This window comes from Beta vulgaris, chromosome 2 (assembly GCF_026745355.1).
Source record: "Beta vulgaris subsp. vulgaris cultivar EL10 chromosome 2, EL10.2, whole genome shotgun sequence".
NCBI classification, from domain to species: Eukaryota; Viridiplantae; Streptophyta; class Magnoliopsida; order Caryophyllales; family Amaranthaceae; genus Beta; species Beta vulgaris.
Genome location: NC_079203.1, coordinates 47,326,409 through 47,398,497, shown reverse-complemented (window position 1 = coordinate 47,398,497; position 72,089 = coordinate 47,326,409). Strand labels below are relative to the sequence as shown.

Below are 72,089 nucleotides of genomic sequence, written 5' to 3'. Positions count from 1 at the left end.
TTCAATTCAGTTCAGCTCCATTCTTTTATAACCATTTTGTTAAATATTATTATTATGTCGGTATAACTTATTTTACTAATTACTCTTATTATTATTATTATTATTATTATTATTATTATTTATTTTTATATCATTACTATTAAGTATTGTTATTATTATTATTATTATTATTATTATTATTATTATTATTATTATTTCTATATATTATTTTGTTCATTATAGTTTTACTCATTATTATTAGTATTATTATTAGGAGGAACATGGTTTAGGTCAAACTTCAAAGTGCAAATAACCCACATTTTTTAGCCCATAAAGCAATCAAATCGCGTCAAAACGGTTTATGATGCAATTTTCGCGGTCCAATCCAATCATTATTTTTAATTACTAAATATTATTATATTATTAAATCTAATTATTAAAATAGTAATATTAATTTACTTCTTAGATATTATTGTTATTATATAATCATCATCAAGTATTAATATATTAATACAAATAATTATTATTAATTATTATTATTATTAATTTATGATTATTAATATTATTTATTTATAACTATCATTTAAAAATATCCAAAATACTATTATTATTATTATTATTATTATTATTATTATTATTATTATTCAGTATTATTACTTATTATTATAATTAATTATTATTTAATATTCATATTAATATTGTTTAAATATTATTTATATATTTATTACATTAAATTTAATTCAATTCACTTTAATTCAATTCAATTCAATTCAGTTTAATTCAGTTCAGTTCAGCTCTCTTCAGTTCAGTTCAGTTCAGCTCCAATCAGTTCAGTTCAGTTGTTCAATTCAGCTGTTTTATGCCGAAGTTCTCCCCAGCTTATTTTCAGTTCAGTTCAGTCCAGCTCCATTCTTTTATAACCATTTTGTTAAATATTACTATTATTATTATTATTATTATGTTGGTCTAATTTATTTTATTAATCACTCTTATTATTATTATTTATTTTTATATCATTATTATTAAGTATTATTTATTTATTCATAACTATCATTTAAAAATATCCAAAATACTATTATTATTATTATTCATATTATTACTTATCATTATAATTATTATTTAATATTCATATTATAATTATGATTTAATATTCATATTATTATTGTTAAAATATTATTTATCTATTTATTATATTCAGTTTAATTCAATTCAATTCAATTCAATTCAGTTCAGTTCAGTTCAGCTTTTTTTTGCCGAAGAGAACAGGCCCTTAGTTAACTAATAATCTAGAATTGAATTTGAGATTTCAATTAAATATTAAATTAATGAGATTGATTTCCTCTTTTTTCATATGAGTGAAAAATACTGATCAAAAATTAAATTGACATTATAACTTAATTGGCATAGTCAGAGAAAAAAAACTTGAATTTCACATAAATAATTATATTGATAATATCTTAAAACCTATATGTTGATTATTATTCAGTAATCTCATCTATTACATAAATCAAAATTTTCCACTTTATTAGTATTCAACGATTGAACCCGATACACAAATTTCTCCACTTTATTTGAGTATAAGATTTCTTTTGTTTTATATTTCTTTCTCTCAATGCAATATTTGAATAATGATAAACAAATAACTAAAAAACCAACCAAATATTGATTTGAGAAAACATTAAAAGACTTTTAAATAATTATAAATGTATGTTTGTATCAAATTTTTTGTAATATTGAGAAAGAAACGCTAATATGACACATATGCATAGCGTGCAAAAAATGCTAGTATTGTGTAGAGGGAAAGATAGAGGAGAAAGAATCAGATCAAAAGAGTAGTCCTTAATGGCTATTTTTAATTAATAACTAGTTATTAGGCCCGGGCTATGCCCCGGGTAAGAAAAACTTTCATTTATTAATATAACACTTTATGATAAGAACACTAAATACAAGTTAGTCTAGTGGTTAGAACTTTAGTATATGTATTTGAGGTCTAAGGATCAAATCCTATACTATGCAATTTCTAATTTTTTTTTAAATGTACATAGATTACATGAACTAATACCCTAGGGAGAGTGCCACGTGGCACATAGACGTTCTTCCGCACGCCTTTTAATATATTAGTATAGATTATTGAGGAAAAAAAAGAGATGAAATTCGTGAAGGGGTTTTACCTTAATCGTGGGAACTCACAAAATCATGATTGTTATTAATAATATAGTCCTACTTTTAGTTAATAATTATTAGTATTATGCAAATCTCAAACGAGATTGTGTACATTCTTTTTAATATGTAACAGAAGTTATAACTTATAGTACTTAATTGTAATATAAAGTAGTTATATATTATTAACTTTTCGTAATTTTCTTTTTAATGCGAAATTGAAAACTGAACGTTATGACATAATCAGTTGTTTTAAAAACAATTTCATATCTATGTAATTCTCAATATCCCTAAAAAAAAAAAAAGTAATTCTCAATATTTCTCAAAACTAGGTCGCCTAAAGAGGAGACTTCTTTGAACCATGGTAATTCTTACAGTTTCTTTTCTCGTCCATGAAATTGCATCTGGGACATAAAAAATAAGTGATGTGGATATCCAACATGTGTGCTGCAAGTGCCTTTAGAGTCTTTAGATCTTTACCACATTTACATGTAGGGTTGATCTTTTTATTCTTGCACTTTTTTCCATTTTGCCTTCTATGGAAAAAGACTACATTATCAATAAATTGTCAATCATACATACAATGTCAATACATATCTTATTATTAATGCCTAGAGAGGAGACTTCTTTGAACCATGGTAATTCTTACGATTTCTTTTCTCGTCCATGAAATTGCATCTGGGACATAAAAAAACAAGTGATGTGGATATCGAACATGTGTGCTGCAAGTGCCTTTAAGGTCTTTAGATCTTTACCGCATATACAAATAGTATTGATCTCTTTATTCTTGCACTTTTTTCGCCTAGAGAGGAGACTTCTTTGAACCATGGTAATTCTTACAGTTCCTTTTCTCGTCCATTAAATTGCATCTGGGACATAAAAAATAAGTGATGTGGATATCCAACATGTGTGCTGCAAGTGCCTTTAAGGTCTTTAGATCTTTACCGCAAATGCAAGTGGTGTTGATCTCTTTATTCTTGCACTTTTTTCCTTTTTGCCGTCCGTAGAAAAAGACTACATTATTAATAAATTGTCAATCATAAATACAATGTCAATACATATCTTAGTATTAATGTATTATTTATGGCAGTCACTTTATTTTAGCAACATACAATTTTATAATATTAATAGACTAGCCATAGGAGCAACAATAGCCGCAACCATACATATCTTATTATTAATGTATTATCCTCCGGTCATCACAATATAATATCATTATCAATGAAGAAATAAAATGAACTTATGAAAAATGAAGCCATGTGTGAAGTTATATATTATTGCCAGGGGTGGAAGATGAAGCCATGTGTGAAGTTATATATTACTACCAGGGGTGGAAGATGAAGCCATGTGTGATACCCTTATCAGATGGAGTGACATGGATGCAAATGTGGTTCAAAAGGGCTGTTATATCCTATGGAATGTTTGTTTCGAAAGAAACACGAAAGTCTTTGAGCATACAAGCCACCCTGCCACTGTTGTGTGCCAGAGAATTATGAGACAAGTTGATGAATTTAATAACTATGTTGTGAGGATTTATGGAGGAGTACGCCCCCCAGCTCTGATTCTAGGCTGATGGTATGCTCCCCCTGCTGGCGCTATTAAATTGAACACGGATGTAAGCTTGGCCGATGAAGGTTGGGTGGGACTTGGAATGATAGCCCGCGACTCATAAGGGCTTTGCTGCAAGCCTGCAACTAGACGTGTGTGTGCCTACTGGCCTCCCGAGGTAGCTGAATGCAAGGCCATTTACATGGTAACCCGCTTGGCCAAAGCTCATGGGTAAGGTGATGTGGTCGTTGAGTCCGACTCTCTGGTAGCAACGAAAAGATTAACAAAAGCAGCAATTTTCTTCTCAGATCTGGATGCAATACTTGGGGACATTCTTTCTATGTATAATGTCTTTTCTTCTGTTTTTTTTTCTCATGTTAAAAGTGATATTGTCCATAACCTTGCTAGAGTAGTGTCTTTTGGTGTTGAACAATGTTAGGAGCATTACTGCCATATGTACTTATGGACACTTAGTCCTTTGATTAATGCATTTCTCTTTCCCCTAAAAAAAAAACTTTTTTTTATTTAACTATAATAATATTAAATCTTAGTGTTTTTATTCATCATTTAAAATTTTACACTAAAATTTTTAATTTATCAACTCGGCCCCTGTTAAATTGTTGGTCAAGATCCGTCATTACTGGACTGAAAAATCAAACTTCAAAAAATTTAGATTTAATTAGGGCCATAATATGTAAGTTCTTCCTTCGTCTCCAAAATCTCATAAACGGGGCTGGTAGATCTTAAAATCATGAATAGTAACAATCAAAAGTATGTAGTACTCCTATTAATGATCATTATCTCGAAATATAGTTAAATTTGAAAAAAATATTAGTTGCAATTGTATACTTAAATTTCATGTGTTCTAACCATAGTAAACTCTGTTACATCACTATTAATTTTTGAACATATTTCAAAATTGCTGTTTGTAATAGTATTTGGTAGGTATAATTATCCTCCTTTTATTTTAACCTGAGACTTTTCAACTACTTTATTTTTGTGGTTCTTGCATATCTTTGGGTCATGATAGTTTTTTCGATTTCTTATTTCGTCAACCGAATGACAACTACGACATAAGAAACATGTGTTGTAACTTGTACGTGGACTCTCTTTAAGAACGGTGAAAGTGCATTTGCCATTTTCAGATCTTTATCGCACATATAGTGTTTTTGTTCTTGCAATTCTTACTTTTCGCCGGAGACAGTCCAAATTTCCATAATAAAAAATCCACCCATATCTCCCATGAGGGCCCCCATTGACTTTTCTTCCCCATATAAACTCATTGAGGTCCCACACCCAAATAGTCGTCCTAACCAAAATAATTTAGCCCAGTCCAATATCTCAATCTCCCTTACTGACTCACCAGTCCAACTGCATAACAAATACGGGCCGCTTCTTAGATGCCCAAATCAAAAGCCACCATCTTCAAGCACAGTAGGATCATCATCCAGCTCTGGGCCGATATTCCCCCCAGGTTTTGAAGATAGAATCCCACCTCATGTGAAGCTAGCCCAAGTTGAAAAAAGGGAGAAAAGATTGGAGAAGAAGAAAAAGCTCAAATCTCAATCTAGAATGAAGAAAGCCCAAGATTCTTCTGCAAAACAAAATTTTGGAGCAATCACGGTAGATGATGTTATTGATTTGTCAAGCATGCTCGGATTATCTTTTGATGGCCATATCAATGAGCTCAGAAGGCGCATCTAGGTAATCCTTCATGATCAAGTTCAGGTTTGGGATAATCATCAGCAATAGGATGATCATCTCCTCTCATTCCTAATTTTGAATAATGATCATTGTTTCTTGGAATATTCGAGGGTTAAACGCCAAAAAATAAAAAAAATCCTCTCTCAAAAAATTAATATCCCAGCATGATCCCCATTTCACCTTTGTGCAAGAAACGAAAATTGTCTCGATTGATCAACTGAATTTGGAACACAAATGATATTGAATGGCTCTCCATTCCATTTGAAGGGAACTCAGGGGGAATTTTAACAATGTGGAAAACTGATTTTTTCAAGATAATATCTCACAAACTGGATAACAACTGGATTGCTTTATATGGTACAATCCCTTCCATGAATTTTCGAGGTGTTGTAGTGAACATTTACAACCCATGCTGCAGAACTACCAGACGTCAAGTCTGGACAACCCTCTCCTCTTTCTGGGCTTGTTCCCAAGTTCCCTTCCTGATTATAGGGGACTTCAACGAAGTTTTGGGCCCAAATGATAGAGGCAACTGCTCTTTCTCCCCAGGAGGTGTTGTTGATTTCCAAAATTTCATCCAGCAAACTCATTTGCTAGAAGTGCCTGCGTCTGATGGTTGGTTCACTTGGTTTAGTGGATACGCTAAAAGCAAACTGGATCGTTTGTTAGTTAATCCTGAATGGCTTTCAAAATTTCCAAAGCTTCAAGTCTCAATTCTGAAAAGGAATCTCTCGGACCACTGTCCGCTTCTGGTGAAATCTGATGATGCAAATTGGGGTGCAAAACCATTTAGATTCCAGAATTGCTGGCTATCCCACCCAGATTGCATGAGAATAGTTAATGAGGTGTGGTCTTCCCATTCTATAGAATGCTTCGCAGAAAAATTAAAAAAAACCAAACAAAGGCTGAAAGTTTGGAACGCCTCTGAATTTGGGAATATAGACAGAAGGATTGATGATTTGGAGGAGAAAATCCATGATCTTGATCTCATCTCAAATAACAGATCCTTGCGGATGGAGGAGATTACTGAAAGAAGGATGTTTCAAAGTGAGTTATGGGAGTGTATTTGGGCTCAAAAATCCCGTGCGCGATGGATAAAGGAGGGAGATAAAAATACAAAATTCTTCCACACTCTTGCTACCATCAGGAGAAAACGAAATTGTATAACTGCTTTACCTTCTAACAATGGTGTTATAACTGACCCTGCAGGTATTCACATGGAGGCTGTTTCCTTTTTTAAAGGAATCTTTAAAGAAGATTTCCCAGTTCGGCCCGAGTTCAATGGGCTGCAGTTCCAAGTACTATCCTCTATGCAAGCAGATTCCCTCATTGAGCCTTTTAGTAGCAGAGAAATAGATGAAGCAGTGGACTCTTGCAATCCTCAAAAAGCTCCTAGGCCCGATGGGTTCAATTTCCGTTTTATAAAGGATGCATGGGAAGTGATTAAGTTCGATGTGTATGGGATTATCAACGACTTCTGGGCCTTGGGACAGTTACCAAAGGGATCAAACGTGGCTTTTATTGCCCTCATTGCAAAGTGTCAAGCTCCAGGGGGGGTTAAAAGATTTCAGGCCCATTAGCATGGTGGGGTGCATTTATAAGATAATTGCAAAGCTACTTGCCCGACGCCTTCAAGGGGTAATGGATTCTCTTATTGGGCCTTATCAATCATCATTCATAGCGGGGAGACAAATTCTAGATGGGGCTTTGATAGCGGGTGAGCTCATTGAATCTTGCAAAAGAAGAGGGACTAGTTTGGCAATCCTCAAACTTGATTTTCATAAAGCTTTCGATAGTGTGGCTTGGAGCTTCCTTGAATGGACTCTAATCAAATGGGATTTCCGGAGAAATGGAGAATGTGGATACTCTCATGTGTAACAAGTGCGGCCGCATCCATCCTTATAAATGGCTCTCCAACGATCCCTTTTAAACTTCATCGTGGTCTAAGGCAAGGAGACCCTCTCTCTCCTTTCCTCTTCGATTTGGTGGTTGAGACCCTTAGCCTTGTAATTCAAAAGGCTTCATGTTTAGGGCTATGGGAAGGGATGGAAGTTTCCAAAGGGGGCGAAAAAATCACTCACTTACAATATGCCGATGATACGATCATTTTTTGCCCTCCAAAAATGGCTTTTTTGCTTAACAAAAAAAACCCTCATCTTGTTCCAACTTGCTTCCGGGTTACAAGTAAATTTTCATAAGAGTTCCATCATGGGGATACATGTCCAAGAGGGGTGGCTTTAAATGACCGTGAATGCCCTTCTATGCAAAGTAGGGAATCTTCCTTTCACTTATCTTGGGCTTCCTATAGGGGGAAGCATCCCAAGAGTGGCTTTATGGGATCCTATTATAAAGAAAATTGAGAGTAGACTAGCAACTTGGAAGGGAAGAATGCTATCTATCGCCGGTAGAGTCACACTTATTAAAGCCTCCATTTCTAGCCTACCATTGTATTATATGTCAATTTTTCCGGCTCCAAAAGGTGTGATAGAGGCTATCATCAAAATTCAAAGAAGGTTTTTGTGGAGTGGCGATAGAGGTAGAAACTCACTTGCGTTGGTTGCTTGGGACCAACTCGTCCTTCCCAAAATTTTTGGGGGTTTAAATGTAGGAAGCATCCTAAATAAAAACATTTCCCTTCTGTTTAAATGGGTATGGAGGCTCTTACATGACTCGGATGCCCTATGGCAAAAAGTAATCAGAAGCAAGTATGGGTACTCTAGCAGTTTTACGGCCCAAGATTTGGTCATACCAGCAGGTAGTGGGCCGTGGCGATTTATTTGTTCCAGCATTATCAAGCACCCAATAGCGTGTGATTTCCTAAAATCAAAAATTAGGAAAGTGGTTGGAAATGGCAGAAATTCGCTCTTCTGGATGGATACATGGGTTGGGGTTGTTCCTCTAAAAAAGTATTTTCCTCGCCTCTTCTCAATAGCTGCTAATCCTCATGCTTCAGTCGCTTCATGTGGATCTTGGATCCAGGGGCGGTGGGAGTGGAATCTTGAATGGATCCGAAATCTTAGGCCCAGGGATCTATTAGAATGGTCGAATTTGCAATCTCTGCTGGAAAAGGTATGTATATCCAGGGTTTCTGAGGACTCTTTGATATGGACCCCGCACAAATTGGGGATTTTCTCTGTCAAATCATGCTCTACTGAACTCGCCAAGCCATCCCTGCATCTTCACTCAAAGGTTGCAATATGGAAAAGGCTCTGGCGTGGTTTAATTCCCCCTCGAGTCGAAGTCTTCTCATGGCTTGCTCTATTGGAAAAATTGGGTCAAGGCAAAGGCTCGCTTCCATTAACATTATTCCTCCAGATGAATCCCATTGCATCTTTTGCTCTGAGTCTCCTGAATCCTCTGATCATCTATTACTGCATTGCACTCTCTCAAGAAATCTTTGGATGTGGTGGTTAAATATTTGGGGTTTGTCATGGGTTTTTCCTCAGTCGCTCAATGAGGCTTTCGAACAATGGATATGCGCGGATAGAAATCTGCATTTTAAGAAGATTTGGTGTGCAATTTTTTCAGTTATCGTATGGACAATTTGGAAGGAGAGGAACGCCAGAATTTTCAGGAAAATATCATGCTCTCAATCCCAGCTTCAAGATCTGATTATAATCAGACTTATGTGGTGGATAAAGAGGTGGGGTGGTAATCCCGTATATTCGACCGAGGAAGTCCTCCGTCATCCAGCCTGTCTCTCATGGCAGCCTAATCTTCCAGGCCTTAATGCTGCGATCTCATCCCCCGCAGTGGTATACTGGACCCCTCCGGAATCAGGCAGATTGAAATGGAACTTTGACGCTTCAGTTTCGGCAGGGGGAGTGAAATTCGCCTTTGGAGGCGTGCTCAGGAACTGACAAGGTAACTTTGTTTGTGTCTTTTCTAGCCCCATACCTCCCATTGAAATAAATTGTGCTGAAGTCCTGGCTATATTTCGGGCAATACAAATAACTTCGTCCTTTGATCATCTCTCTCAATCTCCTATGATAGTAGAATCGGACTCGGCTAATGCGGTTAATTGGTGTAATGAATCCATGGAGGGGCCATGGAATATGAATTTTCAATTGAATTACATCCGCAATGCAAAATCTCAATGGCCGGATCTCACTATTGTTCACAAGAAAAGAGGCTCCAATGCAGTAGCTGACGCATTAGCCAAGTAAGGGCTATCAAGGGCTGATGAGTTCCTTGCGTGGCTGTAGAGTTTGAGATAGTAAAGAACTCTGTAGTAAGCTTTACTTTCTATTGTTTTGATTTTGCTATGATTTATTATAATTGGAGCCTTTGAATTATGAACTGCTCCCATTTTGTAATATGGAAGGAGAGTTGAGGTTTCCTTCTTGGCGGGTGTGGCTACCACTATGAAAGTTCCCCTTATGGGGATACCCTTCTTGAAGTCGAATCTTCATCTCTCTGGAGATTTAATGGAATGCAGACAAATTATCAAAAAAATTCTTACTTCTCGCCATATGTGGAAAAAGTTACATTAATAATAAGCAACTAGCCGTCAATCATAAATAATACAGTCAAACAAATGTTATTATCTCTCATATAGTTATATGAGAAAAAAATCTTAATAGCAATTGTATACTTAAATTTAATATGTTTTAACCATAGTAAACTCTGTTACACTACTACTCCCTCCCATAATATAGTGCCTATTTCATTTTTGGTGGGTCAAACTTTAAAATTTTTGACCAAATATTCTCATTTGTATATATAAAAAAACATATTCATGTGGGATCTTGTTAGATTTATCTCAATGTTTAGTTTCATAATATCAACTTTTTATATTTTTTATTAATACGAAATTGAAAATATTAAAGGTTAAAGTTACGTCTTGGAGACCCTGTAAAAAAAAACAAGCACTATATTATGGGACGGAGGGAGTATTAATTTTTGAACATATTTCAAAACTGTTTGTTGAACCCTCGGACTTTTCAACCACCTTATTTTTTCTGATTCTTGCATATCTTTGGGCCATGGTAGTTTTTTCGATTTCTTGTTTCGTCAACCGAATGACAAGTAGGACATAAGAAACAAGTGTTGTGACTTGTGAGCTCTATTTACGAGCATTTGCTGTTTTCAAATCTTTACCGCATGTGTCACCTGTAGTGTTTTTGTTTTTGTTCTTGCAATCTTTACCGCATTTTGAATTTTTTGTTTTTCTTCATTTTAAATGCTTTTTTTTTTCTTTTCGTTACTTTTTTTTATTTATTTCTTTTTTCTTCTTTCTTGTTCCCCTTTACCTTTAGCTTATATCATTTTTTCTAATTTAGAAAAATCTTTTTCATTGATTGTACTATTTTTTATTCTTCTTCTCCAAACAAACATTCTTTTTTATTTAACTATAATAATACTAAATTTGATTGTTTTTTTTAATCATTTAAAATTGATGCAGATTGTACTATCGAGAATGTTTGGAGTTGATTTTCGCTGAATGGAGTTGATTTTGTTGATAATACTTTGAGGAACTCACTAATTTATATAATAATTAAGATAATATGATGTAATATGTTGTTGGATAAGGGTTATTACATTTCACTATATCAACTTTTTTTTATAATTTTTAACAATTAAATATTATAGTATCAATGGTCAAAATAATATATTGGTAAATGAAAGGAAGAATTGATTTTAATAATACAATATTTTCCTTTCAAAAAAAAAAAAAATACAATATTTCACCGATTAATTTTTAATAAGTCAACCTTTCAATTATTCTTGAATACTGCGACCTTTTGGGGGTGTTTGCTTTCAATGGGTTTTGACATGTTGATAATTAGTTTGTTCGGTAACTGGTAAGCCATATTTACCAGCTCGTCCATTTTTCACTCTTTTTGCTTCAATGTACTTCTATGATAAAAAGTTAATGTTTTAGACGATTCTAGGACATTTTGACTTACTAAAAGTAAATAGGGTATAAAAGTTTTGCATTATTCAAGAATGATTAAAAGATTGATTTATTAAAAATTAATCAGTAAAAAATTATATTATTATAATCAATTAATGAAAAGTCATAACGTTGCACTTATATATATTGTTTTATATTGCAAATTCCTTTTATCTAGTTGTTCCACTCATCAATCATGAAACGAAATGACTCCTTTTTGGCAGTGTTTGATATGTATTGAATGGCACAGCATGACAATGGAAGTATGAAACCCCTCTGATAACCTTGAAAAATAGAGAAATTCTACGCTTTTAATTATTTGAGTGGTGAATGGATAACGATTGCTTCACATGGCATATACCACGGCCGTAAAAGATATTATAATAGAATCACTCCGCCACAAGAGTTGGCTCAAGTGGTAAGCAGCTGAATGTCGTTTAACGGATTGGGGATAATAGGTCCTTATGTGAGAACACTTATTTATGTGAGAATGAATCTCATCCATAGATTTAGGTTTAATCAAGTGGCCCACGGTTTTTCAAACAATAGAACTAAACTAATTTCGCCTCTCTTATCCAAAACAGTCGCCAACTATTTCACCTCTCTCATCCAAAACAGTCGTCTAAACAACTTTTTTTCCTCTCTTTCTCTCACGCGTTCATCTCTCTCTCAATCACGTTCTTCTCTCTCCTCCTAGAAACCTTCGTTGCTGAACTTTCTTGCTAAATTATTATTTATTATTTCCATATCATGGTGACCCTCTACTATATCATAGTGACCTATCTGTTGTATCATAATAACCAACACAACCCTCTGCTATATATCATAGTGACCTTGTGCTATATCATAGTAACCAACACAACCCTTTGCTATATGTCATAGTGACCCTCTGCTGTATCATAGTAACCAACACAACCCTTTGCTATATATCATAGTCACCCTTTGCTGTATCATAGTTTCCAACACAACCCTCTGCTATATATCATAGTGACCCTCTGCTGTATCATAGTAACCAACACAATTTCTAGAAAAAATAATGTGGAATCGCAAATAATCGAACTAAAACTTTGAAGAATTAAAACTTCATGAACGACGATACAGAGGAGAAAGAAAGAGGAGATAGAGAGAGAAAAAAAGTAACGTGAAAGGGGTGGGGAAGAAGGGGGGTAAGGATTAAACTAAATTACGAAAATGCCATTACTCATAAGTGTATTTAGGATGGTTAGATTAGATTAGATCCAAAGGTCCAGACATATTCTCACATAAAAAAGTGTTCTCACATAGAGGAGGTGTTCTCACAAGAGCCCTCCTCTCTCTCTCTCTCTCTCTCTCTCTCTTTTCTTAAATATATATATATATATATATATATAATATATATATATATTCTATTATATAAGGTAAGGGGGGAGCAATGGTGTCCTCTTTTGAAATGCCTATTTTACCCCCCCTTCCCATTCTAAATTACAATTTCACTTATAAATCAAAGGGGGCTTCAAACAAAAATACCAAAAATATAATTATAACAATCACTCACTAGTCAACTAAAATCATAAAATTGCATAATTTACGTTATGCAAATCACTAAAATGAGAAAACTTTATAAAAACTTAAAAATTCACTTACAAACTACAACCTATGGAAAAATTGACTTGAAATCAAAGTGTCCACTTTCTTTACAATTTATGAAGTACTGTACTTAATTCAAAAATCAACTAAAAATTTATAATATTAGAAATCATACACAAATTTAATAAAATTTCTATTTTGTTCTTAGAATTTAACTTTGAAAAGTAAAAAAAAAAAACAAAAAGAATGGTGAAAGACTTAAGTGACAGAAACTAAACCAATGAAATTTTACAACTAATAAAAACAATTATTCTTTGTATGTCTAATATTCAAATTTTGACTCTTATGCCGAAGAAAATCGAGTTTCTGTTTCGAAAAAAATCCAAGCACGCATCGCGTGCAAAAAATTCTAGTATATATATATGGGAAAGATCACATGAGGAGTTATATCCCCCTAAAAAAAATTCAGCCCAAAAAAAAGAATTTTTTTTTTATTTTTTTTTTCTAATATTCTTTTTTTTGGAATCGCATCACTTTTTTATTAGTGTTACATCACTTATTCATAAGAGTCATAGCGCGTAAAATTATATATATATATATATATATATATATATATATGTATGTATATGTATATATATGTATGTATATGTATATATATGTATGTATATGTATGTATATGTATATATATGTATGTATATGTATATATATGTATGTATATATATATATGTATGTATATATATATGTATGTATATATATATATATATATATATGTGCGCGCCATCATTCTCCTTTTTATTTTGACACTAATTAGATTTAATTCAAATATTAATTAAAATTTGTTTGTAGTTACCTAAAGAAAGTCACGGAGATGTTTATGTTTATGGTGGTGATATCCCAAATAAGTTTCACCCACCTTCTTTTGTTTATCCTAGTTAGGCCCTTGGTATTTATGAAGGACTTGCCTTAATAGTATATATATATTATCTCTGTTTTTTTTATTGTAACAATTACCACTATCGACTGTTTCACATCTATTGTAACATTTTCACTTTTAGTTAAAAAAATAATTTTAGTTGGCGATGTTACCCTTGCTTTATGTTACTAAAACCATCATTAATTACCTACTTTTCCTTATAAAGTTACTTTTGCTTTATTAAAGATTGATTTATCTCTTACTCTTGTTAATCAAAGGGGTATCTTCATGATAAACTACTCACTTTTTCCACTTCCTTAAAAAATGTGTCCAAATCCGTTGTTGTAATAGAAGAAGAACGGAGGAAGTATGATTTTCTCTATTTATATATCCTAATGTAAAAAAGAATAACCGTCGCGTCGCTTCGCACTTGATGCATGGCCCTTGACACGGGCGCGTGGCATGCACGCGCCCTTTGTTTCCTACGCATTCCACTATTTACTTAACACTGAGCGTGTGCAGCCCACGCACACGTGCATAGCACATGATCAAGCTTCCAAAAGCCCCTATGCCAAGTGCCCAGCACTCCAAGGCAAGGCTTCATGCTCCCAGCACACATGAGCCACGCCTTAGACCTTTAAACTCAGTCAGTTGCCATCATAGGCCATCCAACATGCCCTGGCTTGACATAGCCCACACTATGCCTTCACGACGTTACACCGTCGTCCACACTCCACCTTGACTCAACCAAGGTGGATCTAGGTGTTCCCTCGACCAAAGACACACCATGCCCGCCCACGGGCACATACGGGTCTTACAAACCACCCCCACTTGAAGAGCTTGACTCCCTCGTCAAGTACTCCTCAACCTTGTCCTCGAACTGCCAGAGTGTGGTGTCTCTCTCCCACGAAACCTCCGTTTCGGGACAATCTTTCCATCTGACCAAGTACTCAATCCTTCGATTCTTCTTACTTTGTCCCAACACCCGACGATCCAGAATCATTTCAATTTCCTTAGTGAACTGTTTCTGGATCGTCGGTGGGTTCCGCTTAGAGGTTGGATGCAGGCCCTCCACATCCTCATGATATGGTTTTAGGTAACTCACATGAAACGTCGGATGGACTTTCAATCTCTCCGGCAGCTTCAGCTTGTATGCCACTGCACCAACTCTTTGCATCACCTCAAAGGGACCATCGTATCTCGGAATCAAGGATCTTTGAGCAGTCTTGGTGCTTATTCTTTTCCAGATTTGGGGTGTAAGTTTTAACAACACTTTATCCCCAACTCTAAATTCCAAAGGTCTCCTACCTTTGTCCGCATACTTCTTCATCCGGTGGGCTGCCTTCTCAAGGCTATCCCTTGCCTCGTCCATCAACTCTTGATGGTTGCTAGCAAAGCGATGTGCGGCTGGACAACCCACATCTTTGCTCTGCTTTATTATCTCATGTGGGGTTAGAGGCTGCCACCCCATAGCCAACTCAAAAGGACTCAACCCCGTAGATGAACTCTTATGCAAGTTATAACAAAACTGAGCAGTATCCAAGAGTTCTAACCAGTTTTTCTGCGAAGCCGTCACATAATGCCGCAAGTACTCTTCCAACAAGGCATTAATACGCTCCGTCTGACCATCTGTTTGGGGAGGATTCGCAGTTGAGAATTTTAGTTGGGACCCCATCATGTTGAACAGCGCCACCCAAAACCTTCCGGTGAACCTAGTGTCTCGATCGCTAACGATGTCACTTGGAAGTCCAAAGTACTTCACCACATAGCCTAGGAAAAGCTTCGCTGCCTCCTCGGCCGGACATGCATTAGGAGCTGGAATAAACACAACATACTTCGGAATCGATCTACCACAACCATGATCGATCGCTGTCCATTCACTTCGGGGAACCCGGATATAAAATCCATAGAAACCGACACCCACGGTTTCTCCGCAACAGATAGAGGCTGCAACAGACCCGCTTCCTTGCGTTTCTCCGTTTTATCTAATTGACATACGTGGCAGGACTTCACATAAGCCTCCACTTCCCATCGCATCTTCGGCCAGAAATAACTTCTTTCTAGCAACTCATGCCTCAATTTACCCGAGGGGACGTACAACTTACGCCCCTTTGTCAACAACAACCCATTTTCGATCCAGTACCTCCGAACCGAACCGTCTTTCACTTGACCACATAACCGGACATATTCCGCATCATTTTTGCTTTCCTCACGCACACGCTTGGTAAAGTCTGACTCAACCGCCGAAATAGCCGCAAACACCGCCATCGTTTTACGACTCAGAGCATCCGGCACCATGTTATGTTTACCAGGCTTATGCTGCCAAGTGAAATCATATTCCTCAAGAAATTCCATCCAACGGGCTTGTTTTGGTGACAAGTTCTTCTGAGATTGGAAGAACGTATTGGCAACATTATCGGTGAGTACTATAAACTTCGTACCCAGCAAATAATGCCGCCAAATCCTCAGGCAATGCACAACCGCGAGCATTTCTTTCTCATGTGTTGAGTATCTCTCCTCCGCATCTTTGAGCTTTCGACCCTCGAATGCTACAGGATGTCCTTCTTGGACCAGAACTCCACCAATAGCTCTGCCGGAGGCATCAGTGTGTACTTCAAATGGCTTGTCAAATTCCGGAAGTTTGAGCACTGGCTCGGATGAGATGGCAGATTTCAGATCCTCAAAAGCAGATTGGCACCTTTCTGTCCATTCCCACACCTGGCTTTTCTTTAACAGGTCGGTTAGCGACGATACTTTCTGGGAATAGCCTTTTATGAATTTCCGATAATAGTTGGCTAAACCTAGAAAGGATCGCAATTCTGGGACAGATTTAGGTTGCTCCCAATCCATGATGGCCTTAACCTTAGCCTCATCCATCCGAACACTACCCTTACTGATTTTATGTCCAAGGAACATAATCTCAGATTGAGCAAATTCGCATTTCTCTTTCTTTACATATAGCTCATATTCCCTTAATTTCTCAAAGACGAGCCTAAGATGTCTAACATGATCATCTAACATTTTGGAGTACACAACAATATCATCCAAATAAACAACACAAAAACAATCGAGATACTCGTAAAGAACGTTATTCATTAAATTACAGAATGTAGCCGGGGCATTAGTGAGCCCAAACGGCATTATAAGAAATTCAAAAGAACCATATCTAGTTACACAAGTGGTTTTTGATTCATCACCTTCAGCAATCCTAACCTGCCAATAACCAGAACGCAGATCAAGTTTGGTGAAGTAAGTAGCCTTTGACAATCGGTCAAATAAATCATCCGTCTGCGGGATTGGATACTTGTTCTTCACCGTAACCTTATTCAAAGCCCTGTAATCCACGCACATGCGTAAGGACCCGTCTGCCTTCTTCTGGAATAAAACAGGTGCCCCATAAGGAGCCTTGGACGGTTGAATAAAACCAGAATATATATATATATATATATATATATATATATATATATATATATATATATATATATATATACTACCTCTGTTTTTATTTAGTTGCAACGTTTTGACTTTCACGCTTGCCAATGTACAATTTCAAATCGTTTTATCTTTAATTGTATGTAAGTAAAAATTATAAAAATTTGATATTATGAAAGCTTACATCGAAACGAATCAAACAAGACCCCACATGACTATATTTTGTTTAACATATAAATCAATAAATGTGGTCAAATAAGAGAACATGAATAGTGCAATTTGTCAAACGTTGCAACTAAAAAAGAACGGAGGTAGTATATATGTATACATATATATATGTATATATATATATATATATATATATATGTATATATGTATATATGTATATATGTATATATGATATATGTATATATATATATATATAATATATATATGTATATATGTATATATGTAATATGTATATATATATATATATATATATATATATATATATATATATGTATATATGTATATATGTATATATATATATATCCAATTTTGAGATTATAAAATGGATATTCTTAAATAATTCACCGCATTTGACAAAAAAAGAAAAATAAATACTCTCTTGTTAGAAGTTCATTCATCATCTACCCCAATTTAACTTTTTTGAAACTCTCCATTTTTTTAAGTATAATCTGTTCACTTAAAATATGATAAAGTTTTTGGCTCTACTATTCCACTTACAACTTACAAGTTCCAAAGATGAGACATTCCCCCTCTTCATAAAAAAAAAGCCCTAGCCTCCTGCAGATTGATAGATGGCACTTGGCAACCGCCAAGTTCCTTTACATTTTTCAGTATCCGATAATCAACCGATGTCTGTCTACATTTATTGGTCTTTTGTCCCATCTATTGACGGATCATTCTGTAGGAAGTTTCAAGATTTGAGTTTTCAAAATATGGATATTATTGGTCTATATATAGTTTGCAGTTATACAATGGTTATCAATCATTTCATCTATAATTCACTAACCTTGTACATGAATATTCTTCTCATATTTATGCAAGGATTGATCCACTCATGAAAAGGAATATGAACACACAAATGTAGAATGCCGAATTATCATAATTAAGTTTTTAGGTCCCTCAGAAGTCAGGGCATTAGTTAGTTGATGTACTTCAAAGTTCAGGTTATTAAAGGCTATTCACCATTTAGGTTAGAAAGATCCTGCATTCTACGACGTAGACGGAAAAGACAGCTTGGCTAGGGAACCCAAAAGGCAGAAATCACATAATAGTTTCTCGGTTCCATTTACATTGTTAAAATAACCTTTGATTAACAAACTAAACCTGTGGTTTAAGGAGATGCTGAGTTTATTCAGTACACTGCAATTGAGGAGGAATGAGAATATGAGATGCACAATGAGCTTAATTCTTAGCCTAAAACTAAACCCTATTTCCCTTCTCCTTTTGGCATGGATCCATCAGCTCCAATCTGTCAATCTGTCTTTGCATTTGCACCAACCACTGCTTCGACCATCTCCACATCTTCGGCAGCTTGGCCAGCTAAGGTACTGGATTTACTTTCCGTTTGGAGATTCTCCTGTGTCACTTGAACGTCTACTTTATCTGCCGTAAAATATGGGCTAGAATTAGATGGCTGACCTGATCTTTGAGCATTGCTCTGAGATTCATTATGCTGTGGTTGATCTTTTGATGCAGGTTCATGGAGAGTATCATTTTGAGGTGCGGCAAAAATCTGGTTCACCTTTCCATGAAGATCTTCTAGATGGTGAAGTGTTTTGCTCATATTTGGACCAGCCTCATTCGTAACACAAGCTTTAATGGACTCTTTTTCGTTTTCAGCCAATACCTTGCACATCTGTGCACAAAATAGAAAAACTTACTAATCTGTAAATTCATGGAATGAAAAAATAGCCTTCTTCATATGTCATTAGAGGAAGTATAACCTTTCTGCACCACAGAAAATACATTTCTGACAGGCTATCTATACACAAATTAAACTCGCATAATATCTTGTCAATATGCCAATTTGTAACAGAAGCTTACCTGGTTATAATGTTGAGCCATCTGCTGACGCCTAGGATCAGTATCGTAACTAGCAGAAGATGCTTCTTCTACAGCTGCAGGAAAACCAATTTAGATAGCTATTCTAACATGAGAAAATAACTGATGATTAAATGTGCCGCAGCCTTGAGGAACACTTTTTTCTTTAACGTAAAAGTGAATGGCTAACAAGTTGCTTAGTAAAAGAGTCTACACAGTAATTTTATTGCAGTACAATTAGCACATCCAGCAAAAAAGGCACCAACTACAAGAGTTGCATGAGATGCAATCGTCATGAAGTATAGGCGTACAGCCAGCACCAAATCATTTAGCTGTTTTAAGGTTCTTTTGAATAACTTGGCAGGCAACAGGAAGGATAACTAGGACTCTATACAAAATCAAACAAGACAAAAATACTACATACAGATAATATCCACGTGTAACGACCAAGGTTTACAAACTGTAAAAACAGTAACTACTAGAATTATATAGCCATTGAGGACATCATCACTCCATAATCTCTAATGAGATGTACACATCAACTGCACTATGCACAACGACATTTCATTTCAAGAACAAACAGCTTCATAAAATGCAAAGATAGCATGAATTTCACTTCCATGCACACAGTAGTATTAAATGAAAAGGCGTCGGTTAATATAGAAGTGATCCAAAGATCTGGGGAGAAATATGGTTCTCAAGACATAATGCTCGAAACACCAAAGGAACTGTAAGCCTGTAACTATCAGATGCGTAGAAATCCTGGAAGCAGCAGAGCTACAGGATTGGAAGAAATAAAAAGAACTAACTCTACGTGACATAAATCAGAAAAAAAAAATTGTGATCATCTCAGAACAACTTTCACTTCAACAATACAGCTAAAGAAAATGAAAAATAAAAAAAAATCATCATCTGGATATTCCAACTAAAATCTATTCTGCAGATGCCGTAAGCAAGCAAACAAATATATAATTAGGAGAAAAATTGTAAAGCAACAATTGATAACCCATGTTGTTCTTCTAAGTTCAGGAAACAGTAATAGATAATGGAAGTTGCATACCGAGCACTTCTATACGAGGAAGCTTGTCGGCAAGTCCAGCAACAAGGTCAACAGTTGCTGTGTCCGCCGCTTTGTTTGCGCTGTCAGATTCTCCCGCACAAACACCATTAGACTTCCCATCACCCTGCATAACAATTAATGGAGTAGCAAAATAAAGGGAGTAGCAAAATAAAGGGAGTAGCAAAATAAAGGTAAGAGTTTAAACAGAGAGACCAAGAGGACAGCAGAGTGACATGCAATTATTACTCTCTCGTTCCATTATAGAACGCCCGTCCTGTAACGGATTTCGGAAAGCTATGGTAAAAATCACATACTTCTCACTGCGTTGTCCGCTCCGTAACACAAACTCACTGCGTAATAACGTTTTTGTGCCCGTTACATTCGTTCTTTTCAAACATTGGCCAATATTTTATGAATTAATTATATAGCTTATGAAACATGATATTATGATAAATTTGATTATATTACGTTGTAATAATGGTTCATAAACTTAAATAATGCAAATAAAGGTTAGAACATATTAATGTGAATCTTCTGAAAAAATTCACGCTGCTCGGCCACGATCGGTTCCATTCATCCGTTACAAGCCGCTTCCGCGACAACACAAATGTTACTGCGACCGCATCCGCGAATTTTTTCCTTGAGAGTGACACTTCAAAAAGCGTATTAAAAAATATTCCTGACAAAGGCCTTGGACCTCAACAAACACCATCATATAAAACATGAACAATGTATTTTCTAAAGAGTCTCTTCATCTTCAACTCCATCAATGAGTCAGAATTCAAAAGCCCACCAAGGACCCTGCTTATGCTAGTAGATAGGTCTGAGGTCAAGGTGTAACAAGCTCACACAAATGACAAGTATCAAGCACGGCCTTTCTCATTTTAAATGATTACAAAAGTAGCAATCAGTGACATGCAGAAAGACTATCCTTCAGACCCTCTATGAAGTATTGTGTGGCGTTAAGGTGGGGAGGGAATGTACTTATCAAAAAACTAAGAAACAATGTTACATAAAACAGAGCTCCAACACTTGAATAATAATAATTATTATTATTATTGTTATTATTATTAATATTATTATTATCATTATTATTATTATCATTATTATTATTATTATTATCATTATTATATTATTATATTATTATATTATTATATTATTATCATTATTATTATTATTATCATTATTATTATTATTATCATTATCATTATTATTATTATTATTATTATTATTATTATTATTAATTATTTATCATTATTATTATCATTATTATTATTATCATCATTATTATGATTATTATCATCATCATCATTATCATCATCATCATCATCATTATAATGAATTTTTTCCTTGAATAATGCAAAAGAGGGTATTAATTCCACAAATGTGCCCCAAAAAAAAAAAAAATCCCTGCGTACCGTCCACGTAGGACGGCACGCGAGAAAGTGTTTTTTTTTTTTTTGCCGAGGTAAACCGCTACTCCAAGTAGCGGTTTACTTTAAATAAAACCGCTACTCTGAGTAGCGCTTCATACATATAAATCGCTACTCTGAGTAGCGCTTCATATGTATGAACCGCTACTCTGAGTAGCGGCTTATCTAGAAGCCTGAACATTTTCTTTGGTCTCATTTTGGCACCGCAATTCTCTCCCAGAATTTGAGCAGCTGCAGGTGCCAAAGCTACGTAAGCTTGTATTCAATTGGCAAAATCACTCACTGATTCGTATGAGCTTGTATGCAATGCCATAATGGACCCCAAGAATTCTTATCCGGATCCTAAATCACTAGCTAGGCATCCACCGGATCAGATTAGGACCATTTTGGGTATTTGAATTGCTTTCGCTTTCTTTATGATTCTTTTAATTTTATTTTTGACAGTTCTGGGTGAAATTATATTAATTTAGCAGTCGTCTAAACCTCGAGGAAGAGAAAGAAGTCTATGCATAGGATGGTTTCATGCTTAAATGGCAAGAATGGTTTGCCTGAAGACCTTGATGCGGTGATGTGATTTGTAAAGTGGTGAATTTGGAAGGGAGTATTAACATCCTGCGAGTGGAAAACCTCACCTAAGTTCTAAGGGTGTTATGGTTAAATTTGAAGATGAAAATGGATATGAACTTCAAAGACAAACCAGTTAACGATATTCTTGGTGCCAGGACAACTAAACTGCTACTTGAAGTAGCGGTTTGTTTGTATCAACCGCTACTCAAGGTAGCGGTTAATTTTTACCATAACCGCTGCTTAGAGTAGCGGTTTGTTTGTGTAAACCGCTACTTCAAGTAGCGGTTTTACTTAAGTTGTAAAAAAAAATCTCGCGTGCCGTCCTACGTGGACGGTACGCAGGGATTTTTTTTTTTTGGGCATATTTTGGGAATTAAAACCCACTTTTGCATTATCCAAGGAAAAAATTCTCATTATAATGATCATTAACATTATCATTATTATCATAATCATTATATATTAATTCTTTGTACTAAACTTTCATACTATATAGGAGCAGTAAACTTGCAGAGTTGCAGGTATGTCCATCGACCCATGAAACTGTATAGAGCAGGCAATTGTCCAAATACATGTCTCTGATAAAAGATAACGTAAGCTTAATGCAATACACAAATGAACTTACAAAGTACTCTTTCTGGTATTCTGCATTTAGGCCCTTCTCCAATAGCAGAACTCTTTTCTTAATGAATTCAACTTGTCTTCTCTGCATTTCTCTGAACTGATACAATAAAGTGGTAGCATCTGTGCCCCCTGCTGTTGGCTCAGCAGCTGAACCATTCTGACTTACAGTGCCCTTTGTCGAGTCACCAGAAGGTTCTAAATTAGCCATTTGTGTTTGAGCCTGACTACCTCCAACTCCAAGGCTTGCAAGATTTATCACTTGAAGATTCAACTCCTGACAAATAACTTCCTGAATTCTTAACTCTTTGTCATCAAGAATAGCTTGCCATCTTCCATACCCATGCCTACATAATTATAAAAATAAAATAAAAATTCTTGAATGTGACAACTTATCAGAACTTAATATTACATTTACAAGCAAATAGCACAATACCACAATGAAATAAGGTGAGAATCAGAATGTTTCCGGAAAGGCCTACTAAAAATTCCCTCAACCAAGGGCAACACTCGCAACAGTATACAGTTCCAACGTATATTAGCTTCCTCAATCTTCAAGTAGCTCAACACTCTAGTCAAATTCCTAATTGCTGACTTGATGAGTCATTGTGACAATGCTGTCAATCAGGTGTTTGGGCCAGGTAAATTAATCGATTTGGATCGAGTTTCATTTCTGGTACACTCAGATTTAAATCTGATCAAGTTCATCTCAGGTTTTACTCCCTAGTCAGTTCGGTATTATGGGTATGGATTATGATCAAACTGGGTTGACTCTCTTTCTCCCTTATGTTGGTTCACTTTTGAACTAGGTTATAGCAGGGTCTTACTTATGTCGTTTGGTTGTTTCGCATTTGAGTGAAGGTATACCTAACTGCAGATTTTACATGGGTTTTGATTTTGAGTCTTGCCAATTCATGTTCCAGTAGGTCAGATTTTGGTACATATGACTTATGAGTAACCCTGCTCAAGTCACTTTTGGCATTTGAAGAACTTTATCACTTATCATATCTGTTAGGTTGATAATCCAAATATTTTTAATTTTCTCATGATGGATCAAAAATACATCATGTTGATAGCATGTCAAGTAGGGTCAAGATGTGATTCACATTTTGTTCAGTTTGGAGTGGTTCAAATATCGGATTTTCAGGTTATATCAGGTCAGGTGTGTTTTGTTCTGGTTGATCGTTTGATCAAGTCAAGTTCAAAGTCGTTTTCTCAAGGCTGACCAGCTTCACAAGGCTTGAAATGTTGGCCAACATGACAGAGAGCATGACTTAAAAAGTTTAGAAAGTGATCCATTCAGGAAGAGAGAATAAGATGATCACCACAAATAGACATTAACATTTTTGTTCCAACCCGCAGTCAGCTAAGTGGGCAGGTTCTCTGATCTGTTTTTCAAGACAAACAGTTTTGGATACAGTGACACCATTCTACAGCGATCTTACTTCCATCTCTTGTTGAATACATTCTATTGATTACTTTACACAAGAATTAATTTTTGAAAATTCCATGCAAAGTATCAAGCCAAAAGCTGAAACCATAATTCTCACAGGTATAAAGAAAAAAAAAATTAGAACATACTTCAACACTGCTCGCAATAGTATTAGGTCATGCTCTCTCTTCCAGACCCTTGCACCCTTTAAAGTTGGATAACGCATGAGTATATCATCTGCAAAGAGAGCATCATCTGGGCAACCTGTTGCAGATTTCACCTGTTTAATGGACAAATTTGATTGATGAAAGTTAATATGACTGACAAATGCGCAAATAATGAAGCTGCAAAGAGTAATTTGAGTGTGATTAATAAGGCTCAATCGGACCAATGATCCGAAAATTGATCATGATTAAAATCCTTGAAACTTGCAGAAGAAACAACATTAATAGATAACCTTAATACTCAGCAAGATAAACTTACAATATTGACAGAATTATGTTACTAACAATATCCACTTGCAGCATATGTAACTGCCTCTGATACAAATAAGATGTTCACTATTTCGTTTTGAAATCTCAATATGAGTATCTACTTCTAAAACACAATATACCAAGTAATTTCACTTCCTTTCGGTTCATGAAGAAAAGAATCCCATGATGTATTTATCCTTTGGACTTCACTTGCCTAATACTGATTACCTCATCAAGTTTTACACAAGATTAACCTAGCTCAGGTGATCATTCATTACTAAAGATAAGATTAATTTGATTCATTTCGACAACAGAATGATGTCAATCTGTAGAAATAAGATTACAAGCGTGTTTGTGAGAGAAGAGACCAGCAGCAGACCCATTTATCATGTAAAGTAATAAGCACGCAGCAAGTCTTTAACGCAACATATTTACCTTGTCCCTAATCAAGAGCAAGACCGCGATTCTGACAAGAACATCTTGAACTCTAAGTCCTTCCTTTGGCACACCATCTGTAATCAACATGAAGAAGAAACTACAGATGAGCACATTGGATCCGATCAACACAAACGAACAAATCATCTTGTTGAAAAAGGTCGCATCATATACATTTAGGTTCTAGAGAAGGGAAATGATGTCTTTTATCTCAATAATATTCAGCCATACATGGAGAAAAGCAGAGGCGAGTTACCTGAAAAGTTAGGTGAATCAGTGATTTCCTCAGCAAGATGAGACAAAAAGAGTGTCCCATATCTGTATACAAAGTGAAAATATAGAAAGAGAATACACCAGGAATCACTCCTTTTCCAAGGAAAACCAGAAAATCATATAAAACAATACAGATAGACAAAATGTAAAGACCAAAGCCACCCACAACTTAAGCACTCATGTTAGGTATCAAAATACAAACTGAAGGCATGTAACATATTTTAACACAAAAAAGAAAAGCAGCTAAAAGCCTGTAAATAGTAAAATAAGGAAAATATGTGACCAACTACCAAATATAATGGAGCATCACTTTCATAAAACCTAAATTTTTTTAATTAAAACTACCTTATAGAACTTCCCTGTTTAGTAATACTACCAAAAGCTCAATAATGTCGAAAAAATCCGGGACCTCTGAAACAATTACCTTTTAAGAAATTTCCGATCTAGTACTACTACCAAAACTCGATATATTCACTTAGAAGAAATCATAAAAAATCTAGCTTTTGCCATTCGCCCTTTAGTGACCGATGTCCAAATTATAGACGCAAAGAGTGTTTTATGCTGCCACCACCATTGATGGCTTTGATGCCCCTATTAAAAGGCTGTAAACCATTGTCATCAAATGCATAACATGGCCTCAGGAAGAAATAGAAGACAGAGAAAAGTGTCAAAGAGGCAAACTAGGAGAGAGACACTAAAGTTAAAATGTTGGGTACTTGAAATCCACTAGACAAATTAGAGGCACGAAAGAACATTCAGATCAAATCCATATAGAGGAGCTTTTAGGCAGCATAGAACACGCTAACTAAGCATGCCATATCATAATTTGAGATTCTAATATTAAAAAAAAAATAGAGTTTTAGAAATATTACAATGCAAATATAGAATTCAGCATAAAGGAAAAAAATCGAATTTGATTTACATCTAAGTATTGGAGATCATTAAGTCGAGTAAATTGATAAAAAAACTGTAATATACTCCATAATTTTGTCATTACAATTAAAATGAAAAATACTTTAAAATGAGAACAACTTATATGATACTTTCTTCCGTTTTATAGTCGTTCCACTTTGACATTCACATCTGCATACACATTACATCAAGAAAAACCCAATATGCATTTTACTTGATAATATTTGTTTTTAGATACTTCCTCCATCTTCTTAAACTTGCAACATTTGTAAATGGGACATGAAGCAAGGAGGAGGAAAGACTATGAAACAAACCATATGTGCTAATTGAATTAGGCTTTCTTCGTGTAAAAATTTACCAAAAAGAGAAATGTTACAAGAATTATGAAACATCTCAAAAAGGAATATGTTTGCAAGTATTAAGAACTAGATAAAGTATTAGATACAAAAAATTTAGTTCATGTTCACAAAAATATTTAAATTACCAAAATATATTCATTAACTTATTCGAGAAAGAGTTTAATATGGTTAGACACTTAGAATATATTAAATCTTATAATACAATTGCAATTAATACTTTCTCTCATATTACTAATATTTCGAGATAATACTACAGTGTTAATATACTTTAGCCGATCATTAATAGAAGTAATAGATACCTTTTATTGTGTATTATATGTACATACTTTATCCTATTCATGGCTCTTAGAGCTACTCACTGCCTACTCTTCGATAGAACCGAATAGGTGGATGCCATGCTCCTTATATTTTCAATTTTGGGCAATTTGATCCCTAGTGTTTGTAAATTTACATATATGCCATTAATGGTGAGACAAGACGACTGCTTTTAGAATCTAATTGTCAGGAATAAGGTTTCTTCTCATGGGAACTCACCCCTATATTCATACACACCAATATGCACATACCAATTAAAAAAAAAAAGGGGAAAAAGGAAGAATTGTCTTAGTCAAATCATAGGCAAACAAGCGGGATCTCCGTTCATCTCAATGATAAAAGTTGATGTACACATACAAGGTTAAAATTTCAGTTAGGAAGCAAAATCATTCAGAAGAAGTGGACCTCATACGGATCTCACCCCTATCTGAGACATGCGAATTCCCGCTTCAGACATAAAAAGGCATCAGAACATACTCTTTGATTTCTTCGTAAGTCTTCTGCTTTAGCCGTGGCACAAACTCTGCCCAGTCGAACTCACCAACACCAAATCTAAAGCAAAAGAAAAAAGTTGAATTCAATCAAGTGGCGGGATAAATTTTTCATCTTACTGCAAGGATAAGTATGAATCAATTGCAAACCTCATCAAAACTTGCACAAAGACGGCTCTCTGGCTTTGATTAAAACCCAGAACTCTAAACGATTTCCCTTCACCTTCCATCAGAGGAAAAGGATCCACACCATCAACTGCAGTGAATATTATCAAACATGAGCCACTTAATCAATCCATTCACATTCTTTTAAATTTGTAAGCTAGAGCTAGGGATCAAATACCTCGAGCTCTCTTCTTATAAGGCCTTCGGCCAGAAGGTGCTCCAGATGATGTTGTCTCACTATCAGTTAACTCAGCCTCATAATTGTCATCTTCACCATCAGAACTGACATCTTCTAAACCAGCCAAGTCATCATCTTCAACAGAAACCATCTGTACGCCGGCAACACCATAGCATAATGTCTATCAGAAAACAACCTCATGCATATACTCAACAGTCAAACACAAACATGTACAACAGATGCAACCCAAAGAAAGAAAAAATAAACACAAACAAGGGATGTGCGTGCGCCCACGCGTGCTCTTTTTCTCTAAAAGAAAGGGGACTGTTTGAGAGCATAGAGACTTCAACAGTAGTTCGATACGTAAAATCCGGTTGGCATCGATAGAATGGTGCAAAAGCCCAGAAGAAATAAACATTGATCAAGCAGATAAAAGTTTGAAAAACTTTTGTCAACGCAGTCCACGGGTTATTTCTTCTAACATTACGTACGTCAATATTGTCCAAGCACTAACGCCGTGTACAAAGATTCGAGGTAGCAAATAGCTCTTTTTCCTTTTGGGCAATAGCAGATTGTAAACTAATTTTGACTAGTTGTAGAAGTGTATGGTAAAATTAACAGATATCTAAAACTCCGCCAGTTCATTTTATTTCCCGGTAGGTTTTATGTCATTATAGGCTCTCTTTTATCCACCTTCATCTATTCATTGCCTTGTTGCTCATTTCTAATATGGCTGAAAATTTATTTGTAATTTGGTAGAATTCATTAAACTATTTTCTCTATAATTTATTTTGTCAGTCTCACCAGAAACACTCGATTGATCAACTCAAACTGAAATTGAAATTGTAGGCATGACTGTCATTCTGCATTAGAATATCAAACTGCCATCGTCAACAGATTCAAAACGTCGGGTAAAGCGACATTCCCAGAACAAACGTATATGTCCTCATCCACACTTTTCTTTCTCTCTCTACCTAACAAGAGGGCTACGTCACTTCGACACCTTCAATTACCTCAAAAATCATGTGATGTGTCGTGTCGTGTCATGTAGTGTCAGACGCGACATGACACTTGGATGCTTCAAACTAAAAGCTTGACTTTTTTGTATAAAAAAGCCGAATCGGACACTTTGGTCCCAGTAAGCTCGTTGATCATTTCTGTACCAAACAGCTCCTAAGTGGTGCTCTTTAGTCATATTCAATTTTAGCTTAGCTTTAATTATATCTAGTTTTCTAACCACTTCAGTATAAATCAAGCATTCATCTTGAAACCACTAGACTTGGTAACTTTCTCTAGCAATACAATATTCGCCACCCGTTGCCCCTTTTGCTCACCATCTGTCCTCCAACAAAAAGCGCACACGGCGCATCACCATCACCACCACCACCAATACCCCCACAAAGGGCCTCCCGATCCTACTTTAGAATCCGCGGTCAGCACAGTTTATACTGTGGAACTCTACAGGGAAGCATGTGGTTAAGTAAAACCTCTGCAATCTTCAAAAATCGCAATATGTAATTTCAAGTCTGTGCAACATGCTAAGATCAGAAGCTGTAAGTGTCAATAGAAGTGGTGGATACAACATATATATTTGAGTACAGTTAAATGTGTTCCAATCCCCACTTTAATATAAAGGTCATCTTTGACTTTAGTAATCAAATCTTACCCCGTTTTCATAGAAAAAAGTCGAATATTAGAATAATTTGTCAGGAAACAGCATTAAAACGAGGTTTACAAAAAATCATTTTGTAAGAAATTGCCGAATTCAGTAGCTTCTCCCACGATGAACCACCTCGGTCAGATCCAGGACAAAAATGAACCATATTTGACGATGCACCTGAGCACCTCTGAACTATCATATGTTAATGACCTATCAAAATAACCACTAGAAAATAAAAATGTATTTGAAAGATTATTTTCTATGGAAAACCGCATTTGGCTAACAACTGCAAAGTAGCCATAATAACTCCAGCAATGGAGCACAGGGCAAAGGATATAAACAAATACTCCCTCCTATTATATCAATTAACACTTTCCTTTCGAAATTCAAAACAATTTCGATAATGTTTTCCACTCCTCTCCATCACATCAACCCTTTTTCTATCCCCAACTTGATACTTCTTCTTACTCTTTCCTTCTTCTGTCCACCTCTACTTCTCTTATCAAACTTCTATAAATACTCTTAGTCTCTCTACCATACCCATATGAGAATAAATTAGACGAAATTGGGAGAGAAAGTTCTTGGCCAGGTCAAGCACATGGTTTAGCAAAGCCTCTACCATTTTAAAAAGTGTGAATGGCACAAGATATAGAATAATCTTAGGAGATAAGCACCACAAACTTCTCATGTTCTTATTCTCACCGAATTAATATGAGGTGGCTTCACTAACATAAAATTTGGAAAAATCTAATACTAACTACGTCTCTTGATACTTGCAAGTTGCAACATATGAAAATGACACATGAACCAAGGAGGAGAGAGTGAAAAACATGGCGCTTATACTTAATAATAAAGTAAGGTTTTCTTTGCGAAAATCTAAACCAAAAATAATATGTTGCAAGTACATGAAACGTCCCAAAAAGGAACACTTCCTCTGTTTTGTTTAGTTCTACCACTTTGACAACTGACACTATTCACTCCCAATTCCCTCACATCAATCCCACGTGGCATCATGAAATAATACAAGTCTTGGATAAGAATCTACAACGCACTAGAACGCTCTTGTTTACTACAACAGCATCTAGGGTTCCTCCGACAATGTGACATCTCACATCGGGTAAATTCTTAACCCTTCCCCGTCTAACTATTCTTGGGGGATTTCATCCACAAACGCAAAGTTCACGGCTAACTAAGAATTTATGAATCTAATCTGAGTCTGTCCAAAGCATGAGCCAGTTTGCAGGTTTGTTTCCCATCTTAAGGTTGAATGCTCATTCCGCCCTTGCACATGTGATGTGTAAACAATGAAAGACAGGTACCATAGTCATTAGCTAGATTTGGATGGGAGAAGCCCGAGGTTCTTGGTTTAAATCAGAAAACAGGGAAGCTCCTCCATCATTCTTCTACTCCTTTCTTTCCTAGTCAATGAGCAAGACAGAAGTAATCCTTAATCGAGGAGATTCGACAAAAATCAACCCACAATTCATGTTCCAAAATGCTTTCCACTAATGCTTACTACCATTTCCAATATGCTTTAATTATCACTTTGCTGCACTACTACCCTCCCAGGAAGAAGACAAACCCAACTCTCCAGAGTTGCTTAAAGAAAGTGGAACGGAAGAAGAAGGGCTGCAGACAAATGGAGGAAATAGGGAACAAAAGGGTTTTTTGATGTTCATTTGCAAGTCAAACGCGGCGGGGGGAGGGGGGGTTCGACGCCGGAATAAATCACCAGAATCCGACATAGAGTAGTGGTTTGCAACAACAAGAACTTTTTACAAGGTAGTTTTTGAGAGCTTGTTTTATACTTCCTCTATTTCTTTTGAAGTGCCTTTTGTACTATTCACACACCTTTCTTTGACCGTATAATTTACTGATATATAAAAACAAAAATGATCATACAAAATATTTTTGGGTTTGTTTCAATTAATATTTTCATGGTATCAACTATTTATAGCTTTTACAATACATAATTAGAGATATTAATAAACAAAGTTATGCAATCGCAAGCGTGAAAGTCAAAATGTTGCACTTATTTAGAAACGGAGGTTAATATAAGGTGATTTTTCACAAATTGTTGAATTCCGCGGGTAGTTGTGAGTTTGTGATAAATGCTCCTATGTGGAATCTGACAAGTACTTCAGCCTATAAAAGGCTTCCAGTGTTCCAATATAATATCATCATATGGCGCAAGTTAAGGAGATCATGTGATGAGGAGAGAGAGAATGAAGAGGGACCCAAGTATGGGAGAGAGATAGAGGAAGACCATTACCAACTTAGGTAACAATGCTATCAATATGAAACTTCCGAAAATGAGAAATGATGCATTTATGGTGGATCACAGGGGATATACTTTTAAAAAAAACAGTAATTTGTCGATGATGTAGCATTATAAGTTTTTAAATTTAAAATAAATATCTATTGTGGCAAACTAGTGGATAAATCTAGCAAACTTTTACAGCAGAACTTTAGTTTGAGTACAATTTTGAAATACAACAATGATTCATTTACAAATGAAAAGCTAATGCTTTGTTAAAGATAGATTAAATTTTTTATATTTATCACAAAGATAATTTGAGAGAAAAATAAGATAAATGCGGATTTTCAATAAGACTCCAGTCATAACTCATAAGAGTATGCTTTGCCTAGTTCTAGAATATATAAATATTAAATACAAACAAAAAAGTCATGGTAAAACGTAATATAACTAGAGCCACATATTGTGGGTATTTAGTTGGAGTATCCTTTACAGACCTTTACACAACAATGTGAGAAGAACCTTGCACTCACTGTATAAATGATTGATTGACATTTAATATCATCATCATGAACTAATCGCCGTGCTAAAACCAATGATTAAAAGCACTCATTTATCTACTCAAATCAAGCTTCATTAACAAATTACTAATATTCTAGAAACCTAATTTAGACATAGATCCCGGCAATTACCACTGTAATGTACCATAATAATAATGAAATAAACTCATAAACCCAGTCCATAGACTTCTACAATAAAGACACAAGTAATACCTGCTTACGACTTCTTTTTCCTTTTCCCAGAGAGTTAAACTCCTCTACTTTGTGGACCTCATATTTATCTTTTAGTAAATCCTCCCAATAAGTGCTCCTCTCCAAATTATTCACAGTGTTTTTGTTCTCAGCAGCAGCAGCCTTCTGTGCCGCTTCCTTTGCTGCAGCTTCAGCTTCATCTATGTACTTAAAATTAGCCACCTGCATGACATAGTAGATATCTTCCGATTAAAGATGGATGATGACAAGCCAAACTATAAACATGACCCAAGGAATTTGAGCAACAGATACATAAATCTCTATAATCAGAAACCATATGGTGCATTGGTTATAAGATACATCAAAGCTTCAGAAGATGCTGTGCTCTAAGCAATATAATAGAAAGGGTAAAGGTATGCAGCCTTACGCCTGCTGTGACAAAGAGGCTATTTCCAACTAACGCTTAACTCAATATGCAACAACTACTTGCTCCTTTACAGTATACAGGAGGCGAAGGAGAATTAATGGGTTTAATTTAGGCTGTTGTGATCTACAAGTCCAACGCAGGATCATTGTCTCTGTTAGAATAAATAAGTTGATTTTACATTTTGAAAGAGACTTTTACAAGGGATCATTCTGCTTTTTCATATAACAATAAGGTGTACCAACATAAACATTGGGTTCATCCCTTTCCAGAAAAAATACAACCAAATCCATCATACCAACTTTACCCCAAAAGTTATTGTTGTGTGATCTTTTGAAGTCTGATAGCAAACAAGAACATAGTAACATTAGCAGTAAACCAATAAGAAAAGACACCAACAGAATGGTGCTGCATCCCCAAGCTGCAGATTTGGAAAACCCAAAACAAAAAATAGCTTTTTCTTACCATTAGTAAGGTAATTAAAAGCTAAATCAGTAGTCAAGTCATGATATGTCTGTTTGAGACTTGAGTCAGAAACTAGATCTAGATACAAACCTTAAATGCTTTTAGGAAACCATTGTCATCCACTTCATCTAAGGTAGTCTCCTCATCTCCAGCACGCTCACGATCAAGTAATCTATAAATAAATAAAAAAGGTAAAAAGAACAAACAAGAAATATTTAAGATTTATGGAAACTAAAGATTGACAACCAAATGCACTAACCTATCTATTGCAGCATCATCATAGTGAATCTGGCGGGCTTTTGCCTCTTCAGTTTCATCAACAAAAAGCTCCTTTGAGCCATATCGTATGATGTCATCTAGCTCTTCCTGAAAACAACTAATTATCAACACCACCGAAGAAACCTCATAAACCAAAAGTAGTTTGCTAAGTTGATGGCAGCTAGCAAGATTCAGACAATAAATCATTAATTTAGAAGAAATTTTACATCAATTAAAATTTATCAAAAAAGAAATGTGTGCAGAAAAAACATAAGCTCCTATCAGCAGCAATTGGATAGTTCATGAAAAAGAAGAAAAACAAGTGTATCATGAGAGAAATACGATGCTGGCTACGCAAGTACTACAAATATTAATATGTAAAAATTAGCCGTTAGTAGAAGACTATAACTACTAAAACAAGACCTTCCATACATCTGCTCAAGTTCATAAAGCAGTTCTCAACAGCAAGTTTTAGTCTACAGATTCACCATACTTCTCTAGACAAGTTACTATATCATAAGTCCTGACTTCTGTCCTCCGAAACGTAATTCGCCTCTGACCTACAGGGTTCTAAAGCACGTCAGCTAGCATGACAATCCCAGTCGAGGGTCAGCACTCAGCATTCTCCCTGAAAATCCTCCATAGATAGACAGAAATACAAAACAACCTCGAAACACCTCTTCAACTCAAAAGTGTCACATGATCCACTGGGGGTGGGTGCAAATTGTAAATTGGTACTTCACCAATTGGCAATTCACAGTTTGCCTCTAGAGGGGGCTCTTCCCTAAAATCAAAACTCTATGCAGCGAATCTCGTTCCCGAATTCATTCTGCAATTCAAATATCTGTGAATCATGTGACACTGAACAGGATAGCTTCTCATTATTTTGACAGGTGAAGACTTTATCTTTTGGGAGGACTTGACTTGGGACTTGGGAGGTCAAGAAGATCATGAAATGCGACGCTGATGACCAGCAATATCAAAAACTTTGTTGCAATAGTAGTATGAATAGGCCTAAGGCACTACCTATGGGCCAAGTAAAGTAGTGTCTAACCTTTTAATTTAAGAGGCTTTATAAACACATTGAGTGTTTCGTAAGTTGTGTCACTCTCTCTACCCTTTCCGTGGTGCATTTGTCACGAGGTACTTGCTCTGACTATAGAGCTATTCTGGAGGTGCATTGTGCATAGGAATTGAAGGTTCTATTGTCGAAGGCCGGCCAGTGTAATAAAGTGGCCTAAACTATCCTTTAAGGGTTTTGAAAAAGAAGGTTTTGTCCCAATTTATCAATCACATCCTACTCCATAGTACAATGTCACATACGCTGTTGCTGATCCCCTGAAATCTCCTTACTTTCTGATCATTCAAAGTGGGACCAAGATGATTTACCACTATACCCACTATTGGTTCCATTACTACTACCTCCCAACAGAATCCAGCCTCATCCAGCATGCTACTCATTAATAGCTACAGACCAAGAAGCAGACAAAAACTTTTGCACACACACTCTGCATTACATTGTGCAACTATTCTCAAACCACAATTTAATAAAATTCTCTTTTACAGGTGAAAGGCACTCAATTCTCCAAAAATGATATGGTAGCATCCATGATCCATTGAGCTCATCATACATAATATAGAAGGGTGAAAATTTGTAGGATGCATGAAATAAATCTCGAATTGGGTTCCAACCAGATAAGAGCACAAAGCCAACAGTTCAGTTGAACAGCATAAGATGATCAAAGTGAGGTTCAGTCTTGATTAAAAGTAATTTACATTAAGCAACAGTCATCCCAATCAACTAGAATCAGATTACTAGGCTAGACCCATCCTATTGCATGCACTTGATCAACGTACTCCCTTAATCCACAAAGATTTTTCCTCCATATAATTATTATAACCTCAGAACTCAGCCAAGATTCTAACACATAGAACATACATATATATACACAGTGAATTCCAGTAGAATCTCTAACACTATATATACAGGGTAGGATATCTACAGCTGATAGGCTGAGAAGCTCAGATCTATTATATTTGGTGTCTTTCCACAATATTCTACATAAATTATCAATAATTCTAATCTACTACATATATTTCAGATGAAAGCAAGTGAGATACGCCCCGGGGGGGGGGGGGGGGGGGGGGGGGAGGAGGAACCTGATTGATATTTTGAGTCTTCAACTTCCCAACAACTAGATGCTCCAATACCATCTTCTTCTTAGTCATCTGCATCATTCTTTCTTCAATTGATCCTCTTGTTACAAGTCTGTAAATCATGACCTGCAGTAACGAAAAAATAAGATAATTCCAAGAGAAAAGTTCCAATTGCTGTTAAATGCCAAAGGAAAAAAAATCATAAGGTTTTGGTGATAGTGGCCCAAATATATGTATGATTGAATGTGCCTAAATGGACACTGGACAACCTGTATAATCCCTAATGAAAGCTATAATCACAGATAAGTCAGTGGATGAACAATGAAACTAACCTTATTAGTTTGCCCCAGACGGTGAGCTCTGGCCATTGCCTGCAAATCAGCATGTGGATTCCAATCACTGCATCAAAGAAGAAAATATTTAAAGAACAATTTACTAAACAAGCATGGACGTAAAGGTGACACTGTAGCAGGCAGGCTGTCGAGAAGACAAAAAGCTAGCCATGCAGAAAAGCAAAACCTGATTCAAGCACCTATAATGGCAAGCAACAGATATAAGCACAAAGAAATGCTATGGTAGAGCAAAACCTGGCATAAACAGAAGCCAGAACGAATTATTCTATCCCAAGCATTCTTGCAAAATTATTATGCAATTTAAATCATAACAGAACAGGATAAATCAGCTAAAAAGGAGAAAGTATGTTACTTGGACTCAGGTTGGACACGGTATGTGTCCATGTGTCAACTAGGCTATTTAGTGAAAAAATAGTCCAAAATAAAGTGTCAAAGTGTGCACATCCTATCCATGGTAAAGGGTCGAGCATTTGACATTCGACACGGGTACCTGAAGTAATATAAAAAGTCTGAATAACATAGGCGATAAACATTTGAACAGTCACCTGTCATAGATGATAACTGTATCAGCCGTTGCAAGGTTTATCCCTAGACCTCCCGCTCTTGTGGATAGCAAAAAGCAAAATCTGGAAGAGTTCTTGGCATTGAATCTATCTATGCGAATTTGTCTCTCAGCTCCGCTGACCTTGCCATCAATACGTTCATATTGCCATTTCTAGACAAGGAACATAAATTTAGTTTCATTGCCAAGTTAGATAAACGGAATGAAGTCTGAACTACATCAAATATTGCCATTAACTAATTGTATGGAATATATGGGACTTGGATCGAAAAGTTGTTGAGTATGAGCCAGAACATCAAGTAAATACTACAGTATAAGAGCCACATAGAGCTATGAACTGTCACATCAGCACATTTATTGAGCAGAAACAAAGAGACAGGATAACGAGACTGCAATGGACGAGAAGTCATGGAAACAGAATCATGAAACATGGTTATACAGTATAAGATCATGCAAAAAACGTCTCGACCTACTGAAAAGTGATTTACCACCTATGCGTAACATACAACAAACTTTACGCTCCGCCAATCAAGATAAAAGAGTAATAAATAAAGAAAATTACAGAACAGAATAATTCTCACACCTTGTAAGTCAAGTAATCTTCAAGTATGTCCAGCATGTTTTGAAATTGAGAATATATGAGAACTCTATGCCCTTGATCCTTGAGCTTCACCATCATTTTGTTCAGTAACTGCAGCTTTCCAGAAGATTCAAGAAGCTGTCTGTCATATAGAAGCGAAAAGCCAATCAGCAATTTATCCTCATTAAAAGTAAGCCTCTAAACAAAAATGATGCCAATGGAAACAAACAGATGCCAAAAGCATGATGGAGGCTGCACTAAGAATTATAATATGAGAAATTACTTGAACGCCTCATTTGAATCTGGTATAACTGGCTCAACACCCTCCAACATGTAAGGATGACAACATAACTTCCGCAGTTCCATAACCACATTGATTAGAGAAATCTAGCAAATGAGGAGCACTCACATATTAGATCCTCTTTGATGTCTGTAAAAGCAAATATATGACAAAGAAGTACTCTCACCTGCCCACCACCCTTACGAGTCAGAAGCTCATAGTTACGAGTCAAAATTGCCTTATAGTATTCCTTTTGCTTACTACTTAGTTCAACACGTAAAATGAGTTCTTTCTTAGGTGGCATCTCCTTCAGCACATCTTTCTTCACCCCTGAAATCACATCAAGTTGACAGCCAAAGTTAAATCGGCAGGCAAGACCTATCAAATATGGATGGATGAAATTGTGTCCCATCGGAGTAAGCAACCCCTCCATCCATCTATTAAAAAGTTGGAAGGGAGTCATAGAACCCAAATATATAGCTTTCTTATGGTTTTTTCCCCTTTTTTTCTTGAAGGAAAGAGTGTACGAGTATCAGAAACAAAAGAATTTTGTACAAAGAGGCTGTAAAAAGCAAAACAGAATCAATGAAAACAAATGAATAACAATGGAGAGGCACAAGATGTCAACCAATAGTAAGAATCAAAGCCAAAGGCCAAAACTACACATCAGTAAGCAAAACTAAATTATAAAGATTTGTTTTACAAAGAATCATATTCTCCATTCTATTATATTTTCAGATGATTTGAACACACTTTGATTTAGTGTAACAAACTAACAATTCATATCTTCTAACACTGATATAAACTCATGAGAAATAACACGGTGGATATAAACTCCACAGGAAAACATATAAGAATAGGGGAAGGCGACAAATATAATATACATAAATTTGTAAAAAAGATGTGAGACATGAACACATACAGACATATGGGGGAATATCTTCAGGACAGTGAAGCACTAGCTAATCGAACAAAAGAAGCGAGAACAACGCAATCAATGAAACTTAAAGAATAACACAAGTGCACTTTTAGATGGTCTGAATGTCTGATCAGATATGAGCTACAAATTGGTGATCCAAATATCTCGAAGCACCACGAGGAGAAGGTTCAAGACTCGTACTTCTAAGAAGGTGAGGAGCCAACATCTTGTGAAGCCGAGAAATCTGCTCCTCCTGGTTGATATCTCTAAACTCTTCCTGGAACTCCTCCAAGCTTCCAAACTGCAGATCATCCAATATAAGGACAGATAAATTACAAGTGAACCAAGGATACATTTGTAATACACCCGAAAAGTACAGCAAAAGGACACTCTTAAAGCTCCATATAGAAAGACTGACCTTGCCAGCATCAAGAAAGTGCATCAGCATGAAAAGCTCATCGAGGTTGTTCTGAAAGTCACCAAAAGATCATAAGAAGGATGGTTGCAGATAGAGAGAAAATTAAATAAGCCAGTCCAATCAGAGCAGACAACATGGAAAGTGACCAGCCAGAAACAGACATACAGCTAATATAGGCATACAATCTTCCTCTCAACGAAAAAATACATCTGGAATATCGTCACTTAATTTGCCGTAGAAGAATGAGTGCAAGCATGGAATTAGCTACCTAGTGTTGTTAAATTAACCCAAAAGTATCACTTGCATGTACAAAATCACCTTTTTCAGATTGCACTTCGCAGGGGGGGGGGGGATCATAGAATCACACAGTAAAACCATATCACCAGCAATGAAATATTAAACATATACGCATCTAATAGTAATACAAATAGGAATTAACCGTTAGGAATAACTTAGGATTATGATATTTTAACAGCACAATATAGCAGTCAAAAGAAAATAACCAAAGAAACTATGCAGGCAATACTAAACCTTTGTACATAAAACTATAATTATTGAGAAAGAAGAGATAGCAAAGCCTCTCCACAACTACCATTATTCTTTAAGACGTCAAAACCCTGAAACTTTGCATAGAACTAAAATGGTCATAGAGGAGATTCAGATAGGCTCTATTTGTACAATTTAACATTGTTTTCCTATATGAATAATGCCAAGACATTGCGTACAAATATATCCCACATAAGAGAAATAAATAGATAAACACAGCAATTATGCCATATGGATGCGGCCAGACAAACTCAAACTAAAACAAGATCTCCAGGCACAGCACCGCTTATGCTGAATATTTAATAAGTAACCTAATTTGCTTTACAAATGCAAGAAATGAACAACTAGAGATGATTGAAAAAGAGAGAACTAACCACTATCTCACAAATAGAAGAATGCTCAATACCAATATATGTTTAAACTATATTAGACTTCTTACATCACCTAATAGGAATTTAATCAAGCACATCAACAGTCAAACTACGGAAAGCAATCAAAATCACAACCACCCACATGAAAATGGAAATGTGCTTGCATCTTTGAAATAAATACTAAAATGGCCAACCGAATGTACACCCACAGCACCAATGCTAGGATAAGATAATAAAACCTGAAGAGGTGTTCCAGTTAAAAGCACACGATGCAAACTATGATACTGCTTCAACATAAGAAATAGTTTCGAATCCTTGTTTTTGAGGCGGTGACCCTCATCCACAATCTGCAGAGAAATTGAAGACAAATTTAAAGAAAAGAAAGCAGTAGCCTTTACCTATAATCTGCCTCTAAATAAAGAAATCACATAGGATTTAAAAGCTGAACTGCAGCGGCAGGAGAAGTGGCTATTACCATACACTCCCATTTAATTGGCTTCAAAGATGCAGAATCTAGGTTGATCATTTCATATGAGGTGAGGAGGACATCAAATTTAATCCTGTCCTGTTTGCTTTCACTGGAGATCTGACCTGATTTCTTTTTCTTGAGCTTTGAAGAGACAGTTTTTTTAGGATAGTAAAATTCATATTCACGTATAACACTGCGAGCTTGTGAAGAACCAACATACATAATCTGCATTCATCAACATTCAATAAGCACAATGAATACTCTATTAGTCTATTCTACGAAAGGGAAAAAAATTCAAGATTATTTCTCTATTCTCTAAATAAGGCTTATAAAAGAAGAAAGCCACATTGTCCAATCCCCAAAACAAATCCAAATTATACTCCCTCCGTCCAACATCAACCGATACAGTATGATTGACACAAAATTTTAGGAGCTTTATTTGAATTCTTGATTTTATTGTTGTTAGTTAGCTGTGGATGTTTCTCTTGTAATTAATGGAATGTGGGATCTAACTTTTTGGAGTAGGAGTGTGGGGTGATGTTTCTTTATTCGTGTTGGGTTTCCATCAAGAGAGAGAAATACTATAAAAACTGGTGGGACCATACCATTTTAGGAAGTGTCTCAATAAATGCTGAGTGAATGAAATTAGGAGTTGTATCAATAAATGTGGAGCGAGTGAAATTAGGAGGTGTATCAATTAATACGGAGGAGTGTGTCAATTCTTGTACCCCTATCGCATATTGCCACTTCATCAATCTTAAAATTATAGTTATTCATCTAACATGATCATGTGGCAATACGGATGTGTTTGGCACATATGATGAATGATGAGACATGCATGCGACAAAAGTCTTGTACTACCCAAACCCGGGCCACACATCCAAACTCCAGGATATTTCCCAGGGGATCAGATCAATATCAAATTAACATTTGCTCCAACGCTCATTCCCTAAAGTTGAGAATACATACAACATTCATTTGTGGTGCCCAAAGTGCAAATTCACGTTCCCAATTGCGCAGCGTTGACAATGGTGCCACCACTAAATGGGGATAAACTCCTTCTTCAAAAAGAGATCCCAAGAAAGCGATGCTCTGAATAGTCTTGCCTGCAACCCTCGAAAAACATCACATTTTTAGGGGGGGAGAACACACATACAAACAGTACAGAATCACGATAACTTACCAAGACCCATTTCATCAGCAAGTATCACATGCGTCTGTTTGGACCACGAAAAGCGCAAAAAGTTCAGCCCTTCGAGCTGATAAGGATGCAGTGAGCCTTCAATTTATGCAAAATCAAGCTTTAGAGTTCAATTCAATGAAAGCCGTAAAAGGCGTTAATAAACGGAAAGACAGATAAAAATGAGGGAAACACAACTTTTTTTTAAAAAAAAAAAAAAGAAAAAACAACACTGTGATATACCTCCAGATAGAAATTCAGGACTCTGTTCATATTGCTGAAATTCTTTCAATTTCTTATGGGATTCTGTTGCATCACGTTGGATATTTTTCAGCTTATTAGAATGTCTACGACGCCTAGATTGTATTCTCTTAAATCTTTCTATTTCAGGCTGAAAAGTAGATATATCCGACTCAAGTTCCCAAGAACACTCATCATATTGTAGTTCTTTCCACTTCACAAGATACTCCTTTTCATCGTCTCCTCTACAGAAATCAGAAGACAACCTCAGAATGATAAATCAAGATAAAATCATGTTTTAAAGAAAGAAAATTATAAAACAGGAAAAAGAAAAAGAAAAAGTAAAAGATACAAGTAATAGGAGCAAAAGAAGTGCGCACAAAACTATAAAATTCTTTTTTCCATAATATAGTATGACAATTGACCAGAAATGGCAACTAACACAACAGAATTGAAATATCAAATCAATCATGTCAGCACACAACTGGAAAAAAACCATGATTGCGTCAGAAATCAAATCAATTATAAGTTTATAACAAACAACTCCATATTGTGGAGGCAGAATCTTTTGTAATCAAAAAGGCTAACATGCCCTCACTCTATAAATGAGAAACAAGCATCCCTATTTACTCCTACTACTCTCCTTCCTCCCAAGTCCTGCCACCCAAAAAAGTAAAGAAGTGTGAAGGTAGCGCAGGATGCCGCAATATCAGCAAATTTTCACTAACATTGTCCAGAAGTGAGTACTTTCAACACCTATGCTTTCTATATCCTCAAAATCTTGGACCTCGAACAACACATCTAGAGAACTAATCTAGAAAAAATGGAGAAAAAAAAGGACAAAGTATGAAACTCTAACAACCAAGTGATGATAATTTTTGCCAAGAGCTCATGTCACTTCCCCCAAGCATTATTAAGAATGCAGCTCTTGATTAAAATAAATTTAGAAGAAGCATGTTCAAAAAAACTTAGCCAAGATGATGGCAAGGTTTTAGAAAGTCCAACATCACTTCAACTTTCCAAGATAAGAAAGAAAGTACAAAAATTCCCAAGATAAGAAATTCATACTACCACAAATAAAGCAATCCACCATATCCTATCGATGGCAAGGTTTTAGAAATTCCAACATCACTTCAACTTGGCCACAAGTGTTGAGCATGTGTACGTTAAGGTGCCAAACTCAACCAGTATATGAACAAAATTCACAATAACTGATCCAAAATGAAGTATTAGGCTATCATACCCATGCCGAAGTGAGTGTCTAAAAGGAAAAATGAAGTCTCTGGTATAGGAAGGCAATTTAAAGTAGGAAGGCAATTTAAAGTAGTAGAAAGGTAATCTGCAAAAGATATTATATTCCATAATAGGTTGTGCCTCGTAGAGGTGAACAATTATTAGGATATTGGAAGATGAGGAATCAGAATTCTTGGAAGGATTTTCAGGCAACATATTTCACTTACAAACGCGGGATATTATCATTATCTAATTGCGGAAACCTGACTCAAAAGCGCATAAGGTCATTATTTGATCGAGCCAAAGCCCTGAGATTTAGTTCATGTCTATAACTTCATAGACTAAAAAAAGAGAGAGAGTGATGAGGCACCAAAAGAAGTACACCCTCATAAACCCTATAGGGCAGATGACCACATGACAACAGCACTTCCCGAGCCTATAGAACAATAACAACAGAGCAAATCGCTTTGAAATATTTGAGGAAATTGAAGAGCATAAAGTTATCTTCATCACTATTAACTAGAAATACAACTCTTTCAAAAAAAAAAAAACCTGCAAGCAAGGATCCGATCAATAGTTGTCCATTCTGCTCGAATAGCAACATAATCATCTTCGGAGTTGTTAACTGATGATTGTTGCCGATGGAAATTATTGACTTTGGTCTTGAGACGAGGAAGGGTTCTATATGCTTTTATAAACTCTTTCTCAGGCACCCTGCAATGTAGAGTAACCCGGCCTTACGTGAGATCAGTTTCAGAAGTGAAACATAGCAATGAGCAGCAGAGAAAAAAGGAATTATATATATATGACTACCATGTGCAATGCAGGTAGGAACGACCCTTCCACTTTACAAGATATTGCTTCACAAACATTTGCTTTGAACCCAGCAAGGAGGCATCACCATCCTCAGCTGCAGTAGGCCGCGATTCATAATCTAGAATTTTCTCAATCTCATTAAGAGGGCTAACCTACAAGGTTAATAATATTTCAAATTATTCATTCAACGAAAGAGACATTAAAAGTTAAAACAAGCAACTCAATTGTAACAAGAAACATACACATTCAGGACAGTTCCAACCAGCAGGGAAGGGTTCTTTCACTGGCGGCACTAAGCACTTTGGATGATAACGATAAGTACAAGTTTCACACTCGAGCAGATCTCCACTTCCTCCGCATGATTGGCATGAATCATCTTTCTGCAAGCCGTTAAAGCACTAATATATTATAAACACCACAAAATCTTATATCCATAACCGAGATTGAACTATTTTAGGGGCTCACTCTCCTCACAACTTTAAGGGTATGTCTTATGCCTGAATAAGTTATCCTAAGTCCGCCTCACCTAAACCCTACTGTATAAACAAAACATTGTATAAAAGCAAATATAGTATAACCACCTATTATCAATCACCATTTTCAACCTATTCTACACAAAACAATACAGTCTTAAACTCAAAATCAACAAAAATTAAAATTCGAGACGAAGAAATAAAGCCGGAAAACATTATTAAATGTGACAGACCGTATCTTCTCTGACAATCCTCTCAGGTTTTTCTGAAGAAAGACCAGATTTTGCATTCTTAATATCTGCTTCATCATCTGATGCATCTAAGTTGTACAGAGGTCTTCTCTCTGACCTTACACGAAGCCTCTCAACCAAGCTACTCATCCTCTGAAAAAACAAAAAACTCCATTATCACATTTTTCCATGAAATTCATAAAAACCCAGTTCCCAGTTAGTACATTCAGTGTGGAGTATCGAAGAGGGGTTTCAGCGGGTTCAACTAAACCCCAAATATCTGCAAGAAACAATTCGCATACCACAGTAAAAATTAAAAATTAAAGAAAGGACTTGAATTCTTGCTGAAGAATTTGGGTGAGAATCAAAATTTAAACTTTATAGTAAAATTACTCCAAACAAACCTTCGAAAATTTGGAAGACCCAGGTTTCCGATCTCGTCGAAGAAGTTTAATTTGCGCGCAATCCTATAGTATCACTGTTGTCTACCTGTTCCTCGAATTAGGGAAAGGTAAACTGAAGGTGGAAAATGAGGAAATCCTAGATTGTGGGTTATAGTTTGTCAACTTTTGAGATGGAAAGGTGAAATGGGTGAAATGTATTGAGAGAAACAAAGTTGTAATTTGTAAATAAGGGTTAGGCTATGTTTAGTTATCTTATTTGGTAAAGTGTTTTGGGGTGTATGCAATAATGTGGGTTTGTGACCGTAAATGCAAATTAGCTTAGTTGATTAAAGTATTGGAATGTAGTGGGTCTAATGCTGGCCAGATCAAATGGTGTTCACAAGGTCGCGATGGAGGGGGATAACTTAGATGTAGGCAATGTGTTGAAGAGTCGTGAGACTGGAGCCAGCATTTTTCATCTTATTATTGAAGACATTCTTTGTTTAGTTAGTTCTTTTGTTTCGGTTGTTTGGTCATTTGTTAGGCGTAGTGGAAATAAGGTTGCTCATTCTTTGGCTCACTTTCGTACTTCGGAGGTGGGTGAGAAGTTTCCGGACAATGACTTACTTATAGATGTTATTGTAATTGCTCACTCTGGTTTATCAATATAATTCCCCTCTTTGGGTTCCCATCAAAAATATATATATATTGGCATGTAGTATTCAAAACTTGGGATTAGACAATGTCATCATTCGCTTATGTGGATCTGTCTAATACAAAAAAAAAAGTAATTGGGACCTTATCTCTTCAAAATAAAATATACATATTGAATTATAATTTTTTTAAAAGCAATTACTTTTCTAAACTTACCCTTTTTTTCTACAATCATAATGTGAGACTATTATAAACATCATGATTTTGAATAATCATGTATAAACATATTTTTAGAGAAAATTAACATAGGTTTTTCTTTTGCAAGAACTTTCGCTAATATTCTCATGTTCTTTTGAATGGACGGTTAATTAATTTAAAGTAACTGAAAAATTATTTTAACGTAATGATTTTTTTTTTACATTTACATGTTCTTTCTACGAAACTTTCATATTCTTCTAAATATTGTAGGTTAATTACATACGGGTCATAAGTAAATTATCATGAACTTCGATATATTGTCGTTACCCCATATTTAGGTAAAAATTCAAATAGCTCAGATGCACAAATGGTATACATGAAGACAGTTTTCAAAACTCCAACTTCAAAACTCCAACACAAATATAAACACTTGACACTTCATTACTAACCAAGTCACAAATATCTTCATACTATGTTTATGTCTTACAATGTGACTCCTACCCCATGTTTGAACAAGTATAATAGTGCGAATAACATATGCAAATAGATGTCTGATAGATGCACCGAGTACGAAAATATCTTCCAAGTTACTGTGCTACTTGCTGCATCTATTAAATTTTATATTCAAATAAATATAACAATATATTACACGATATTTTTTTTCTATCATGGTAACTCAATTACATTTTAGGTGATTAGAATATTTTACTATGAACCAATTACTAATTTGTAAGTCAAATTATTTGTTTGGCTTTTTGCTAATATTGATTGAACCCATGGTCACCCACAAAGTAGTTGAATGAAACTGTAAGGACGATAAGTTTCACAATCCTAGTTACACTAGAGCAAGGAAGATAGATTGATGAAATCTATCTAAAGGGAAGCAAAGGCTATATGGACATGTGACATTATAAGCTCTGTCCCTTTAGATTGTTTACTACCTTTTGAAAAATTCTCAGCAAAGATCGAATCATAATCCTTATAGACAAACATACCTAGTATAATTTTTTGCCCTTCTTTCTCTCCATTTAAAGAAATACTTGAAATTTTGTTCTAACAAACAAATGATAGGCTTTGAATGTGGATTTACGAAAAGCATTCTCGCTTAAGATCTACGAAAAGCTAATACGAAATATGTCATCAAAGTTATAAATCAATTCTCCCTTTATGGTTCATGATCAGTATGCATATCTTAACAGTGTGTCTTGAAATGAAAATATTTTCCCAAATTTTGCATTTATTAACCAAAACCTAACAAACTGATCATCTGCTCCAATAGTTGTGAAATTAATTGTAGTGCGGCGCAACTAGAGGTGAAAGTTATTCGGATAAAATCCAAAATCCAATCCAATCCAATCCAATCCGAAATAGTAATTCGGATCGGATTCGAACTGTGTTCGGATTGGATTCGGATTGAGATTTTTGAAAAATTGGATTTTCGAATCGGATTGAATTGAGGGTAATTGGATCCAAAAATCCAATATAACCAAATAGTATTAAGCCTTGTATTATGTATCTGGATTGAGTTTAAGTGCTTAAATTTTTTTTTATTATAAAAAACCTACTCCATAGCCCAATACACATAGCACTTCAATCCTTCCCCTAAAACACTAACTACACTTAATTCCTCATTTCCTAAATCTACTAGGCTGCTGTTGTGCTTAATTTATTTCATCGAAAAACTAGAGTTTTTTTAAAAATCGGATTTTCGGATCAGATCCAATCTAGAATATGAAATTTCGGATTGGATTAGATCGGATTCAAACCCTAATTGGTTTGGATTCGGATTGAAAATTTGAAATCCAAATTTTATTCGGATCGGATTGGATTAGGCCCTAATCCAAACCGCACACCGAACTTTCACCCCTAGGCGCAACTTTATAGATACATACTAGTTTTAGGACCCGTGCATGATGCACGGAAGTATTTTTTACTTTATAACATATTTAAAAGAAGTCACATAGTAACAGTGAAACAAATAACACAAACTCATAAAATGATAAAGTAAGAGTGGTGAAGAACACAAATAACAAATGAAATTTCTAAATAAATTTATATGTTTGCAAATACTTCCTTGTAAACTATATTTGTTGTACTTGTAAGACACTATGTTCTTTACCAAATGGAAGGACCTTGAGATCTTTTTGTCCATGACTGAACATGTCTCTGGAGATATAGACCTACATGAGACAGATTTATAGTCATAGCAAAAACAACCATCAAAGGAAATTGCTATCTTTGAAATCTGATAGAAAATTTGATGGAGGCAGACCGGGTCAGTGTTATTCTTGGGATATATACTTGTTCACCGGCATTGCTTCCGGCGAATAACATTAGCTTCAATAACACGATTGCCTAAATGATTGTCGAGTAACCTCGTGTCATTACTTAATCCCGATGTTTGGTCAATAATCCTTAGAAGCATGACTGGTGCACCAACCTTTCATCGTATGCTATGATCGGGGAGCCCTGAGCATCTGAGGAATTCATTGGAGTACATTTCATCTAGTCCAAAATTGTCTTCTTTTTTGCTTATATCATCCGAACTCAAATACACTTTCTCTTCTCCATGAATGGTATATAGAACATGATAATTGACTATCTCCACTATCTCATTTGTTGGCGCCAAAATAGCTCTTTCATGGAAGCATTTAGCTTGCCAAATATGCTCCTGTAGGTCTGGGTACCTGTTATCAACAATTGCTAAAATTTGATCTACCCCAGGATTTATAAGATATCTTTTGCAACATCAATTACGACTTCACCATCATTAGACATTAGAACCCACAACTTTTCAGTCTCCTATGCTTAGTATCCAATTGGAGAATTCTCGTAATTTATCAACAACTGATTTCGAAGAACCTGCTTGTGGTCTCATATTGTGAGTAAACCTTAGGACCTTACATGAATCCCACACATAAGAGGAATCAATGGTTGCAAACACGATATCTTGCCTGGTTCCCTTTGTACAACTGGTAATATATGTCTGAGATCACCACCAAATACCAAGACTTTGTCGCCGAAAGCTCAATGCAAAATTAGCCCTATCAACAGACTCAATGATGTCCTTCAAACTTCTATCAAGTGCTTCGAAACACAACATATGCATCATGGGCTTCATCCCAAATGATAAGTTTAGTCCTAATAAGAAGAGCAGCCAAATTCGACCCTAGGCGAATGCTAGGGCATGTTGAATTCTCAATTACATTTAGAATGAGTTCTTCTTCCTCGTGGAAGGAGGAGAGAAGCAATTCCAGTCGAAACTACCGACAATACAATTTCACTCGCATTAAGTTGTTTTACAAAATAATAAGCTATCATCGGCGAAAATAAGACATGATGTTGGAAGGGCGGATGAAACAACCTTTAAGCTAATGCATTCCATATATTCCTTTATAAAAAATATAATTTACGATAGTACTTCTATAAAACTAACAAAGTGCAAAGGGGGAGATGATCTCCTTGTCTAAATAACTTAGTGAGTTGTGGATTTTTTAATTACCAGTAAATAGTGTTGGAAAAGTAATAAATATATACATGAGCAATCAACTTATCTATACATCAGAAACAAAAAGAACTATAGGTGTTGTGGCAAGCCATTGTCTCGAGTCATCAATTCCCCCGCTACAATAAGGCTGGAATGCGAGCTCTAACCCTAGTTTTAACACCTTCCCCCTAGGGGTGCCAATCGAGTTGAGCAGCTCGCGAGCAGCTCGTGATCGACTCGAGACCTTAACGAGACGAGTTGAGCAAGCTCCAACCCGACTCGATAAGCTCTCGAGCAACTCGTTAAAATTTTTTATATAAATTGCTGAAATGAAAATTAAAAAATATTATACTTAAAAATAAAGTAAGGTAAAGAAGTTGGAAAGGGGGAGGGAGAAACAATGCATAAAACTTATCCCACATTGGTAGAAAGACAAAAAATCAACATGATTGCTAAATACAACCTCGCTTTACTAAAACAACCCTATAAAATATCTAAAATACCCTTTGCCTTAAAACCCATTTCACTCTAACTACTCTTCTCTCCACTTCACTCCTCTCTCTCCATTTTCCCTGTTCGTCCTCTTCAGATATAGCGGTATAGATGTGATTTGATTATTGATATCAGATCTTGGGTACCAATTAAATGTAACTCACCCTTGATGCTACTATAAGAATAGATAAGTAGTGGAGTGAAGTCGTAAAGGAGTCTCAAAAGTAATTAATTGGAGGCATTATGAATAAATCCTAAATACTGCTCATAAATAAATCACAATCATTGAAATTTGAAACCAGACAAATACTGTCGTCAACGTCCGATCCACGATTGCCCTTGCATAATTATTTATCTCTAATTGATGCTTTCACTTGTCAGTTGCCAAATGTGAGAAACATATTCGACAAAAATGTTCGCCCACCCATTTTCCAATACACCCATTGTGATAATCTAACCGCGTTTCATTCATTCATGAAAATCATGATTCGTTTCATGGAGATGACTTATGTCTTGAATCGTTAGATCGGATAAATTTCGTCGATTACGAAAATAAAGTCTTTTGAAAATCGAAGCAGAATCAATGGTTTCATGCAATCTGTACGAAGCAGACTTAATGATTTCGTGCAATATGCACGAAACGGAATCGATTATGATTCGTGTCACAAGAAACAGATTAATCACGTTCATGTAGATTGCACAGAATAAGGCGAATCATGAATTATCGTCCGACATATCATAATTATATATGAAAAAAAAATTAACAACTTACATCGGATTGAAATTCGATTGGGTCAAAATTATCGTCCATTGAGTATGAAATTAAAATTTATAAATATTCTATGAAGCTTTTTTTTTATCTAACAGTTAGAGGGGAGGAGATAATTTTTTTATAGAGAGAAAGAGTTTTTTAGAAAAAAAATATGATAATAAGGTTTTTTTGGGTTTTTTTTAGGCTGCGTTAGTAAAGTGGGGCTGCGTTTAGCAACCCCAAATCAAAACCTATTTTACTTTATAAAAAGATGGTGGCTTAAACAAAAGTCACACATTAGTTGAAAACTAAGAACCAAAGCTTATTTTCTTTATAAAAGGGAAGGATGACACTTGTGAGTTTGGGTTGAGCTTGATGTGTTTATAAAACTTATCCCACATTGGTAGAAAGACAAAAAATCAAAGTCTATTTTACTTTATAGAAAGATAGTGGCTTAAACAAAAGTCCCACATTGGTTGAAAACTAAGAACCAAAGGCTATTTTCTTTATAGAAGGGAAGGATGACACTTGTGAGTTTGGGTTGAGCTTGATAGGTTTATAAAACTTATCCCACATTGGTAGAAAGACAAAAAATCAAAGCCTATTTTACTTTATAAAAAGATGGTGACTTAAACAAAAGTCTCACATTGGTTGAAAACTAAAAACCAAAGCTTATTTTCTTTATAAAAGGGAAGGATGACACTTGAGAGTTTGGGTTGAGCTTGATGGGTTTGTGTTGGGTTGAGCATAATGAGCCCAAGTCGAGTTGAGCTTGACGAGTTCGAGTCGATCAATCAAGCCGAGTCGAGCTTAACGAGCCGTAACGGTCAGGGGAAGACTCAACATCATGGGTGGTTAGGGTTGCCTATTGAACAACCACCTGCCGCAGGGAAGTTATGACAGAGACTTGGAGACAGTACAATTAAAAGTAATACTCTACAAAACTTGATCTAAAAAGCTACATTGTCACTATTTCAAGAAATTTGCAAATACCCAAACTCAATACCAATGTAAAAATTAAAAGATAAAAATTGTGTTGATGGAAAGACAGAGGAGAAAGAAATTTTGAAAAAAGAGTTGAAATTCGTGAAGGGGTTTTACCTTCATGCTGGAATCAAGAAAATCAGAATAAACGATGTGATTCGTTGAATAAGTTTAATCCGCGCTCAATCCTTTAGTATCACACTGTAATTAGAAGCAATAAATTGCGTAGATTGAAAGATAGAGGACAAAGAAATTTGGAAAAAAAGTGATGAAATTCGTTTAGGAGTTTTACCTTAATGCTGGAATCAAGAACGTCAGAATAAACGTCGTGATTCATCGAATAAGTTCAATCTGCACTCAATCCTTTAGTATCACACTGTAAAAATTAAAAGAAAGAAATTGTGTAGATTGAAAGATAAAGGAGAAAGAAATTTAGAAAAAAAGAGACATGAACTTTGTTTAGGAGTTTGAATAATCGTCGTGATTCAATTGCAGAATGTCAGAAAAGAAAAAAATTGTGTAGATTGAAAGATAGAGGAGAAATAGATTTAGAAAAAAAAAGATGAAATTCGTTTAGGGGTTTTACCTTAATCTGGAGACCAAGAAAGTCAGAAGAAGCGTCGTGGTTCAATCACAGAATGTCAAAATAACCAATGGAAATGGGAAATGTTATTAGAAATGTTAGAGATCAAAAAACTTATATATATACATGTATTAATATTTGTTTTTTCATTTATCTTTATCCATTTAACACTTTCCTCTCCAATTGGAGATGTGCAAAGAGTAGGGTTGAATCGGAATTTGGACCGAACTAGAGCGGAATTTGGACGAAACACACACCAACACGCGCGCGTACACACCTTACACACGCACACTCACACACGCACACCCATGCGCACTCGTGCACAAACACATTTTCTCAAGGTAATCAGATGCATACTACATTTCTTAACTCTTGAGCTATTTTCTCCTCTAAAGATACATATGCAAGAAAAGTTCTGCAAGACAAACCTTTAAATTTTTGGGACTTTTCCAAGGTCCCTTACAAGGCAGCATACATTCTCCTTGTTCTGCACAAGTGTGCACAGGGGCGGATCCAGGATTTGAAGTGAGGGTAGCGTAATATTGATAACTATGTATCAAACATGAGAAAAAAATCTTCATAAATTATATTGCATTTGGAAGGCTATAAAGTTCAAACACAACTTAAAAGTAGGTGTTCATGTTAAATTTTCCAAATTCTAATTCACCTCCTTGATTTTGAGGGAGTATACTACTTGACGGAGAAAAAAGTTTGTTGGTTTAATTGAGGTTGAAGAAAATTTTGATTAAAATTATATCCACCTTCATTTTGTGTTAATTATTTCTAAAATAGTTATCTTGTAATCTTATTATATAAATCTAAAATATATTGATTAAACACATAATATATATGAAAATAATTCTTTAGTAAATTTCAACTAGAATTTTGTTACTGCCATTGTGATTCAACATTAGAAAACTAACTAATAGAGAATATATCCACATATTTAGGGATATATTTTTGTATATAATTAGGTTTATATTATTCTTATATTATCAAATCTCCTAACATAATTAGGATCGACACTTATGTAACCTACTAGAATTTTTTGCACGCGATGCGTGCTTGAATTTTTTTCGAAACAGAAACTCGATTTTCTTCAGCAGAAGAGTCAAAATTTGAATATTAGACATATGAAGTAAATTGTTTTAGTTGCAAAATTTGATTGGTTTAGTTTTTGTCACTTAAGTGTCTCACCATTCTTTTCTTTTTCTTTTTTTTACTTTTCAAATTTAAATTCTATGAACAAAATAGAAATTTTAGTGAATTTATTTATGATTTCTAATATTATAATTTTTTAGTTGATTTTTGAATTAAGTACAGTACTTCACAAATTGTAAAGAAAGTGGACACTTTGAGTTCAAGTCAATTTTTTCACAGGTTGTAGATTGTAAGTGAATTTTTAAGTTTTTGTAATGTTTCCTCATTTTAGTGATTTGCATAACGTAAATTATGCAATTTCATGATTTTAGTTGACTTATGAGTGATTGTTATAATTATTTTTTTGGTATTTGTTTGAAGCCCCTTTGATTTGTAAGTGAATTTGTAATTTAGAATGGGATGGGGGTAACATAGTCTCTTCATTCGGGAACATCATAGCTCCCCCCTTCCCTTATATAATAGAGATATGTTGTATTTTAATTCTTGAATGATATTTTACATAAACTTTTTTACCTTGATAATTAATCGCTATTATATAATAGAAAAAGATAGGTTCAAATATATGTAAAAGTTTCATTATATATAGGAAACACTATAAAAAAGTAAATAATTTTTTTTTCTTGTCTAACTTTTAAATTCCGATTTCACTACAAATACACCTCTATTTTTTATCATGACCCACCATTAATTGTGAATGGTTCTTGAGAATAGTGATTTGCAAGTAAATTTTTGTAAATATTTTTGTATGTATTGACGTTTTAGGTTATTAGTTTTAGTTTGTATGTTAATTTTAAGTTTTAATAAAGTTTCCTGATTATTTGAGTGATTTGCGTGATTTTTGTAACGTGATTTTTCAATTGTATGAGTGATTTGTAAAGTTTCTTCTTTTGAGTGATTTGTGAGTGAGTGTTGTAAATTAATTTTTGGTAGTTTTCTTTGAGTGCCGATTTTGATCTTGACATTCCTTTTATAATTTAGAAAGGGAAGGGGGGTAAAATAGGCATTTCAAAAGAGGACACCATTGCTCCCCCTTCCTTTATATAATAGAGATATATATTTTTAATATACAACACTCCAAGATTGAGGAGTTTATATTATATAAAATGATATCTAAGCTTAGTTTTTTATAGTTCCACAAAATTTCCTTCGATTAATAACCACCCCACTTTCGGCAGCTTAATTTAATTTTCTTCCCAAAAGTCTTATCATTTAGTTTAATTACTCCACACAAGTCTTTCTTTTTAGTTCCTTCCTTTGGCGTTAACTACCACCTCTCACTGCCTTTTATTATAGCATTGACTGTACACTATCTTCTCCACTTTCATTATTTCGACTATGGTGACTAGATTTGCTCTAACAATTTGTCAAAAAAAATCAATCTTACACATTTACTTTCACAATTCACAACATTACAATTTGTCTATTACTCCACAAAAAAGTAAAAAAAAAAAAATCAAAGTTTAGATCTCACTAATTACTATTCACAAATCTTTAAATTCACAATTATAATTTTGGCGAACAAAACAATGAAATGAATTCTAGAACAAGGAAAGAAGAATATGAAGATTTTATTACTTTGGAGAATTGAAGAAACAAAAAAGTTTATTTTTCCTTGCTCTTTCTCTATCTGTATTTTTAAACAAAACTCAATTTTTTTTTTTTAAAAATAGGAGTAGCATCTGCTACCCCTTGTGACTTAGTGGCTCCGCCATTGAGTGTGCAAGTCCTTCCAAGAAATTTCGGTAACTCACTGCATATGGCCAGGGGCAAAAATATTTAACGAGCTCGAATCGAGTCGAGCTTAACGGGCTCGAGTCGAGGATCAATAATTCTTATCGAGCACGAGTCGAGCTAGGAAATTTTGTTCTCGGCGAGTTTCGAGTCGAGCACGGGTGGGTTGATTTTCGAGTCAAGTCGAGCAGACCCTAGCTCGCGATCGACTCACTCGATTAGCACCCCTACTCCCCCATTAACTATGGACACTCTACAACAAGATTTATATTTATCTTGTATACTTTTTATAAATTAATTAAGAGCACATAATATAGTAGGAGGGAGAGCACATTACAAGATTAGATTGGTATTCTTAATCAATAAAAAAGTGACGAGGCAAAGCCTATTTTGAGAGCTTAACATTTGTAACGGAGATAGCTTATATATAGTACTATAATTTTTTGCACGCGATGCGTGCTTGAATTTTTTTCAAAACAGAAATTCGATTTTCTTCGACATAAGAGTCAAAATTTGAACATTACACATACGAAGTATAATTTTTTTAGTTGCAAAATTTGATTGGTTTAGTTTTTGTCACTTAAGTCTTTCACCATTCTTTTTGTTTTTTTTTTACTTTTTAAAGTTAAATTCTATGAACAAAATAGAAATTTTATTGAATTTATTTATGATTTTAATATTATAATTTTTTAGTTGATTTTTGAATTAAGTACAGTACTTCATAAATTGTAAAGAAAGTAGACACTTTGATTTCAAGTCAATTTTTTCATAGGTTGTAGTTTGTAAGTGAATTTTTAAGTTTTTGTAAAGTTTCCTCATTTTAGTGATTTGCATAACGTAAATTATGCAATTTTATGATTTTAGTTGACTTGTGAGTGATTGTTATAATTATTTTTTGTATTTTTGTTTGAAGCCCCTTTGATTTGTAAGTGAATTTGTAATTTAGAATGGGAAGGGGTAACATAGTCTTCATTTGGGGACAACATAGTCCCCCCTTCCTTTATATAATAGAGATATGTTGTATTTTAATTCTTGAATGTTTTTTTTACATAAACCTTTTTACCTTGATAATTAATCGCTATTATATAATAGAAAAAATAGGTCCAAATATATGTAAAAGTTTCATTATATATAGGAAACACTATAAAAAAGTAAATAATTTTTTTCCTTGTCTAACTTCTAAATTTGATTTCACTACAAATACACCTCTATTTTTTTATCATGACCCACCATTAATTGTGAATGGTTCTTGAGAATAGTGATTTGTAAGTAAATTTTTGTAAATATTTTTGTATGTATTGACGTTCTAGGTTATTAGTAGTTTTAGTTTGTATGTTAATTTTAAGTTTTAATAAAGTTTCCTGATTATTTGAGTGATTTGTGTGATTTTTATAACTGATTTTCTCAATTGTATGAGTGATTTGTAAAGTTTCTTCTTTTAAGTGATTTGTGAGTGAGTGTTGTAAATTATATTTTGGTAGTTTTCTTGAGTGTCGATTTTGATTTTGACATTCCTTTTGTAATTTAGAAAGAGAAAGGGGGCAAAATAGGCGTTTCAAAAGAGGACACCGTCGCTCCCCCCTTCCCTTATATAATAGAGATATAAACATTTGTAACAGAGATTATATATAGCATATAATCATGTAATTTAGGTAATAGCCAATCAAAAAAGGTTGTAACAAAATATAAGCATAACTTTTTAAACGATATTCAAAAGGAATTTAAAAGAAGACTCCTTGATATCAATTCAACCCTTACTAGGCCACTACCAATAGCCCCTATATTTTTTATTTCTTCAAGTCAGCACCAAAAGTAGTACAATACTATTCTCCCCAACCCGTACCCCCAACCTCGACCCTGCACAACCACTAATCCCACCAAATTTGACGGCCCAACCGAACTTTTCTTGTTAAAATTGTATCTTAATACATACAACATATGTATAAAACCATCTTTTAAATGTCAACTTTTGTGAAAAATTACCTTATAAGAAAATTTTGGTATGAGACCATCTTTTTCATAGAGATAAAATCATTAGTCGAATTTTGACTATTGACTTTCATTTTCTAGTATTGACTTGCATGAGAATTTCAATTGAACCATTTAAACTCCAAATTTCTTTTCATGAGAATTTAAATTGAACCATTTAACCCCCACATTTCTTTTTTTTTCCCCCACATTCCCCCTCTAAAGTAAGAGATCCAAAGATGTAAAGGAGATATAAAGAATCTGAAAATAGTGGCAAATTGACGCTAAAAGGAAAGAAATAGTAAGGTGAAATAGGAAAGAAATCATGAGATCTGTGTGCGAGTCAATGTCCGAAAATGAAAGTAAATGATTAACGTCAGGATTATCTCGTAAAAACCAATTTATAAAATATGGTTTTGTGCCAAGTTTTTTTATAAGGTGATTCCTCACGGAAACTAAAAGATAATATTCGATAATTTTTCATAATATTTCGTACTTATTTTTCCTTCATCTTCCTGCCTCATTTTTCAGCAATTCAAAATCGTTACATATAGCACTATTAATTCTCACCCCCACCCAAACCACAAGAAACTTCTATTCGAACAAGCTACTTAAAGCCATGAAAATTCATGCTTGACTCCGAAAGTTCAAAATATAGGCGGTCAAATTATCATGGAAATTTAAAAATAGTATAATTTTGTACTTAATTAGTTGGCTCTAACATAGATTATTGATGTGCACAAATTGCAAAACGATATTAGTAGGACAATGGTAATGTATGTTTGCCATTAGCAAGGAGTGGTAAGTCGTTCCCAAAATGTATGACAATAAAGTTATAATTATTTTTATGCACGCTATTGGATAATATTATATGTAAAAGGACAATATAATATTATCCTTTTACATATAATATTATCCAATACACGCAATGGGTATAAAAGTAAATTAGGAGGCAAAATTGAAAGTCTCTCTAGAAAAAAATTGACTTGGTTTCTATTTAGCAAATATTAGATACTTATGAGCATGTGGAGCGAAATCCATTGATTAAATAAAGTTTGCTCATTTTTCAAACTAATTTAATTTAATTATAAAGTAAGTGAGAGTATTTTAGTATTTTTACATACGCATTAGACTGCTTAACTGCTCAAGAGTTGGTTTATAACATTGAGATCGCCATTCATGTCGTACTTTTTTTTTTGGATAAATTGAAGTGACACAAATACTTGAATATGATGCATAAAGTGGATGAAGCTTGAAAGAGACATGATAAAATTTGAGGTGGTTTGTATTGCTCGTGCCCACCCTTTCATGCTATGAACTGAGCAATCACAAAAGGAACTTTGGATGCTTGCTTATTATGACGGATGCAATGAGTCAATGACAGTGACCTATAAATCCAAGATTTGATCAAGTTTTTGTATCTCATAAGATTGAATTTTGTTTGCAAGAAAGAAAACTATCTACTCTGAACCTAATTGTGTTCGAGGAATGATCAAAAGAGTCAATGTAATGCACGCTGAGAAGGAATTAGATGCCTTACTAAAATTTTGTACTACTCCCTCCGTCCCATAATATAGTGCCTATTTCATTTTTGGTGGTCAAATTTTAAAATTTTTGACCGAATATTCTCATTTGTATATATAAAAAACATATTCATGTAGGATCTTGTTAGATTCGTCTCAATGTGTAGTTTCATAATATCAACTTTTTATATTTTTTATTAATAAGGAATTGAAGATATTAAAGGTCAAAGTTACGTTTTGGAGACCGTGAAAAAAGAAACAAGCACTATATTATGGGACGGAGGGAGTACTATGCAAAGTTATAAGTTGGTTATAATCTAGCCATCATGGAACTTTGATGTATATACAAACACTCCTGCATTCTGCATTGGTCCAACTTGAATATCTCTAGCTATAGATATTCCCCTACCTAGAGGAAAAAGAGATGCATTTAGGGGTACAACTAACATCGAGGACAATTTCCGAGACTCCATCATGGATATGAACTGTTGGCACTTCATTACGAATCAAATCACAAAAAAATTCATAAAATATTTGTGTTCGACATTAGGACACATATCCGTGTTTAACAAAATTACCATTGTCCGGGTAACATATGCAAACAAATGTTGGAAAAAATACACTAAGAAGCCTTCTAAGCTAATGTGATACTTGTATTATTCATAAATGTAACAGCAAATGAGCTAACTATCAATCCCACTTTGGGGACAGATTCTGATTTTTTCCACCTCCAACATCTCAGCAAATTTGCTAATATTACTCTTCTATTTGCCTCAGTATACAAAGGTTTATTCCTATAGTCTAAAGATTATCAATATTCCATTACTCAATCACAACTCAAACCCTTCCAAACTAGATATTACATTGAGTGTAATCTACATCTACCAAATTCTACTGAGCTCGACATGAATACTGAAAAGAGGTGCATAATGATATCAAATACTGAAAGGTCCCAAGAATATATGTGAGTCCTTCTATATTCAATCAGAGCACAAGTGGCAGATTCAAGACCTGATCAAGATTCAAGACCATTGCAACAAGCCCTGCTTTGACTGTTTTGCTCCAGAAACAGGACTAAATGATCTGACAAATATGTACCAGACTTACCAGCTGAAATGATTTAAGCTAAGATATGCAGAAATGTCTATCCTTCTGAGATAACAGATGTGTAGAAGTACAAACTCCAGCAGAAAAGTAGAGCAAGTGAATTTTTCTATGCATTGAACATGAGCTAAGTATACAGAACAGAAATCAAAACAAGTATACACCATGAACATTTAACAAGTAAAACTCCTTTTTCCACTCCAAATGGAGTTGCTACTTGCTATCTCCATCTATTGTCCTATATCACAACGTAGCTTTCCTTTTTTCTTTTTGTTTGACATAGCAGGCAAAATTGTTTACAAGTTTGTATAAACATGAAAAAAAATCAGGTTTCTTAATAGCTATCTGTTCAAAGGCTCCAATTGCACTTCCATTCTGTCTGACAGATGAGCCTCTTTCTCAGCATATGTGCCAGTAGGGCTCAAGAGATCAGCAGTATCATCTTCTTCATTACCCAGAACCCACTTGCCTCTTCCCGAGCTTCTATCACCATGTTGCTTTTCCCGATACTCCAAATATAGGATGGTCACTCCACCAAACAAAAACCAGCATATCAGAGCCCACGTAAGCCTTCTGACATCCTCTTCATACCTCTCTCCTAAATGTTTCATTCCTGTCAAAAGAGCAGCCATACCTATGATAATGGCTGATCTGCCGATAATTACATGAGAGTATTCCCATATTACCCTTTTTAAAGGAGGAACCTCGCCATTGGATGGTTTTTTTGGCCTTAGTGATGCATTAATGGGCTGAGAGCAGGCCAAAACTACAGCAGTCATTCCAAGCTTCACATGAATGGAGGTCATAAACAAGCCTTTGAGCTCGGCAACAGCAAAGAGAAATCCAAGCAGTACAATCATCAACCCTGAATATTGCAAATAGACATGGATTTTATACCAACCATCGCCTTTCACATGTTTTAAATATCTTGCAGTTAGTACCCCAGCAGGAAGCAAAATTCCCCACGCAAGAAACATCATAAATCCATGGACAGCTAACACGGGTCTCAAGTCCTGCTCAACTTCTGCTGAACCGCGATTGAGCATCACCCTGAGAGGGCGACTGCTATGAGCAGAATGCATATTTTTCTCAGTCAAATGGTCATTGGACCATGTAGCACCCATTGCCCATATGACTTTCAGAGGAGAAGTAGCATCTATTATGTTGTTGCATTCAGGCCTTTCATCCTTCTTAGGGCATGAAGGATTAAGGGGACGAGTAAACTCCAAAGTAATGACACCATTCTCAGACTTGCATCTAACATATGTGAGATTCTCCTTTGTTGGGTGGACATCAGAGGCTCCTCTGCCATCAATCCAATATGTATCAACATGTCCCTTCCCATCATCGTCAAACCAACCCACATAAGCAAAACTATGCACCATTTCGTTACCAAAGCCTATGGCGAGATATCCACTTTTTCTCTCACCCCGAGCTGCAATAGATATCGAATTTTCAGACAATGTCCAAAAGAAATTAACTTGCTGGTCATCCAAAACGACACTGTTGTTATACATGTCTGATAACCCCCCATCAACCACTTGAACCTTCCATCCCATTTTTTGCTCATACGCTGATTGATAGTAAACTAGATCTGGAGTGTTCCTGTGTGGTGTCCAAACTAATTCCTTTGGACTTGCTGGAACTCCTTCAAGTTCAGCTCCACCGGCATATATGGTCTCTGAAATATTCCTCTCAGTTGCATTTCCACCTAAAGGGTCAGAAGTTATGTAAAACGGAACATCATGCCCAGCTTGCACCGAGAACTTCACAGGAACGCCTCTCTCCAATCTCAACACTGGAGCTTCTTTCTTGTTGATGAAGAGAACCTTTGAGGGATTTGGGGGATTTGGATAACGCAAAGCAGTACCAGAAGTAACAACAAGCGGTGTATTAGCATCTGCAATAACAAGATCTTGATCTTCCTTGTCCTCAGCATCAAGAGGGCCCATACAATCATTTATATTTTCCGAGACATTCAGGACCAAAAATCCATAGCTCTCAAACCGAGGTCCCCCATGATTCTGGGGAAGAGAATAAGGTCGGAGGTAATCTGGTGGCTTTATTCTACCCAATGCCCATATTACGGTGGCATTCTCCGTGTGCTTCACTGGGACATCATTCTTTGGGTCATTTGCTTTTAGTGGTCGCTGGTAACGAATGAAAGACACGCCATCTTTTCGGTGTCCATAAACTAAACTTGTATTATTAACTGAACCGGATCCATTATATAATGAGTCAGGACACACACCACGAGCAACATGATTCTCATCCACCGAACATTCACTATAGTCAGTAATATAGTAATCATCCACAAAGGGCATACCCTCCTCAGTAAATCCTGTAATAGCTACATCAGCATGAAGCATGTACCCTGAAGAAGCATTAGGATTGGCCCACCCAAACGCCATATAATTCTGAATTCCAGTAACTGCCTCCAGCCCTATATCAATTAGATTCTCCTCCTCTCTCAAAGTCCATCGAACCCTATACTTAGAGGACAAAACCTTACAGTTCTCAAACATTGTAGGCTCTTCATGATGCAACCTCTTAACATTTGTTGCATTACTACTACTATCACTCTCTGGTGCAGGTGATGGGGCCGAAATCTCCGACCCATTAACCAAGTTAGGAAGCACAACATGCCCAAAATCAGACGCCGTGGGAGAATCCCAAACAGCAACTACTTGTATCTGATCCCAACTGATATTACTCCTCAAATGAACAACAAAGCTATCATTTTTATAAGCCCTACTCAAATTTTCATCAGAAATGATAAACCCATTTGTTAAATTAACAAAATTATCACCTACAGCACCCCACCATTGCACATGATCAGACCCAGGTAGCATATCAAATTCACTAACCCTAAAAGAACAATTGTCAACTACTGTAAAAACACCTCTCAATTGATGTTGCAACATTACAAATTCAGACTTTAAACCAGCCAAAGAGGTGTCATTCGAACATTTTGAATCAGAAGAATCAGAAATACAGCAGAGATTCAAAACTATAAAGAACCTTAAAAGAGATCTTAGAAACCCTAAAAAGACCAATTTATATGCCATAGGAAGGGACGATCCAAAACAGATCTGGGCACCCCTCCCTATCTATTCCCCACAACTTAATCCTCAAATTTGGAGAATACCCTTTTCAATTGAACATCAAAATACCCGAAATCAGGTCAGAAATTTGCAAAGAATCAAATCAAAGAGTACCAATAATAGAAACAATGAAGGATGAAAAAGGAAGGTGAAAACATAGAAATAGTGATTGCTTTGCCCAACAAATATGTCGAGAAAAAAAAAATGAAATTCGTGAAGGGTTTACCTTACTGGCGGAAACCCAGATAGTCAGAAACTTTATCGTGTCAATGAAATCGGGACTAAGCACAGTGCAGAAGAAATTGGGAGGAGAGAGACAGGGGAAGGGAAGTTTTAACGTGGTTGAAGAAGGAGAAATTAAAGTCGGAAAAAAAAGAAAAGAGAAGAAAGTTGGGAATTGGGTTGGAGCTTGAGGAATGTTGAAGTTTTGTGCAAGGAGCTTAGGTGGGGTCAGTCGGCCAGCAACATTGGCGGGTTTCATATAAACTATAAGTTTGTTTTTTTTACGGGAGCCTTGTAAAATTCTCCATATTACTCCTTCCGTTTTTTAAGCTTTAAAAACAATTTCACAAGAAATTGAGATAAAAATTAACAATGGAAATGAAAATAGGGTTATTACCTTAATAAAAATGTTAAAGATCAAAAAAACTTTATATATATAAGACTTTATTATATTTTACTTTGAACATTTAATCGTTGAAATTGTTATTGATTGGTGGTTAAAGTCTTACATTTCATTTTAAAAGTCATGTGTTAGATTCCTAATAGCTATATTGTTAATATTTTTTTATGAGATCATAAACATATCTATTAAAAATTTAGAATAGTGTCATGTGACAATGTATCTTTGATAGGAATGTCTTTTAATATATCTGTATAGATTAGGAAAATCATATATAGTGACCCTCTATTTTTTAGAATTACATATCGTAGCCAAAATCAAGTTTGATTACGTATGGTGACCTTGAATTATTATTTTGTTACTCAAGGTGACATAAATTATAAAAAAAAAAAAAACAAATATAATGGCACCTTTGACTAATCTTCTTAAATAATTCTACCATTTGATTAACTGAGAATAATCCCAATTTTAGATATTATCTTTTCAAATTAGTCCATTAACAAATTAATTTGTTGAATAGGTGAAAAGTTCCAATTTTGTTTTTTCATTTATATTTATTATCCATCTAACATTTTCATCTCCAGTTGGGGATGTGCAAATAGTAGGGTTGAATCGGAATTTGGACCGGGCTGGAGCGAATTTGGACCAAACACACACGCACATGACCAATACGCGCATACGTACACACTCGCACACGCACACCCGCGCCGCCGCGCGCACACATTTTCTCAAGGTAATCAGATGCATACTACATTTCTTAACTCTTGAGCTATTTTCTCCTCTAAAGATACATAAGCAAGAAAAGTTCTGTAAGACAAACCTAATTTTTGGGATTTTTCCAAGGTCCCTTATGAGGCAGTATACATTCTCCTTGTTCTACACAAGTGTGCAAGTCCCTCCAAGAAATTTCGGTAACTCACTGCATATGGTCAGGCACGGACCCAAAAAGTATTGTATACGGGGTCAAAATTTTAATTTGTATTTTTAGAGGGGGGCAAATATAAAAGTTAATCTCTTTTATTAAAAAAAAAAATACATTTTCAACCTTAATTTTTAGGAAAATTCAAAAGTTGGTCGGGACCGGGGCTTCCACCGATCTTCATGATGTTTCGCCACTGCATATGATAGTATCCCATCAAGGAAAACTGCACTAAATAACATTTTAAATGCCGTAAGGAAGCTCTCTACTAAGAGATAGTGGTGTCAATTCAGTTAACCAATTCAGTTCTTGTTCAAACCAAATAATTCATTTGACTTTAGTTCAGTTAATCCAATTTGTTTTTTTCGAGCTTAATTGATTTAGTTTAAACTTTTTCGATTTCGATTTCAATTTCAATCCATACAGTTAGTTCGATTTTCAGTTCAATTTACAATTGTCTTTTGGTTTGACCCGTATAGTTTTGGTTCAACACAATTAACTTTTTATCTACTACTATCACATAAACAATTATTTTCAGTTCGAATTAAGTTAATTTCTGACTCGATGGAATTTGATATCCGTTGTGTCATATGCATCTTTCTATATCTTGATGTTTCGGGTCAAAGGCTTGCCCGTTACACAAAATATGAACTCAGTTGCAATTTTGTCATATCGGTTGAAGTAATAAAAACATTAAATTGTTTATCACGTTGCTTAGTGTATTCTCTTAGTCAACTCTTATTTCGACTAATCAACTGCGTAAAATCACTCTAATGGTAAAGGAGTAAAGCGACTCTTCATATGTTCTAATATTATATATTATAACCAACCACAATAATACGAGAAGACGATCAATTTCAAGGTTATATAAATAATTTATTACTATAAGCATTATGATTGGTATATAAGTTTATAAACAGCTATGATGATGATAAAAATAATAATAATAGTAGTAGTAATAATAATAGTAGTAGTCGTAATAATAATAATAATAATAATAATAATAATATAATAATAATAATAATAATAATAATAATAATAATAATAATAATAATAATAATAATAATAATAATAATAATAATAATAATAATAATAATAATAATAATGATGATGATGATGATAATAATAATAATAATAATAATAATAATAATAATAATAATAATAAACTTAAAGCGATGATAATAATAATAATACAAATAATAACAGTCTTAGTAACAATGATAACAATAGTAATTCAAATAAGAACATGAATACTAACAATAATAATATAAATACTAATAGTAATAGTAACAACATTGCTAATAATAGCAATAATAATAACGTACAAACATAACACAGTATATATGTATTATGTTGTGACTATATATGATAAAATATAAACAAACTATTTTATTAATACTTTTAATCATTATAGTATACAAAATTGGTATCAAAATAATTGTAAAATCAATCTACCCTGTTGATTATAAATTAGTATAACGACTCTTTATATGTTATAATATTGTAACATATGACAATTATACATTCATATTTTTGCAACAACAGTTCATATGAACCCTGAATGATTATAATGAGGGTTTATATGTTGCAAAATAATAATAATAAAATATACCCCAAATTATTTTTTCCTATAAAAGCTAACCATAACTTATTAAAAGTAAAATCAATAAGTTAGTTGTTAACAAGTAACAACCATAAGTAAATTAGCTAACAAGTACTTACTAGTTACTAGATAGTAACATGTTAACAACCATATAGTAACTAATTAACGCTTAGTCAATTACTCAATTATCTTCTTTATAGGTTATAAGATTATTTAAGTTAGTTATCTTTATGTTATACTATAGTTTAATACTAGTATAGTGTTTATGGTCTTCTCTTAACTTTGTATATATATATGTAACTATAAACAAACTATTTTATCAGTAGGCTTAAATATATTAGTACGATATAATAATAATGGAATCATTGTAGCTAATACGTGATTGATTATTAACGAATATTGACTCTTAATATGCGCTAATAGTATAACTAACGATAATAATGAATATTATATATTAACTACGAATATACGATCAATTACCGGATTTATATAAATGACTCAATTATGATAAGCTTTTTTTATTTAAAGAGAATTTGGATCTGGGAGATTAAGTAAATCATACTCCATCTGTTTCATTTTAATTTATACACTTACACTTCTTACGCATGCCAACGCAAAACTTTAAGGACATATATCTTTGGTTTTGTATATGTAAAAATTATAAAAATTAGATATTAATAAAATACATGTTATGATGAATCTAACAAGATCCCACATGACTATACTTTCATCCGCGTGTAAATCATAAATGATGGTTAAAGTGAAATTTGTGAATAGTGTAAAATATCAAAATATAACAATTAAAATGAAACGGAGACGGTATAACAGTTTTGGGGTGTCATATTTTGTCACCCTCTCAAAATTTGTATAGTTTCATGTAGATTGAGTATTATTGTGAGATTGGTATTGTAGAAATGCTAAAAATAAATTATGATTGTATAGTAAAGATTATTATAGTATTTCAAATAAGATCGACGCAGGTGGCATGTGGGTAATGTAAATTATTATCCTGTTATGGGCTATGGCACGAGGAAAATGGAGATCGATACTATATTTCTCGCAAAAGATAACAAACATTTTTAAGGGTTAATAAAGTGAATAATTCCTTTGTTTCTTGAGAATATGATAGATTTAGTTGTTAGAGATGCTTTCATTTATACAGATTGGACATAATTGATTTTTTATATATTTAGGTACATGAAGAATCAAATAGATCAGGTGAAAAGGTATCACCATCGTTATATTGCCAACTTTTCATGTTAGATTATGTTTCTAAATGCAATGTACTACATGAAGAACCAAATAGATCAGGCGAGGAGGAAAATGTTGTATCCTCTAGCGTGGAACGTGGTACAAGTAATAGTCATGTACTTGATGTTGTAGATTATCAAAACGATTGGGTATACATATGTTATCATCACATTTTTTTTTTTTTAATATGAAATTCAAAATTATATCATTGTTGACTTGGTTCATTGTTATCAGAGAATACATATATAAGATACACCGTTGTAATACGCTTGGACACATTTGAACAATTGAAATGCAACTGCTCATTAGATGTTGCATCAAGTGAAAACAAGCATTGAATTAGGCTAATGCAACGGCCTATGATGATATAATTAAAGAGGTGTTGCAGTACAACAGAAGGAGTGTTGTGTTATAACTAATGCAACGGTTCTTGAAGTTCATTAAAGGTCGTCGCACTATGCCTAAGAAACCGTTGCATTAGGTCTTATGCAACGGTAGCAACAACAACGGTTGTTGGACTGTCGCAATAGCTCTATCGATTTTTGACCCTTGCAACGATTTTTAACTAGGGTTGCAATAGCTCATTTATGTATTAGTGATATTTAGGTTTTATTGTAATGTACATTTTTCTTTATATACTTCATTGTAATTTAATCTTGTAAGTTACACTCCTCGTCAATGTTGTTTTTCCATTCTTCCTTCCTCAATGTTGTTTCCTCTCACAATTTTTTTGGAGTTCATTCTTTAAATTACTCTCAACACAAAAGGAGTAAGGAACAACATTCCTAAATTATTGAATTGCTTTTGCAAATAATCAAAATCGTAAAAGCAACACTGAGTAGAATTGTAGAAGTGACTAGGAACAAAATAACTAACAATCAAAGTGAGGTGTGTTATGGCAAAAATATTAACTTGTAACTAGGATGAATTCCATGCATTATACTTGAAGAATCATAACATTTCCTTTGATTGTCTTGCGACAAACGATGTTTTTGATTTATTGAAATTAATTAGATGAATTTATGAATAATCATAACTCCATAGTCCATACAACTATGCAAGTATTTTTTTTTATTAGAATACACAAATGTCTTGTTTATTAAATTTTAACTATTGAGAAATTTAAAATACACAAAGGTCCACTGTCCATAGAACTATGCAAGTATTTTTTTTCTTTATTAGATGAATTTATGATTAGACAGTGTACGCCAATAATTAAGGTAAATCTTAAAATTTACGAAATTAGGTGTTACATTTCGAAACAGTTAAGTTTGAGACAGTTTTATTCTGTACAGTTTAATACTGTTTTATTCAATTTGATTCGGTTCAATTTGAAATATTTTTCTTTGGTTTTATACAGTTCAATTAAAAACTGTTTTATTCAAATTTATACAGTTCAGTTAAAAATAATTTGATTAAGTTCAGTTAAAAACAATTTGGTTCTGTTCAATTCATAAAAGTTTGAAACAATTTTCAGTTAAATTCAGTTAATTTTCAGTTAAATTCAGTTTAAATCGATTTTCCGTGCAGTTGATTTCAGTTTAGTCTGTTTAAGTTCAGTTAATCACAGTTTACTTTAATTTGATTGACTTGTCGTTTTTAACTTTTCAATTATGGGTCAATTCAGTTCAGTTTGTCATCAACTTGCAGTTTAACCATCGATTTTCAACCAAACTGACAACGCTACCAAGAGATATAAGTCATAAAGAAAGACAAAATATATTACCTTATGCAGAAATTACTGACAAAAAAAGGGAGGAGAAAAGTCTAATGTTGTTGCCGCAATAGGCTGATGCCAGGAATTTGGTAGATACAATTGCTCTATTAGACATTTAGGCTATGTTTAGTTCACCTGAAATTTTCTGATCTGAACTTATCTGATTTGATCTGATCTAATCTGATTTGAACTAACCTGTTCTGATTTACAAGATCTTATCTTTTAGATTTTTCTCAATATATAAGAAAAAAATATAGTCATGTGAGGTCTTGTTTGATTCGTCTCAATGAGTACTTTATTAATATTCAATTATTATAATTTTTACTAATATGTAATGAAAGATATTTAATAGTAATAACGATTTTTGAATATAAGCATGATCTGAACTTATTTTTTCTGATCTGGTCTGATCTGATTAAATTTGAAATAAGCAAAAATAAAGTGAACTGAACATAGCCTTAGACCAAGGAATAGAAACTAATTTGCTACGTATTTTTATGATTCTATCTATCAATCTCATTGAACGAGAAAGCCTTGGTAACCAACTGTTTGAGTCCAAAAAAGACTCAAACACTCACATTGGTACCATTATAACCTGGTATTGGTATCACATTGTTATCAGGATTGGTACCAAGCAACCTTACTTTGGTATCAAAATTTTCGGACAATGTACCAATCTAACCTAGCATTGGTACCAAACAACACGCGAGTGAAATTTCCAAAGCTTAAAATGACCAAATTGCCCCTGTTTGAGTCTCCTAAAAGACTCAAACGGTTGGTTGCCTAGACAAACTCCTCATTGAACACATTGCACAATTTGGTTGGCCAAAGGTGTTTTGGCAGGGTTTATGACAAGGAAGCAGAGGATCGAGGCAACAATTGGACTTTGAGACACAAAGATCTCGGTATTTGTTCATGTTGGACATACGAAACCTAGATGGGTGGTGGGTTGTCCAACTATTGTAAATCTGTAACATTAGATCTTCCACATTATTTATTTTCCTTTGTGTTCTAAATAATTACAGGAAATGTCGACCACAAACTCATGCAATATCTTGAAATAAAGATAGGATTCAGGTTATAGTATTTGTACAAATACTTTGTGGTAAATTTCCCCTATTCTCAGTCTATATACATCAATTTTCTTATGTTCTGTCGAGAGCTTGTAGAAAGACTATTCAGCATGATTTTCAATGTTCTTTCCCATTTTCGGTAGAAATTAAATGTATATACATATATTCTCTTCATCCATATAATAATTGTAACGCGATCTTAAGCTCTTTCCTAAACATACCAAAGAGGTATACATGAATATTTCTTTCCAAATGAAAGTACATATTAAGCCATTAAGGTTTGTCCACTTTACACAATTTCAAATGGCTAATTGATTATCGCCTATTTTTTGATCCATATGAGCCACGAAGGCGGTACAAAGTACAAAGAAGGGAAGGGGGGATTCGAACCTGTGACCTATCGTTCACAGCACCTCAATCTTAACCACTAGGCCAAGACATCCTTGGTTGATTATCGCCTATTTTAGGACATGGATTACTTTTTTGAAAGGAGACATGGATTACTTAAGACATAATAATACTACATAATATGCTTCCAAGTTCACTAGTTTTGTGATGATAACCAACTCTCCTTTGGTGAACATGTATTATATTATATGCCCCATTATAAAATGCAGGAAAGAACGATCTGGAACTGACCCTTTTAACATTAACATAATTAGCGAAACTGCATAAAATACACCACCAAGAACGATTCAAAAGAAACTATCCAATATCAACATCAAAAAGTTTGAAAAAAGCTAATCCACACTACAAATCAAAAATTTGAGCTAAACCCATATCAAACAATAGTGAAAATGTTAGTGAGTAACATAATTATCCAAGGTGTACATATGTCATGTTAATTAACAAAAGTAATGTTATACATAGCACAATTATCATTTCAACCAAATTTTAACCATATTTTAAATATCTACATTATTATATTTGTATCTTTTAAATGTTGAGGTTTCTTTAATATAATTTAATGCGAATAGAAAAAAAAATGCATATCAAGTTCAGAAATACAGTACCACCTAGAACAACGCTCGAATTCCAAATACTAGCTACAACTAAAAAAGGAGAACCTAAAATAATTCGTCGTTCGATCAATTTCATAAGAGCAACTCCAATGGTAGAGCAAAATGAAAATTGGCTTAGAGTGCCACATAGATTTTTCTAGCTAACTCCACTTTAAGCCAAAACTCCCCCAATGGTTAGTCAATATGAGTAGGTCCCACTTCAAGTAAGATAGTTTTTTTTAGAGAAGAATATAGAAATGGTTAGCCAAAACTCTTTCTTTCTTGAACTGATTGCAACATTTAGAAAGTGTTAGTTTTAAAGAAATTAGAAAAGCAGAGGCATCTATTACTATCAATGATTGTCAGCTTGTATGTATGGAAGGTTGGAATAGAGTCCATGTTTGGACTCTTAAGAAAGGTGTAAAAAGAGATTGTAAGGGAAAATGATTATTCATTTTTTTTTTTTGACAAGTGAAGAGAATGGTATGCAAAAAGTTTTCTGTCTTGAATGAAGAACTGCTGGCTAAAATTATAATCAACCTGTTGTTAGATTTTCACATTCAATAATCTGTAACTTCCTATGAAACTCTTTCCTATAGTCTAGGATAGCGAGTATAAGGCATCAAATTTGCATATCATCATTTGTGTATCCGTAACGCTTAGAATTTTTCTGTGTGTGTTTTTTTCTTCTTTACAGATGGTTTGATAATAAAATTCACTGGAGATGATGGTGTAAGTACAACTTTTTTTGGCTTTTGAAGCAGAAATTTTCGAGTAAGCAAAGAGGCTGTTTATGTCTTACATAGGGACATAGGGTGAGAGTGTGAGACCTTTAACTTTGTATATTATTAAATCTCCTCTTTCCCACTTTTTTAATTGATATGCACATATTGGTTATTCTTGATAATTAGATACTATAAGGAAGCCAAATTTATGTGTACAAATTGTCACAAAACCATGAAAGTAAAGAATCCTTATTTTTTTTATGCAAAAATGAACTATAAAATGGTGTCACAAACATGAAAAGACACGAATTCACTGCAATCCTTTAACATGTCAACCCCATATTCTTGTATTTCTACTCTACCCCCATTAACGGCATCATTGCAATTCACAATTACAACTTCAAGTCTTCTAACAACATTTCATACCTTTTTTTTTTTTTTTGACGGGAACAAC

General features: G+C 34.6%; 2 protein-coding genes across 4 annotated transcripts; both read right to left on the bottom strand.

Annotated features, from left to right (window-relative positions):
* Positions 1-18,445: 18,445 nt before the first annotated feature.
* LOC104883165 (CHD3-type chromatin-remodeling factor PICKLE) lies at positions 18,446-45,217 on the bottom strand. 3 transcript variants are annotated; one of them, XM_010667647.3, is made up of 32 exons: positions 45,006-45,217; positions 44,826-44,881; positions 44,605-44,754; positions 44,141-44,278; positions 43,896-44,050; positions 43,635-43,796; positions 41,853-42,094; positions 41,613-41,708; positions 41,399-41,535; positions 40,436-40,654; positions 40,200-40,307; positions 39,044-39,094; positions 38,827-38,926; positions 37,894-38,036; positions 37,710-37,813; positions 37,430-37,568; positions 36,830-36,999; positions 36,264-36,330; positions 35,935-36,057; positions 33,776-33,882; positions 33,607-33,688; positions 32,649-32,849; positions 27,959-28,109; positions 27,766-27,871; positions 27,602-27,676; positions 25,522-25,583; positions 25,266-25,342; positions 24,507-24,637; positions 22,930-23,272; positions 20,308-20,431; positions 19,251-19,324; positions 18,446-19,062 (listed from the first exon to the last, which is right to left on the bottom strand). In XM_010667647.3, exons 3-32 carry the CDS (start codon positions 44,749-44,751, stop codon positions 18,679-18,681), a joined length of 4,218 nt encoding a protein of 1,405 aa, XP_010665949.1. In that variant the 5' UTR covers positions 44,752-44,754; positions 44,826-44,881; positions 45,006-45,217; the 3' UTR covers positions 18,446-18,678. The 3 variants fall into 3 exon arrangements, with proteins under 3 accessions (XP_010665949.1, XP_010665940.1, XP_048495142.1); XM_010667638.3 differs by lacking the exon at positions 44,826-44,881; XM_048639185.1 differs by lacking the exons at positions 44,605-44,754; positions 44,826-44,881; positions 45,006-45,217 and having other exon boundaries at positions 43,896-44,045; positions 44,141-44,279.
* A 14,494-nt stretch (positions 45,218-59,711) lies between these two features.
* Positions 59,712-63,175, bottom strand: LOC104883178 (cytochrome b561, DM13 and DOMON domain-containing protein At5g54830). Its single transcript, XM_010667660.4, has one exon. The coding sequence runs from the start codon at positions 62,686-62,688 to the stop codon at positions 59,962-59,964; it is 2,727 nt and encodes a 908-aa protein (XP_010665962.1). The 5' UTR covers positions 62,689-63,175; the 3' UTR covers positions 59,712-59,961.
* Between the last annotated feature and the right edge of the window lie 8,914 nt (positions 63,176-72,089).

Coding starts and splice junctions, on each gene's coding strand:
- LOC104883165 (XM_010667647.3), bottom strand. CDS start 44,751: ATGAGTAGCTTGGTTGAGAGGCTTCGTGTAAGGTCAGAGAGAAGACCT. Junction 38,927..39,043: donor ACTTTCTTGATGCTGGCAAG/GTCAGTCTTTCT, acceptor GATGATCTGCAG/TTTGGAAGCTTGGAGGAGTT. Junction 27,677..27,765: donor TTTGTGCAAGTTTTGATGAG/GTTTGCAATTGA, acceptor CTTTTGCTTTAG/ATTTGGTGTTGGTGAGTTCG.
- LOC104883178 (XM_010667660.4), bottom strand. CDS start 62,688: ATGGCATATAAATTGGTCTTTTTAGGGTTTCTAAGATCTCTTTTAAGG.